The sequence below is a fragment of the Camponotus floridanus genome, unplaced genomic scaffold (genome assembly GCF_003227725.1).
Source record: "Camponotus floridanus strain SB8 unplaced genomic scaffold, Cflo_v7.5 scaffold216, whole genome shotgun sequence".
Lineage (NCBI taxonomy): Eukaryota > Metazoa > Arthropoda > Insecta > Hymenoptera > Formicidae > Camponotus > Camponotus floridanus.
The window spans coordinates 1620-73708 of record NW_020229344.1 but is presented as its reverse complement, the minus strand read 5'-3'; the positions used below and the strand labels follow the sequence as shown (position 1 = coordinate 73708).

The 72089-nt window shown below is 36.2% G+C and overlaps 1 protein-coding gene across 2 annotated transcripts; it reads right to left on the bottom strand.

Annotated features, from left to right (window-relative positions):
- Positions 1 to 28504: 28504 nt before the first annotated feature.
- On the bottom strand, positions 28505 to 55245 carry LOC109610034. 2 transcript variants are annotated; one of them, XM_025408559.1, is made up of 8 exons: positions 55124 to 55245; positions 54889 to 55006; positions 53892 to 54153; positions 53263 to 53379; positions 53103 to 53193; positions 29010 to 29155; positions 28709 to 28841; positions 28505 to 28611 (listed from the first exon to the last, which is right to left on the bottom strand). In XM_025408559.1, exons 2-8 carry the CDS (start codon positions 55004 to 55006, stop codon positions 28558 to 28560), a joined length of 921 nt encoding a protein of 306 aa, XP_025264344.1. In that variant the 5' UTR covers positions 55124 to 55245; the 3' UTR covers positions 28505 to 28557. The 2 variants fall into 2 exon arrangements, with proteins under 2 accessions (XP_025264344.1, XP_025264345.1); XM_025408560.1 differs by having other exon boundaries at positions 53892 to 53958.
- Positions 55246 to 72089: the final 16844 nt, after the last annotated feature.

Below are 72089 nucleotides of genomic sequence, written 5' to 3'. Positions count from 1 at the left end.
ACTTGATAAAGAGGGCTATCAACAGACGACACAATCAGTCTAAACGGACATTCGGGTTTATGCACTTTCGGTAAGCCGTAGGCTCGCGGAAGAGAACCTTCACTATATGATAGTGAGCGGTATGTAGCTTGTGTGATATAATTATTATTTTTCCATCTAGTAAGCAATGCTCGTAAATTGGAAATAAGTCGAAACGTCCGCACACACCTTTAATTCTTATATATATTATATCGGTTTTGTGTTTTTTGAGCTTGTATTATGAATTATTAATATATATTTTTTGATTATTTACCTACATTATTAATTTGATCTTTAGCTCTCTACGCCTATTTGACCACTTTAATTTTGAATTTACAGAGAGCTTTACCTCTTTTTGTTGATATTACAATGTTCCAAATTTAAGGAGGGAAGCAAAGCTCCCACTCACGCATCCACCCACGCGCAAGCGCATTTATAGATCAATTTACACGAAATTGGTATTAGAATGTTCAAAATTAATGGGGGAGAAAGGAAGTGGGTGGGTATATTTTAAGAATTGTGCCAACCGAAGGACCCACCCACGCATCCACCCAGGCGCATGCCTATTTAGGAACCGATTAGCACGAAATGGGTATCAAAATTAAATAAATGTGTTCGAGGGAGGTTGCGATGAGGTTTTTTTTTAGATTTAGGACACGCACGCACCCACCCATATCTCCACCCACGCGCATGCGCATTTAAGGACTGAATTTCATCAAATTGATATTAGAATGTTCAAAAATTTTTGCGGAGCGGCAGGGAAGTGGTCTAATTAGGGTTCGCCGACTCACGCACCTACTCACACATCCACACACGCGCATTCACATTTATGGAACATTATGGAACGAAAATGGTGCAAAAATTTCACAAATTTGTCGGGAAGGACTGCTTCGGGGCGGGGGGGGGAGTGATTTTCGAAAGAGGTATTACAATGTTCCAAATTTATGGGGAGGGGCGCCTAAGCTCGCACCCACGTATCTACCCACGCGCATGTGCATTTATAGACCGATTTACACAAAATTGGTATTAGAATGTACCAAATTAGGGGGGGGGGGTGCAGGGAAAGTCTTTTTGGGGAATTGCTTACCGGTGCACCCACCCACGCATCCATCCACGCGCATGTCCATTTGAGGAATCGATTTGTACGAAATAAGTATCAAAATTTCGCAGATTTATCGGGGGAGGCTTGCTTTGGGAAGGGGGAGTCGTTAGATACGAAATTGGTATTACAATCTTCCAATTTTGGGAGGAGAGTTGCCAACGCTCCCCCCACGTATCTACTCACACGCATGCGCATTTATAGAACGATTTTTAGGAAAATGGGAACAGAAAGTACCAAATTATTGAGGGGGAGCTGGATTGGTTTTTTTTTAAGAAATGCCCACTGACGTACCCACTCACGCATCTATCCATACGCATGCCCATTTATGGATCCATTTTTACGAATTTGGTACCAAAATGATGGAAATTTAGGGGGGGTGAATGCAAAGAAGTCGTACAAAGATTAACCGACTCATTCACCCACCAACGTAACGATATCCACGCCGATGCGCATTTAGGAATCGATTTGTATGAAATTAGTACCAAAATATCGCAAATTTTTCGGGGGTGAGACAAAGAGGTTCGTTTTTAATTTTTAGCATAATCAAGCATACAATAACGGGTACGGGGAAATATATGCAGCGAATTTCACGGGATCGGTATTAATATATATTAATAACGATCTAAATTTAAAAATAAAATATTATAGGATATTTACGTAATGTACGTAATGAATTTAAAATATTTCAGTTATAAATAAGGAATGTTAATATTATTAATATTTTTTGGATTTAATGAAAGAATTTGGATCTAAAAATAATATCAACTAATAAATTATGTGCATATGTGAATGAGCGAGCGCACAGGCGTGAATATATTACATATATGATATTAGAGACACTCATATTTCCTCCCCAAAAAGGGTTATACATGTTCGCGCGCATTGGGATATGCGTGGGTGGATCACGTGCGTGTAAACCCCTTTTAAAATTAATAGTAAGTCTTTCCAATATATGTGTGCATGTGTGGGTATGTGTGTGTGTCAGTGTGTATATATATTAAAAGGTTGGAGATAACTTTTAGACAAACCCAAAAAAAACTTGAATAAAGTTGAATATGCTTTGAGGCCCGCGCTTCGCGCGAGCCGAAAAGTTAGTATATATATATATGTACATACATACAAACATATAATATATATTTTATTCTATTTCTGTTTCAAGAGAAAGTTTTCATTGTTTTAAGGAATTCAAAAATATCATTTTCCGTGAAATTATCCGTCGCCTTACATCCGTATCTTACATATCTCATATTGCGTTCTAGTAGACATTTCTTCCCCCTTACCCTTTGAGCTTCAGCCCTGCAGCAATATACTCTGTCCAATCCTTATGTCCATGGGTTCTAATTCCTAAAATTGAGAAGCTTGATTCTTCGAAACCCAGGTTTCCACAAGGGCCAATATGTTTGCTCGTTGAAATTGAAAAAAAGAGGATAATAGCGGAGCGTATACGTTGTTGGCAGGAGAAGCATTCTAGTTCTGAACTCGCTAGTAACCAATTTGTTCCGTAAACAGAGGTTCATTTGCGACGTACTGGCGTACAACTGGTAAAAGATATTACTACCGAAGCGACAGAGAGCGAAGATTATGCTATTATTGTTGTATTCGAAACGCAATAGCATTCTTTGGCCAATAATTCGTAGGACCTTGCGATACAAAGGCTATTCAGAGTATATTAGAAAATTAATGGACTCATATTTATCTATAGAGATAGGGTAATTAATTATGTTATTGAAAAAAACAGTGTGAAAGACCCATAGAAGCCGGAGTTCCAAGGTTCGGTGGTACTTGGTCCATGTTGTAGAATATTGCGTTCGACAGTGGCCAAGAATGAAGAACACTGCAATATTGTTTGTTACGCGGGTGATACACTTGTAATTGTAACTAGTTTAAATTTACTACGTACGCGTTTAAGAGCTAGTGTCTTTATAGGTAGAGTTATCAACATTTGTAGATTAGGCCTGACAGTGGCAATAGATAAAACGGAGGCCATCATTTTTTATTCAAAAAAATCGAATGAATTACTTAGTGGTTTTGCGATCAATGACGTATTAATAGATTTCGTACTTGTCGTGAAGTACTTGGTTATGATGGTTGATGCGGATTGATCCTTTAGAAATTATTTCAAATATGTTGTTGACAAGGTGTGATTTGAATCTTAAATCGGCTAATGCCGAATCTGAGAGGACCTAACGAGAAACGTAGACGATTATATGCTAACGTCGTTTTCTCGATTATCTTGTATGAAGCCCCAGTCTGGAGGAATGTGCTTGTTCCAAGTCGATTGCGGTCGGTCTTTGTATGTTTTAGAACATTCTGTTGCACAAAAAGTGATTTTGGCATAGAACAGTTTCCAACTCGGCCCTAATATTGATGAGAACGCCTCCTGTTTGCTTTATGGTACCGATGAAGAAACGCATTTATTGGTGTCTCAAGAAATGCAGAGAAACAGGAGACTATTCGACGAAGATGAGGAATGTTATCAAGGATGTAGAATTTGGAAGAATGCGAGCTATAACGACAATCTTGAAAGACCGAACATCGGAGGAATACATTAAAATGATGATTGTTCTTAGATTGGATGCATGGATAGTAGTCCACGATTCTGAGGGAATATCGTTCCACTTAATGCAGTTAATGATGGGTTATGGATGTTTTGGCAATTTTCAATGGAGTATCTGTAAAAAAGACAATGCAAGCTGTGACTTCTGCGGCGAAGAGAGTGATGTCATACACAATGATGTCCAAATGCTTACGCTAGCAACCGGCAACGTAGTGGAGGGGGTAAGTACAAGTGAAAATCGCGTGTATAGATACACGATATTTGTGTATAGATACACGACACCCTGCCGGTTGCCAGGGTAAGCATTCTGGCATCACTGGTTGTACATATCCTCAGAAGTTACGCCGTGTGGGAACCGCAAAGTCCAACTCAGAATGAGATTAGAAGAGCTTAGAAGAGATTTTACGATTGGTGATATTGTTGATTCTATAATCAAGGACAAAAATCAGTGATTGGCCTTCTCCGCATTTACGAACTGAAGGAAGAAGAGGAAAGACGTCAGGAGAGGACCGAGAGTCTTCCCTCACTCTTCTGTTTCCTACGAGGAATGGCGGGCGTACTTCACTGACGCGCGTTACATGTAATCCCATGAATTGGGCGTTTGTCTTTGTTTGTCAATTTTATAGTCAGTGTTTATTCATTCATATTCATTCATTCTTTCACGCATAAAGTCCATTCATTACTCATATACCCATTTCGTATCCATTCATTCATTTTCTCTCCTTCTTTCTTCTCCTTTCTATCATTGTTTTGTTCAACATTTCGTTGTCCAACGTTTCATTTATCTCACTCATTCATTCATTTCATCTCATTTCAGTCTTTAACTCATGCTATTCATTCATACATTATCACTTTCTTCCTTTTCGTTTTTGTTGGTCCTATTACGTGGATATACGAGCAAGTAAGAGCGATTAGAGGCGGTCACTCTTACAAATATGTGGGGCCGAGACCGCGTTGGGTTGCTCATTGAGGTTGCGGATTGGCTGACTTGGCGCCGAGACTTTTCCTTTGATTCTAAGACTCCGGCTTGCTGTTAGCAGCGAGGTCTGATGTGATAGGTTAGGATCACACATAGGTAGAAGGGGTTCACAATTTACACTTTACACTTTTACATTTCACACTCTGCACACTTTACACTTAACACACTTGGGGAATTAAAGTTTGTCTGGTGACTGGTTTATACATCATAAATCTTGCATTCTAGATAGTGTCTATAATATAGTATATATAATAATAATAATATATAATATAGTATACATATATATATATATATAATATATATATATATATATATATATATATATATATATATGTTACGTCCAGAGGAGCTCACGATTCTTTTCTTTCCCTCATCTGGTGCATATGTGCACGACTTCCGAAAATCGTTAATGATAGTTAAATTAAAGTAGGATTCTCAGTAAATACTCCAGAATAACAATCAGATATTCACAGACTGATAAAAGTACCATCTGGCTAAATAAGGCGGCAGTCAGTCAGACGAATTTGATATTTTCTGATCACTAAAAAAAACTCACAAATTCAAACAAGCTACAGAAAATAAAGAAAACTATTTATAAAACGCGAGTGACCGGATGTCGCGACATGCACCCGTTTTATCTCAAGGGGGTAGTAAAAGTCATCCCCTTATCTCCAACAGACGCATCTTACAAAGCATAAATTACCACCACCTCCGATACTGAGAATCCTAAGTCCCCCGTTTTGGAAGATGCTCTCCTATTCGCGGACAAATGTAATAAAATTCTGATTTGTTGCATTTGTTTTAAGATGTTCATAAGTAGGGACAGGAAGGAGACCACGGAAATCTAACGAGGGTTTCTATTTGTCAACTTCCCTTATTCCTCACGCTGGGAAAGGGTAATCCAAAACGATATATAAGCGCGAACTTTGGACAAATCGACACAGACATACATTCATTTTTTCTTCGCTTACTAGTTCACCTATTTACGTATTAGTTACATACTTACATAGTTGTTCGGTTACATACTTACTTATCGAGTCAGTGCAAAAATCTTAACCAAGGGGGCCCGGCAGCAACCACCCTCTTCAACAACTATATCCAGAATTAATTCAGCGCTAATATCTCGCTATCCTCAACGCCAAGGGCCTAGCAATAATTTGTATCGATTTGTCCACGCTTTTCAAATAGTAAGTCTTATCTTGTATTTATTAAGTTCCTCTCCCCCCATCTTCCTTTATTGATAATAATCGCTTCCCTAGTGGAACCTTCGAGGAGATCCGCTAGGGCTCACGCAAAGCGCCTCCGATACCGACGCAATCGTCGTACCCGCCGACTACTGGCTTGGGCTGTCGCCGACCCCTCTTTCACTCTAAATCTAAACGATATAAACAGGAATCTTCCCATCACCCGAATTTTTTGAACAATTTCCAAGGAAGTACGCAAGACTCCTCGTATCCGTCCCCTCAATCTTCTCCCCCTAATTACTCCTCGTACCTGTCTGCGGGAACTCTTCCTCCCAGCTATTCCCTAGTGTACGACACGTAACCTGATTTTCCGCAGTTATCATCCTCTCCTTCTCTACCCCACTCGCCAGTCCCAGATCCTCATCTCTTGTCTCCTCCTCCTCTTCCTCCCCCTATTTACTCCGACATCGATCTTAATGATCGGATCGTCTCCGAAATTCTCAGCTCGACTTATCCTCCGTACTCTCGCCTCCCGGGTCAATTCACCTTGGACCCTGGTCCTATTCATATTCCAATTTTAAAGGCCTTTCCGCACCGCCCCTTCTGACATTCCCATCCCTTGCTTTACTCCCTTCACCAGATATCCCATCGCTATTCCCGTAGAATTCTTCCGGAAAAGATATCCTCCAGATTCCGACCAACCTCACCCCGTCTCGCATACACACACACATACACACACAATCACGCTTAATGCACCCACACACATACAAACAATCACACTTAATATTGTACTAGAGCCTTGTACGTAGAGCCGTAACCAAAATGTTTATGTAAGTTTTTTTTATAATGTACAATAAATTTAATTAATTTTATTTTTTTCGAATTTAACTTAATCAATTCCCCCTCATCTCCCACGCTCCTGAATCGCACTTGGTCCCGTCCGGGGAAAAAGGATTAAATTCCTTTACCAAAAAGGGGACCGTCGAGCGGGCATTCGGACCAAAAATAGAGTAAAATCGACCCTTGTGGTTGACTTATCTTTGGCTCTCCCGTAAGCTCGCTCGACCCGAGACACTTGCCCTTAAGGCACCTGTTCCCGGGATACAAGTGTTACGCCCTTCCTTCAGCCCATCCTTTCTCGGGCCTGGACGTAACATATATCAGGTTACTCCGCGCTCGTGTGCAATTGCCAACTTTCCTCACTTGTATCATAATATACTATGATATTTTATATAATATATACATATACGAAGTATACCAAAAGCCCGGAAACGGTCGAATATTTCATAAATTATGCATTTTAGAAAAAAATGTTTCATACAAAAGTTGTATGGTTTGAAGGGAGCCATAAGATGATGGTCATTAATTTGGCCTTGAATAGTTATTTGAAGTTCACGTATAGGTCACCTTCAATTTTTTAAATGGAACTGCCTACTTTTTATTGCATATGCTTGCAGCTCATCTCCAGAGCTTTCCAAAACACTATAATTTGCAATTAACAATTACATATTTTTTCTTCGAAACAACTATGTGTTTTCTTTACACCAAGTGTTTCATCTCATTATTTTATACATAAAAGTATTAATGTAAGATAATCCAAAAATAAATATTTTACAAGATATTTTACTATATAAATGTAAGTCTTAATGTCGTTTACAATGTGCCTAAAAAACTCAACGCATTAATTAAACGTAAAGATAAGCTGCCTACTAATAACATGACAGAAGTTGTTTACAAATTAGACTGCAAAAATTGTAACAAGTCATATATTGGCCAAACAAAAAGACATGTAAGCACTCGTGTAAAAGAACATCGCAACAACATAAATGTACGAAAGTAATTTTTCTGTTATCAGTAAACATAAAGTTGAATTTAATCATGACTTCGATTGGTCATTACCGGTTATTTTACATAATGAGAAACACGAGAGAAAGAGAGAAATCGCCGAAATGTTTTTATGAAAAAGTTTGATAACACGATCAACTTAAAAAAGGACACTGAAAATTTAAACAATATTTATGATAGACTAATAAAGGTTGTCTAGTCTTTCTCTGTGTGCTGATGGAGACGTTGACCTGATAATCTTGACGAAGTGATTTCCTTATTTCTCATGATAGAATAGTTAACTAAATTATTGTATGTATTTAATTTGCCGCTCATTTTTTATTTCAAAATCAATGTAATTTATATTTTTTTGTGTAATACTGGTAATAATTTATTGTAGTTCACTCGAAAAGGATCAAAACTATGATCGAAATGTTGTGATTCACTTTAATAAAATTTGGCAGTGTGGTCGTTTTTAATTACTTTTTTTATTTTATTTACTGGCGACCTTCAAGAGTTTAATGTTATTTTATTATATAGTTTATGTAAGATTAAGAAATGATTTCAAGCTTCATAACTCAGAAAGTACTTAATGAAAACTAACTTAATTATAATGTTTTGGAAAGCTCTTGAGCTGCAAGAATATATAATAAAAAATAGGCGGTTCCATTTAAGAAATTGAAAGTGACCTTCACGTGATCTTCAAGTAACTATTCAAAATTAAATTAATGACATCATCTTATGATGATGGCTCCCTTCAAGCCATACAACTTTTGTCTGAAACATTTTTTTCTAAAATGTATAATTTATGAAATATTCGACCGCTTCCAAACTTTTGGTACACCTCGTATATTATTTTTTATTATATTATTTTGTATATTGTGTATAATATTAAATAAACACATACTCTATGTTAATATATATATATTTTTTTCTACGCGACGATGCCCTCTTTGCTACCATCACTAGACCGACATAAACGGTACTGTTTTTCGCGACGCTCGGCCGCTAGCATGCACTTGAAGTGGAGAAAACGGCATTAAGATCCTCTGTTTATTACAATTTATCATTTTCAAATATTTACAAATATGTACAAATATAATAAATTATAGTAAATATTTTTACACTTGATATTTACATTTTCGGTGTAACCAGAAAAATTTAATAAAATGAACAAAGGTTACTATTACTTATATTTTCATCAAAACTATTCTAATCAAAACTAAACTTCCATCAAAACTATATTTCACAAACTATTTAAAAAAAATCTTTATATTTGAAAAATAATGACATAAAGAAAGGCTATGAGAGATAGCGCAGTTATGCACACAAGAAATTATAATGATAATAAATTAATGAGTAACAACAAATTTATTATATAAATTTGTGTGTGTTAAAGAATATTGAAATTTAAATATTGAAGAATATTACAAAATTGAAGAATATTTAAATATTGAAGAATATTTAGAAGAATTTTCTGTCAGATCGATTACACACCACATTATCCGAGAATACTGTTTTCGTATCTTTTTTAAACGAATCCCAGATTTTACATTCGCCATCACTGATTTTCAACGCACGTTTTATTGCATACCGACTTTGTAAGTTCCATTTATTTATTATGTTCTCAATGTTCGGGTTGTTTCACTCTCTAATTGACTCTCGTATTGATTTTTTAGTTTTAATTTATATTGAACATGGACCTCTACTTATAGTTCTATGGTCTATCAATTATGGAGGGATTCGACCTACGATGTGATGACCATATGACGATACATGTAATTTTGGAAGTTTTTTATTAATAGTTTCATTTTATTATTTAATAACCTGTTTATATGCGTTGTGATTTATTATTTGTATTATATTATCTATCTCTTATGCTAAAGATGGTCAAAAAAGCCGAAATTTCCGTATTGATTTCAATATTCTTCAATAATTTTATTTAATAAATTTGTTATTATTTATTAATTTAATATTATTGTAATTTTGTGTGTGTACGTGCGCGCGCGCGTACGCGTATATGTGTGTGTGTACTTGTATATACGTACCTGAAATATAATAAAAGTTATTAAGATACTTAAAATGCAGATGTATTGAAGTCGAGCCAATTTCGATTTTTGAAAAGACCATAGACCAACTACCAGCAAAAGGGCTCGATTGATACTAAAATACTTTTCGATATTGATCATTTCTCTGTTAATATCAATACGCTTTCGAAACAATTTTTGCCTATAAAGCGTCGCTTATTCCACATCTAACTTATAATCATTTAAATATTTTCTCCAAGTTTTCTTTTTTATCACAAAAATAAATTTATGAAGAAAGTATTCTATAACTAAATTCACATGATTATGCACACTGTGCGAAGTAAAATACTGTGAGATGTGGGAATTTATATATTCGCACAATTTAACATCGTTTCGTTAAAATGTAGTCGTTTATTGAATAATCAATCTAATGCGACAAAATTAGCCAGATGTTTCATTTCTCATAAAATAAAATGTACGAGAGAAGTCCTGGGGTGCGAAAGCTGCGCAGGCGTGGTTGTCATTTATTATGATAGCATATATCTGCTTCAGTCCAATATGACATTCAAAAGTTACCTTATATAAAATAATGAATATTTTACAATCACATTACTATAAAATAAATTGTGTGCAAAGTGTAATTTTTTCGAGACTTATTTTGGTTTATAAAGGTATATTTTATAATGTTTTTATTTTTTATATATAATACTTTTTTATACTGCAATACTTATTTCTTTGTAATCTTAAAAAACAAAATTGAAATTGATTGTCTCTCTCTCTCTCTCTCTCTCTCTCTCTCTATATATATATATATATATATATATATATATATACTATATATATATATATATACATATATCATATATATATATATATATATATATATATAAGATATATATATACATAAGATATATATATATATATATAAGATATATATATACATAATATATATATATATATATATATATATATATATATATATGATCGTTTTCGAAAGAACAGTCCATCATTCTTTTACTTGTTAAAAATGGAGGAGATTTATTTATGTTAAAACTGTACTCTCTTTCTCTCTCTCTCTCTCTCTCTCTATATATATATATATATATATATATATATATATATATATAGAGAAAGAGAGAGAGAGAGAGAGAGAGAGAGAAAGAGAGTACAGTTTTAACATAAATAAATCTCCTCCATTTTTAACAAGTAAAAGAATGATGGACTGTTCTTTCGAAAACGATCATATATATATATATATATATATATATATATATATTATGTATATATATATCTTATATATATATATATATATATCTTATGTATATATATATCTTATATATATATATATATATATATGATATATGTATATATATATATAGTATATATATATATATATATATATATATATATATATAGAGAGAGAGAGAGAGAGAGAGAGAGAGAGAGAGAGAGAGAGAGTACAGTTTTAACACATAAATAAATCTCCTCCATTTTTAACAAGTAAAAGAATGATGGACTGTTCTTTTGAAAACGATCATCCTCCGATTTGAGTCAAATTTTTTGGAAATAGGTTTCTTTTAGATACAAAAGAAGTATACGAAAAGGATTTTTGGTGACTTAAAAATTAAGGCACTTTTTAAGTCCTTTTTCCTAAAAGTGAATATTACCTTTAGACAGATTGTTCAAAATGACTTTGCTATATATTATCATGGTCATATTCTTGATTATTTTGGTTACTACATATATATTACATATATACATCATCCATGAGTCAGCGTGAAGTGAGGTCTATTAAGTAAGGTTCTACATAGGTTTACTTTCCACGCGAAGCGAGGTCTACATCACATCACTTACGGCCCCCCCTTCCGCAACCACCTCGCTGGTAGGCATGGTGAACCTCGCTTTATAACTTACAGGATATATCCATTGTGGTTCCCTTTTTGTAATGCGACCCCTACCGGCGTGATGGTTGCGGGAGGGGGGGCCGAAGGCCTGTCTTGTACTCCTTGCATGTATGTGTGTATGTGTGTGTGTGTGTGTGTGTGTGTGTGTGTGTGTGTGTGTGTGTGTGTGTGTGTGTGTGTGTGTGTGTGTGTGTGTACACATACATTTGTGAAATTAATAAAACTTCACCAATTTAATATTGAAAATTACTCAGGGTCATGATTTTGATTACATATGTCAAGGACAAGGTCATTGTTGAGGTTGCCGTTTTTCTAGATATTTATCGTTTCGAACAAGCTAAAGGTAATATTCACTTTTACGAAAAAGGGTTTAAGAAATGCCTTAATTTTTGAGTTGCCAAAAATCCTTTTCGTATACTTTTTTTATACATAAAAGGAACCTATTTACTTATAAAGGAACTTAATTATTTTAAAATTTGACTCAAATCAAAGCATAGTCGTTTTCGGATGAATAGTCGAATGATGTATATTAAAGTCAATTTTAAATTGTGAAATTGATGAAAAAGTAGTTTAAAAAAGTGTCGGAAAAATGCAAAAATGCTTGTTTTTAAGCAAAAATGATTATTTTTCTTCCTAATTAAACGATTTTAAAAATTCAAAAGGCATTTCAAAAAGATAAATTAAACCATCAAAAAAATATAATTATTATTGCATTTTTTTAAAAAAGTATAATTATTTTGGACATATAAATGTGGAATATTTATAAAAATTAAAAAATCGGAAAAGTGAAAAAAAATATTGTATAAAAATCTTTTAGCATAAATATGATTATAAATTAGTTTGTAATAAAACGACTAAAATATGATAATAAATTTAATTCGTAATAGAAAACAAATTTACCTTTTACATTTGTGACAAATGGAGCATAAAATACGTTCTTTGCATACTGCTCTTCGACGAATGTCGCAAAATATTTTGACCTTGCGATTGTCAGATCTGAGGCAGAAGTTGCATTTTGCACGAATTTTATTAGCTAGTCTCTGCTTTGTTACTTTAATATTCGTATCCACCTCGACAATTAGTTGAAACGATAGATGTAAGCCCTGACGATAAAATATTTAGCATAAAAATATTTTTTATGAGTAATATTTCATAAGGAGTAATATTTAGTATTTTTATTATATTGAGTATTTTTTATGAGTAATATTTCATAATTATTTTATAACTGTAATTTATTAATTAAAAAAAAACTGAAATCCACTTATCACCACAAAAATTCAACACTAAAGTATAGAGTCCGTTTGGTTGCCATGTCGTTTTTAATTGAATTCTCTGTTACAATTATTCACTAGGAAGTGTTAATACCGACTGAGATAATTCTATTCTCATTGTCAGATAATTAGGATAACTGGGAAAATTGAATTATAAAAAAGGTTCAAGTCCGAATATGTCATATACTGACTTAAGAGCATACTTTACAATGGACTTGGGACCATGTGACTTTCACAAGCCATAAGCCCTAGGAATATATATAATAGAAATATACATAATATACAGGGTATTAGGAAATTTGTGACAGTCATGAAGTAAGGAAATAGATTAGCTCAAATTAAGAAGGAAGGACCTGTATTTTTTTTGTGATAATTAACGAAAAATTAAATAAAGAAGATCGGCTAATCTGCAGGCGTCCAGCTCACACGCTTACACTGCGTGAGTAATAGCGCGCGGCGACGAAAGTCGTAACCTGATACTATGAGCGCGGTGGGCGGGTCGCTCTTCGAGACATGATGGTGGTTTGCGATATATTGCAATACCGCGCCGAAAAATGACCGTCCTTTTAGTGGCGAGAAAATGATGCGCTATTATTTCCACACCACCTTGCAGTAGATAGCATGGTGCGCTTTTTTTATAGTGGTGTGCCTCATAGGCCTATTCCACTCTCAATTTGAAAATTATTCAAAATGCCGTTACTATACGCTGAATGTATCGTAAATGTAAAAAGTTGTTGGTACCTTTACAAAAATTGATCCGTGCTTGAAAATCCCTCGATAAAATGTATTGCACACGATGATAAAATGCTTCAAGAATCCTTTCTTCATCTCGTACACGAAGGCGCACTGCTGGACAGGTTATCCCGATATTATGCACGACACCCAGTTTCACATAATTATTGCACAACACGTAAAATTATACGGCCAATTAGTTTTCGTGCACGCCCGGGAAATGATTCCATGTAAATTGTGGCCGCACGATAAGTATTTTCTCCCGTTAGTCCGTATGCCACAATCATATCCGTATATTCCTGTAGAGTATACTTTATTTTCACTGATTTTTTTAGAATATACTTTATTTTCACTGTTAATTTACTACGCAAACACAAGATTTTTATTAAAACGTCTTAGCTCTTGCACGCTGCTGTCAGATTGCATACGCCAGCAGCACGCAACTACAGCTGAGTGAACATGTGAATGTAAGTGTACGAGTGAGTTCGGCGCCTGCGCACCATGATTACACTCACATGTCTGCTCAGCTGTAATTGCGTGCTGCTGGCGTATGCACTCTGCCAACAGCGTGCGAGAGCTAAGACGTTTTAGTAAAAATCTTGTGTTCGCGTAGTAAATTAATAGTGAAAATGAAGTATATTCACAGGAATATACGGATATGATTGTGCATACGGACTAGCGGGAGAAAATAAATATTGTGCGGCCGCAATTTACATGGAATCATTTCCCGGGCGTGCACGAAAACCAAGTACAATTTTACGTGTTGTGCAATAATTATGTTAAACTGAGTGTCGTGCATAATATCGGGATAATCGGTCCAGCAGTGCGTCTTCGTGTACGAGATGAAAAAAAGATTCTTGAAGCATTTTATTGACGTATCATTATCAACTTGTGCAATACATTTTATCGAGAGATTTTCAACCATGGATCAATTTTTGAGAAGGTATTCTTACCATCAATTTTTTACATTTACGATGCATTCAGCGTATAGTAATGGCATTTTGAATAATTTTCAAATTGATTAGAATTCCTGAATTGATGAGGAAAACCTCTTTAAAAAGAGCGCATTATGCTCTCTACCGCAAGGTAGAAATGATAGCGCCATCCATTTTTTCGCCACTAAAAGAACGGGTCATTTTTCGGCGCGTTATTGCGATATATCGTAAACCATCATCATGTTTCGGAAAGCGATGGGCCTATCACTTAGCCGTGCTCCTAGTATCAGATTACAGTGGAACGACTCTCGTTGCAGCGCACTTCTACTCACGCAGATTGGCCGATCTTCTTTATTTAATTTTTCGTTAATTATTGCGTAAATCACAAAACAATACAAGTCCTTCCTTCTTAATGTATGCCAATCTATCTCCTTACTTCGTGACTGTCAAAAATTTCCTGATACCCTGTATATATATAAACAAATTGTGAGAATACATGTTGAGCATGATTGTCGAAAATGGTTTTTTTTTTATGATAAATTTTATGCTAAAACTTATTATAATAATTATTATAATAATTATTATAGTAATAATATTTATTTTTAATAAAATAAATATTTATTTTTAATAATTTATTTTTAATAAAAAAATAGTTTATTTATAATTAAATTTATTTCTAATTTATTTATTTTCTAATTTGTTATTATCAAATAAAATGTAAAATAATATTATTTATTGAACTGAAAAACGAAAAAATTAAAAATAATAAATTTTTAAATCAATTATTTATCACTTTACATAATTTTATTTTATTGTATACAATACAAATTTTAACATTTGTGATAAAAGTAAAACCCGACAAATTTTAACATTTGTGATAAAAGTAAAACCCGACAAACGTGTTCAATATTGTGTTCACAATTTGTTAATTATATATGCGGGATATTCGAAAAGTGTGGGATCCCGCTGTTATTTAAAAAAAAAACGTTCTTTCACGGAAAATGATTTGAACAAAAGTTGTAGGAGTCGTAAAATACTATCTTGTGGTGACCTTGAACTTGACCTTGGTGATTATTTATAGGTCAAATTGAATTTTTTAAATGGAAACCCCTATTTTTTATTTAGAATTTAAATAGAGCGGGAAATTTTTACGTTCAGGTATGTGGTTATGTTAGGAGTCAAAATGACCTCTAGAGGTCATTTGTAGGTCAAAGGTTTGACAGCCACAAAATACGCCGTTGGAGGTGATATCGTGTAAAATGACTCGAACAAAAGTCGTAAAGATCGCAAAGTGCTATCTTCTAGTGACCTTGAACGTGACCTTGGGATCGATTTTCAGAACACTTCCAGCCACTAAAGGCAAGATCGGTTACAGATCCGGCCAGCTAAGGCAAGATAGGTTAGCCTTAGCTGGCCGGATCAGAATCCTATCTTGCCATAGCTGGCTGGATCAGAATCCTATCTCGCCTTAGCTGGCCGGATATGAGACCGATCTTGCCCTTAGTGGCTGGATGTATTTTCTGAAAATCGATCCCAAGGTCACGTTCAAGATCACCAGAAGATAGCACTTTGCGACTTTTGTTCGGGTCATTTTACACGTTACCACGTCCAACGGCGTATTTTGTTGCTGTCAAATATTTGATCTTCAAATGACCTCTGGAGGTCCCTTTGACCCCTAATATAATAACATATCTGAACGTAAAATTTCCCGTTCTTTTCAAATTCGGAATCAAAAATAGGGGTTTCCATTTAAAAAATTCAATTTGAGCTATAAATAACCCTCAAGGTCAAGGTCAAGTTCAAGGTCACCACAAGATAGTACTTTACGACCTCTACAACTACTTTTGTTCAAGTTATTTTCCGTGAAAGTGAGTTTTTTTTTTAGATAATAGGGAGGTCCCACACTTTTCGAATACTCTGTATATTGCAACGTCCTTTCAATTTAATTTTACGATTTCTCTTTGAGGTGTTAGAGAGGAGAAGGTAAGGGGGGAGTGTAAACGTCATCAAAAACATAGGGACGAATAGAGAATACTCGTGCTTCGGAGGAACATGGATGGAGGGTGTTCGCGCGCGAGCCGCAGCGAAGCAAAGGCCGTCTCGATATCTCGAAGTTGAGCGTCAGATACGGTCTTTCACGCATCAATTTTCACTAAACGCCAAAAAAACACGAAAAACGCTGACCTGTTTCGCCACGAGCCGACTAGCTCGCCTAACGGTAGAGATGCAGAGACTTGGAAAAGTCAATTGATTATGCGAGATTCAGCTAGCTCAAAATTCGACAAATACAACGGGATTCAACAATCACGCGAGATTAACACTCAAATAAATTACGCGGACCTAATAAAGAAAAAATATAAGATTTATTACAAAGAAAATAATACAAAAATAAAATAAATAACCAATCAAAGCAAAAGAGAATGTTTACAATAAGTTCGGAAATTTGAAATAATGAAATAGATAACAGATCAAATCGACAGCGGTAATGGTAATAAATTGAGACGAATGTTTGCTCGAAATTGACAATCCAAGAAAGCACTGAGTCGTTTCTGATATTTATTCGAGCCCGTATGTATGGCTGGAATCTGCTAGGCCAAACAGTGTTTCCAAAAGTGTAACGGAATTTCAAATCATCGGCTTATCGTATCGGTCTTTTCGACGTAATCTTTGGCTCACTATTCTAATCGACAGCAATATATTCGACAGCTTGCTTAATAATTGAGCGAGAATAATCACAGAATTTGCGAAGACGATAGACCTCGCTTGCGACGAGCACTGTTACTACGATCGATTATCAATAGCCATCGATTATCAATAGCATCGGACGCCGATTACGCAGCTCGTGCTTTACTTCTCGGCTCTTTACTCACGTGACTCGATCGAATTTCGACAATCTCACAATTTTAATTAGAATCTGTTACACACCGCGACATACATATATGACAATTATCACGAGATAAGTACGGCTCATACAACGTAATAAGCGTGATAAAGACAGAACGATACTCGCAAAGTCACGCACGCAACACTCACACACACGCAAATTAATACACGAAAGTCACCCGAAAATCGAATACGGGAATGTCTTACGCGGCTTCGACAACTCTTTACGACAGCACGGATAGCGAACGCATTCCTCGCGATTTACCACGCACGTGGTCGATATACGAGAGACGGTCGCTACGCGTTTTACGATACCCCGAATCTCGGAAAGAGACGAATGGTTCCTTATCACCTATCGTTACGATCGTTCTTGATGCCTCGGTCACTTATCTCCAGTCGCCCGAAATACGCGAAAATCGAAAGCTTGGTGACAAAGCCCGCGCGACAACGAGACACAAAATGACGACGGCAACAGAACGGCCGGTCTTCGGACAGAATCGCGTACGTGAAAACAGCGATGAGCAACCTCACCGATACGCACTCTCGCGTACAGGGGAATGATCCTCGGTTCCGTCTTCTTCTTGATCTCGACAGCGACACACCGACAAACGATAGCGATACTGAGACGAAAGCGACTGACTAACAATAAGACGAGCGCCCGCACCAGAGTGTCTCCCAATCCAGAGTCGATAGCGGCGTCAATTCTTTCGCGCAGGGGTGTGCGGATTTGCAGCCAATCACGCCGCGACACGCGAGGTATCCTTACACCTCGTGACAATGTCGTATCGGCGGCCGTAACAGCTCCGATAATTTAAAATTCTTTATGCCGCCGACCAGGTTTTCAGCGGTCTGCTGAAGGCTGATGGTAAATCCTTCATCCTCAGAGGATAGTTATGATGGGGCTCCGTTCCTCCGGTCCATGGATGTTTCTTTCCGGCTTTTCTTCCTCTTGGGTGAAGCCCATTTCGCCCTGGACCTTGCGCTGTACTGTTCTCGTTTATTAAGATAAGCGCGCCGAGTCGGCTGCCGCAGGAATTCCTTTTCCTCCTCTTCCACGGAATGCTCTCCGGCGGGTTGCCCGACGTACATTATAATACTATAGAATACAAAAAAAATAATTAGAAACGACATAAAATATAATACTGGCTCGCCTCTCCGAGGATTTGGACACGGCTCTCGCAATCCTTTCTGGCGCGGTCGCTTGGCTCGCGCCCCGAAAAGATTTCCGGGACAGATGGACGAGCGTCGGGACGGCAACGTCACATCATATATATATATATATATATATATATATATATATATATATATACATGCGATGTATACATACGTATATACAGGGTGGCCCATGTAACTCTTAACAGCTCAGTATCTCGAAAACTGTGCCATCGATTTTAAAGTTCTTGGTCTTAAATTGCATGGATCTGAAGCGCCTTTCTAACTACATAAACGTGAAGTGGCCCCCCTTCCCCTTTAAGGGGGGTAACTTTATAATTTTAAATGGAACCCCCTATAAAACGTTACATATTTAGATTTTACAGGAAAAAACAAGTAAATTTTGTCTGAAACATTTTTTTGTCAGATATTTCCATGATGAGATATAACAGTTTGAAGTTTCGACTTGTAGGTACTTACTTGAAGCTTACTTTCCTCTCATTATTTTGTACATAAAAATATTAAGGTAGGATAATCGAAAAATGAATATTTTACTAGATATTTTATGGTTTATGTAAAATTAAGAAATGATTTCAAGCTCATAACTCTAAAAGTACTCAATGAAGAAATACTTTATTATAGTGTTTTGAAAAGCTCTCGAAATAAGCTATAAGAATAAATAATAAAAAATAGGGAGTTCCATTAAAAAAATTGAAGGTGGCCTTCATGTGACCTTCAAACAACTTTTCAAGATAAAACCAATGATACCATCTTATGTCCCTCTTCAAGCCATACAACTTTTGTCTGAACAATTTTTTTGTATTCGGCTTACCAACGGAGATATTCAGATGCGTCGATTAAAATGGGCCACGGTGTATATACAGAATGTTCCATTTTAAGTGTCCGCCTCAAATATCCCTCATTTTTTATTTTAAAGAAAAATGGTTCAAACATGTTTAGTATGGTTTCAAAGGGGCCATAAGATGGTACCATTTATTTGACCTTGAAGATTCATTTGAAGGTCACGTGAAGGTTAATCAAATCAATTTTTTTAAATGGCACTCCTTGCTTTTTATTACATATTCTTGTAGCTGACCTCGAGAGCTTTCCAAAACACTATAATCAAATGTTTTTTCGTGAAGTACTTTTCGAGTTAGAAAGCTCCAAATTTACAAAATTTTGATAAAAATACCAAATATTTCGTAAAACATTCACTTTCCGATAGTCTTATCTTACATGATCCAGCCAGTCAAGGCAAGATCTGAGCATGATTCAGCCAGTCAAGGAGAGATCCTGTATTGCTTGATAATCAATGAACTGTAACAATTGTGAAAGTGCAATTGTCAATTCTTTTAATGAAATATCAAGAGGCTTGTTTCAAATTTCTTACTTGGGCAACTTTCGGTATTTTGACGAAATCTCAGACAGACGCATATTATTATACATTGACATTTTTTTTGATAAGACAGGAATTTTTGGTATTTTGGCGCTTTTTTTCTTTATAATTATGGCTATTTATCCACCAAATGAAATTGTGGACATGATTCGCATTTTGAGTGATGCCAGGAATAATTATTCGGGAGCAGAAAGGCTTTATGCTGAAAAATTTCCAGACAGACGCCATCCTGATAGGAAAGTAATAAAAAGACTCTGCGACAGAGCTGAACTTTTCTTAGAAGAAACATACAAGAGGCAGGCAAGAGCGACGCGATTCACCGTCAGACGCGAGCGCTTACGCGGGGCGCCTGCAGCGATCAGCTGGTCACTATACACATACAGACACACATGCGAACACATACATTCTCTCTCTGTCTGCTGTCTGTCTGTCTGTCTCTCTCTCTCTCTCTCTCTCTCTCTCTCTCTCTCTCTCTCTCTCTCTCTCTCTCTCTCTCTCTCTCTCTCCTTCATTCGCTCATTCACCTGTAATTTTTTTTTTATAAGAGAGGGGAAAATGCATTTTATGCATACCCACCGGTCGTTCCAGTGAGTTATGTGGGACTCGTGTACCAAGTCGAATTACCAACTCGGTACTCCCTACCCACTAAAAACTGCTCTCTTTTCAATTTTCTTTGACACATTGTCCTTCCCGAGATCCGTTTTCACATAACGTCAAAAAATAGTTATTATTACCTTGTTCGATGACTTCTGATGTATTGCTGTAATTGCTTAAAGGAGAAATGAATTTTCCGATAGATCGTACGTTTTCAAATGTAACTGTATTGTCGTAGATGTAGATATCGCGTTGCACAGAAACCCATACTAAATTATTAACTGAAAGTTTTTTTTCTTTTATGAACTGCATTCTTTTATAAACTTTAACATAATCACATTTATTTACTCACTCGACGAGACGAGAAATTTACTAATGACTTATCATTAATCACTATTAATCACTGTCGAATAATAACTGTTGGCGATTAAAAATCACTCGATAAAAGAAACACGCACGGACACGTTACTACACGACGCGATGACGCGATAATGCAACGATAATTACTTGGCGACTGCAAGCAGTTTTTTGTCATAGTAGATTGCGGTAGGTTAAGGTACTGCTGGCGCTATCGAACGCGATCATGTGTTCGATTGAAGAATGCGATAAATATAATAAACATTTAACATATTAATATTATTACTACCGCAATCTACTATGACAAAAAACTGCTTGCAGTTACCGAGTAATTATTGTCGCGTCGTCGCGTCGTGTAGTAACGTATCAGTGCGTATTTCTTTTATCGAGTGATTTTTAATCGCCAACAGTTATTATTCGACAGTGATTAATAGTGATTAGTAATAAACATTTAACATATTAATATTATTACTACCTAGAGAGAGAGAGAGGGAGGGAGAGGGAGAGGATGGGGAGGGGTGGGAGAGGGAGCGGGGAGGGGTAGGAGGGGATGGAGGGAGGAGGGAAGAGAGAGGGGGAGAGAGAGAGAGAGGAGAGTACAGTTTTAACATAAATAAATCTCCTCCATTTTTAACGAGTAAAAGAATGATGGACTGTTCTTTTGGAAACGATCATGCTCCGATTTGAGTCAAATTTTATAAATAGGTTTCTTTTAGGTACAAAAGAAGTATACGAGAAGGATTTTTGGCGACTTAAAAATTAATGCACTTTTTAAGTCCTTTTTCCTAAAAGTGAATATTACCTTTAGACAGTTTGTTCAAAATGACTTTGCTATATATTGTCATGGTCATATTCTTGATTATTTTGGCTATTACATATATTACATATATATTACATATATACATCATCCATGAGTCAGCGCGAAGCGAGGTTTATTATTAAATAAGGATCCATATAGGTTTATAACTTTCCACGAGAAGCGAGGTCTACATCACATCACTTTCGGCCCGCCCTTCCGCAACCACTCCGCTGATAGGCAAGGTGGATTTCGCTTTATAACTTACAGCATATATCCATTGTGATTGAACTGTTTGCAATGCGGCCCCTACCGACGAGGTGATTGCAGGAAGGGAGGCCGAAGGCCCTCCCCATGCACTTCCCGCGTGTATGTGTGTGTACACGTACATTTGTGAAATTAATAAAACTTCACCAATTAAAATTTATTGAAGATTATCAGGGTCATGATCTTGATTTCATATGTCAAGGCCAAGGTCATTAGTGAGTTGCCGTTTTTCTAGATATTTGCCGTTTCGAACAAGCTGTCTAACGGTAATATTCATTTTTACGAAAAAGGGTTTAAAAAGTGCCTTAATTTTCGAGTCGCCAAAAATTCTTTTCGTATATACTTCTTTTGTACCTAAAAGGAATTTATTTACAAAATTTTACGAAAATTGAAGCATGATCGTTTTCGGAAGAATAGTCGAATGATATATATTAAAGTCAATTATAAATTGTGAAATTGATGAAAAAATAGTTTTAAAAAAAAGTATCGGAAAAATGCAAAAATGCTTGTTTTTAAGCAAAAATGATTATTTTTCTTTCTAATTAAACGATTTTAAAAATTCAAAAAGCGTTTAAAAAAAAATACATTAAACTATAAAAAATATAATTATTATTGCATTCCTTTAAAAATATATAATTATTTTGAACATATAATTTGTGGAAAATTTATAAAAATTAAAAATGGGAAAAGTGAAAGAAAATATTGCATATAAAATTTTTTCGCATAAATTAATTTATTTATTTGCATAAATATGATTATAAATTTAGTTTGTAATAAAACGACTAAAATATGATAATAAATTTTATTCGTAATAAAAAACATATTTACCTTTTACATTTGTGACAAGTGGAGCACAAAATACGTTCTTCTTTCGCATACTGCTCTTCGACAAATGTTGCAAAATATTCTGACTTTGCGATTGTCAAATTTGAGGCAGAAGTTGCATCTTGCATGAGTTTTATTAGCTATTCTCTGTTTTCTTACTTTAATATTTATATCCACCTCGACAATTAATTAAAACGATAGACGTAAGCCCTGACGATAAAATATTTGGCATAAAAATATTTTTTATGAATAATATTTCATAATTATCTTATAATTGTAATTTATTAATTTAAAAAAAATCTGAAATCCACTTACCACCACACAAAAATTCAACACTAAAGTATAGAATCTGTTTGGTTGCCATGTCGTCTTTAATTGAATTCTGTGTCACAATTACTGACTACTAGGAAGTGTTAATACTGACTGAGATAATTCTATTCTCATTGTCAGATAATTAAATTCAATTATAGAAAAGGTTCAAGTCCAAATATGTCATCTACTAACTTAAGGGGTAACACTACCTTGTAAATTTTGAGAAGCTCGCTCAACATCATTATCGTCAAGGAAGGATGAGGAGCACGAAAATCTTAATTTAGAAGGATAATTGTATGGCCCAGGCATCGCCGATTAGTGGTAAATAAAAAATTACATTGAAATATACGTACTTGAAACTTTAAACGCGTTTTACTCGAAACCATGTTTTTCGAGCTGGCCGTAAAGCTAGCGCCTACAATTTTCAACCAATCGACTGGAAATTTTAACTGTAGCTAAAAAATTAAATTTTCTAGTGAACGCCCGTAGAACTTTTTGATTTATGAAAATTTACTGACTTTATAGCCGATTTTCGGCCGATTTTTTCCGTAAAAACGTGTTTCTTCTTTTAAACTGACGCCATTTTTTAAAAAATTAATATTTTGAAAAGTTCTACGGGCGTACACTAGAAAATTTAATTTTTTAGCTACAGTTAAAATTTCCAGTCGATTGGTTGAAAATTGTAGGCGCTAGCTTTACGGCCAGCTCGAAAAACATGGTTTCGAGTAAAACACGTTTAAAGTTTCAAGTACGTATATTTCAATGTAATTTTTTATTTACCACTAATCGGCGATGCCAGGGCCATACAATTGTCCTTCTAAATTAAGATTTTCGTGCTCCTCATCCTTCCTTGACGATAATGATGTTGAGCGAGCTTCTCAAAATTTACAAGGTAGTGTTACCCCTTAAGAGCATAATTTACAATGGTATTGGACTTGGTATCCATATGGCCTTCATAAGCCATAAGCTCTAAGAATGTGTATAATAAGAATATACATAGTATACAGGATGTCCCAGACCACCCGTCTCACCCGATTTTTTCGTAAACGCGACATTGTAAAGAAAAATGTTTCAGACAAAAGTTTTGTGACTTCGAGGGGGACATAAGATGGTGTCATTGGTTTGACCTTGGAAAGTCATTTGAAGGTCACATAAAAGTCACCTTCAATTTCTTAAATTGAACCCACTATTTTTCATTACATATTCTTGTAGCTTATCTCGAGAGCTTTCCAAAACACTACAGACAAATGTTTTTTCATTAAGTACTTTTTGAGTTATAAGGCTTCAAAGTTTGCAGTACTTCGATATAAAATGCAAAATATCTCGTAAAATATTTAATTTTCGGTAGTCTTACCCTAATACTTTTATGCACAGGATAATGAGACAAAACTATTGGTGCAAAGAAAACGTATGATTATTTATAACAAAAAGTTGCATTGCAAATTACACATTTTTTATTATAAACAATCATATGTTTTCTTTGCACCAATAGTTTCGTCTCATTATCCTGTGCATAAAAGTATTAGGGTAAGACAACCGAAAATTAAATATTTTACGAGATATTTTGCATTTTATATCGAAGTACTGCAAACTTTGAAGCCTTATAACTCAAAAAGTACTTAATAAAAAAACATTTGTCTGTGTGTTTTGGAAAGCTCTCGAGATAAGCTACAAGAATATGTAATGAAAAATAATGGGTTCAATTTAAGAAATTGAAGGTGACTTATGTGACCTTCAAATGACTTTCCAAGGTCAAACTAATGACACCATCTTATGTCCCCCTCGAAGTCACAAAACTTTTGTCTGAAACATTTTTCTTTACAATGTCGCGTTTACGAAAAAATCGGGTGAGACGGGTGGTCTGGGACACCCTGTATATTAGAAATATAAAAATTTGTATAATTATTTAAATAAACAATTAAAATATGTTTAATACATATAAAAAAGCTTAAAATAACAGTTTTTTTAGAAATCTTTTCTGTTATTTATCAGTCTTATTTTTATAAAATTAAATATATGTAACATTCTTCACGAGAACTATATATATGTATTAATATATACAGGGTATGCCATTTTAACTTTCAGGTCAAAATATCTTAATTTCATGAGATTTTAGAAAAAAATGTAGACAAACTTGTATTTCAAGAGGAATATAAGATGGTGGCTAGTCATTTGAAAGGTCACATGAAAGTCACATTCAATTTTTTAAACAGAAACCTCTATTTTTTTATTTTACGTATTCTTATGGCTTATCTATGGATGGCCATATAACCTCCATAATTCCATACGACTTCTATGTCCATGGTGGATATTGAATAGATTTCTAATGAAAGTTCATATTACCTCTCACAAGGGGAGGTCGCGGTTGACTCATCACCGATTTTGATCTCCTTTGGTGTGGTGAATCTACGTCGAAATAAAGTTGATCCGTGTTCGAGCTTTTCGTCCAATGCGCCTTGTAAAAAAAATTTTTTTTTTCTCGAAGTTTCTAGAGAAATTGCCAGGTTCGTTATCAGGCCTAAGGAAAGACACTTTTTCGATCGGTGCCGCTAGTCCAGCGGCAGAGTGCAAGACTAGTAATCCCGCGATCCGAAGTTCGAGACTTTGGGCTGTCATAATTTTTTTTTTATTTTATTTATATATGTGTATATAATACACATGTATTATTTATTATGTTAAATAAAGATTCGGCATACTAATAATGTTAGAATACACAATTTTCATGTTTCACATCTTTACAAAATCAGTTTTTCTACCAGCTGTGAACCGCTGGATGCTACCGCCGTTAAAATATTGTTACAGAAAACATTACGTGGGAGAGGCGAGAAGGGTTGTGTGATCCTGTCAAAGATTCTAGAAGGTCGATTAGAAAATATCTTACTTATATATTTATATAATATATTTATTACATATTACATATTTATGCAGAAAATAATGAGTAATAAATTAAATAGATAAAGAAATAATTACATAATAGATACATAAAGAATTAAATAGATACATAAAAAAATAATTAGTTAAAAAAATAAAAAATAAATAAATACATTTTTATATACAATACAAGCATCCCGCGGTTCACAGCAGATAGAAAAACCGATTTTGTAAAGATGTGAAACATGAAAATTGTGTATTCTAACATTATTAGTATGCCGAATATTTATTTAACATAATAAATAATACATGTGTTTTATATACACATATATAAATAAAATAATAAAAAAAAATTATGACAGCCCAAAGTCTCAAACCTGGGATCCCGGGATTACTAGTCTGCCGCTGGACTAGCAGCACCGATCGAAAAATGTCTTTCTTTAGGCCTGATAACGAACCTGGCAATTTCTCTACACTTCGAGAAAAAAAAATTTTTTTTACAAGGCGCATTGGACGAAAAGCTCGAACACGGATCAACTTTTTTTCGATGTAGATTCACCACACCAAAGGAGATCAAAATCGGTGATGAGTCAACCGCGACCTCCCTTTGTCAGATATCTTCTACAAATCCATCATGGATGTCTACTGGATGTCTGTTATGGATATATAATAGATTTTTACATACATATATCTCTAATAGAAATCCATATTACCTCCACGGTAGATGTCATCTACAAATCCATCATGGATGTCTATTGCACATTTGTTATGGATATATGACAGGTTTCTATATACAACTATATCTTTAATAGAAATCCATATTACCTCCCTATTATATGTCATCTACAAATCCATCATGGATGGATATGTATGGACATATATACTATTGGACATCTGTTATGAATATATGATAGGTTTCTACATACAACTATATCTCTAATAGAACTCCATATTAGATAAAATACCTCCATGATAGATAAAATATTCATATAGTTCCACGAGCTTCTCGCCGCTAGGTGGCGAAAAGAAAAAAGGCCTAACTCGCAAGTGAAATTCATCTAAGACAGTAATATAAAGCCGCGGCACACGGCCACAAATGATGACTTATCAGTCAAAGAGAGCGGACTATTATAGTCGCATCTCTTCTAGCTTTTGCAAGGATCTCCAAGGCTCCATATAATTAACCTCAGATGGTTAACTTTTTTTTTAATTCTATGATGTATGTATCTATATACAAAACATTCAATCTATCAAGTTTTTGAGAAATGATATAAAAATAAAAATTTAGTAGTTAATGGACATGATATTAAATTGACTGAAAATTCACTTATAATCGGCGCGTAACGTATATTTGACATTCATAACAGTTTCACAAAATATCTATAATTACTCCATATAACGTACATGTATCATCTATGAATACCAATGGATGTCGAATGGAGGTATGAAATGCGAAACTGTGGATGTCTAGTAGACGTTTACGAGACGTTTCATGGACATCTAATGGAGATTTCGAATCTCCATGGTAGATGTCGAGTGGATATAATTTGACCACGAACACAATCGAACTTTATTCAATATTTCCCGTGGCCATTCCGAACGTGGCCATTACAAACGTGTGTCCGTTTCGAACGTGGCCGTTCCGAACGTAGCCATTACGAACGAGTGGCCATTACGAACGAGTGGCTATTACGAACGAGTGACCATTACGAACGAGTGGCCATTATGAACGAATGGCCGTTTCGAACGTGGTCATTACGAACAGGTGGCCATTACGAACGTGGCCGTTACGAACGTGGTCAAATCGAACTTTATTCAATATTTCCTGTGGCCATTCCGAACGTGGCCGTTCCGAATGTGGCCGTTGCGAACGTGGCCATTATAAACGAGTGGCCATTACGAACGTGGCCGTTCCGAACGTGGCCGTTTCAAACGTGGCCATTACGAACGAGTGGCCATTACGAACGTGGCCGTTTCAAACGTGGTCATTTCGAACGCTCCCTAGACGTCTAGTGGACATCCATTAAAGATTTTATTTCTGTGTGGGTTTCTCAATTTTACATAAACCACAAAATATATATCTAAGTAAAATATTTATTTTTCGATTATCTTACCTTAATACTTTTATGTACAAAATAATGAGAGGAATCAATTTTGCCATTAATAATTATATATTTTTTCTTAATAACAACTATGTGTTTCCTTCTCTATAAGAATATGCAATGAAAAATAAGGGTTTCTATTTAAGAATTTAAAGGTGATCTTCACGTGACTTTCAAATGACTATCCAAGGTCAAATAATTGCCACTATCTTATGCTTCCCTTGAATCTCTAACTTTTGTCTGAAACATTTTTTTCTAAAATCTTGTGAAATTAAGATTTTGACCTGAAAGTTACAATGAAACTCCATATATTGCATGCATTATCTTATTTACTAAAATTTACAATGCAAAAGAATAAATACATATTTGTTATTGACAATAAAATAATTATTTATTTTTTTGTTTATTGCTTTCAAGTAATATGTGACTCAGTAACATAATTACATAATTGCATAATTTGATGATTGTATCATTGTCGTATAGAATACATGACTGTAAAATAGGATAAAGATGTGTTTGTTAACTGTAATGAAAAATTATTGAACTATTGTTTTTATTCAATTTTTTTTTAAATTTATAACATTCAATTTGATATATAACATTAATATATAAAATTTTACCGAAGCAAAACATTGAATGGATGCTATAAATAATCCACCAATATTCAGACCAAAAGTTTTGTTGCTTCTTTGTATGAGAATCAATATCAGCTTTTGTATCTCTATCGGAGTTATATACCATTGAATTTTATATCTATAGATAACATTGATACATAATGAATTAATAACTTAGCAAAAATAAGAATTTTTCATTTTAAGTAATTTTCAGCATATGAATATATTTGTTGTACGTATTAATTTTCATCTTTATTATTAAATTCGTGAAACAATATAACATATTATAAATTACAATATTTCTTACACAGCAACATATATATAATTATAGTGATCTGTAATTTCTTGTCCGACTAGGTTTGCTACGAACATGTATAAAAGACTAGTACATGCACCTATAAAGGGTATTACAAGTTCGTCAATATTACATGTTGATGATGCGATCTGAAAAAACTAACAGACAATTTGAGATAAATTTTTTTCCCTTCGCTACAAATCCAATTTAGAAAATTTACGATATACAATAAAGTTTGTTACTTTTAGGAAAGCTACAGGTTGGACTGAATAATAATCTTAGTTATTATTACACGGACTATTTACTAGATTCGGCATTGCTCGTATCAATTTAGAAAAGTAATAGAAGAAAGATTTGAATGATAAGCTAGCGTGCACTCGCGTGATTAGCCGGAAAGAAAAGGTAGAGTATATAAACTAACTAGATTAGTAATAAGGAAAAGGAACTAGCATTCCATTTAGCGTCATATAATCATAACATATAATTTAGGCATGAACACGGCACACATAGATCTACTACTCAATTACAAAATTAAATTTATTTAATTACAAATTAGTTTCAAACTACAAGTATATTCATGAATAAAAGTGCTTGTACTAAAATAGCAAAAGATATAATTATATATTATAACATATAACATCTTATTTGTATGTTATTTTATTACATATATGTATATAATGACAAATTCGTAAATAAATGTCAATAGTCAATCTTTACATAAATATGTATCCCATAATTTTATTTCAAATCGATTTTAAATTAAAGTTGTATAGAACACAACACAAGACAATATTCGCAAAAATATTGTCTTGTCTTGAATGAAAATTTTCGAAAGTTTAATTTGTGCGCCACACACACACACACACACACACACACACACACACACACACACACACACACACACACACATTTCCTTTTCATTGTTTTTTTAAAATAGCAGTTGCATGCCGTGAAGCCAGTATACAGAATTACATATACAGGGTCTACCAAAAGTGTGGAAACCCTAAATATCTCGGAAAATATACGTTTTACAGAAAAGTGTTTCCAACAAAAGTTGTAGGGTTTAAGAAGATCTATATACTGATTCTATCAGTTTGACCTTGGATGGCGTCGTCAAGGTCAGGTCAAGGTCACATTGACTTTTTTAAATGACACCCCCTACATTTGATTGCATATTCTTATAGCTTAATTCAAGAGCTTTCCAAAACACTATAATAATGTTCATTTTTATTAAGTACTTTGCGAGTTATGAGGGTTGAATGATAGAGTAGCGCCGGTATTAACATTATCCAAGGTGTACTACATGGAGGTTACTCGCTCGGATTTGCATCTGTTATGTGTGTGATCCAGCTAACTAAGGCAAGATCGGTCGTGGATCCAGTCAGCAAAAGCAAAGACCCAACCAAATTACAATCGAGCATTTAAAGACCTGGAAAGCAATCGACATAGTAAACAGTAAATAAATTTGTGGATGCTCATTTATCATAATAATTGTTCGAAATGTGTGCGTGTGCGTGCGTGCGGTGCGTGTATACAGAGATCAGATTAGGTTGCACCAAACGATTGCAAATGTGTTTCAATGTGTTAAAGTAAATGCTGAAAGTGGCTGCCATTTACTTCCTGACAATATGCTAATCTTTGGTAGAATGTAGAAATGACTTTACGATTCGTTTCAAAAGGTATCAAAGCCATTTCATCCCTTATTCGCTGTATCAATTCGTGAATGGTTTTAGGTTTTGTTCTGTAAACCTTACTCTTCAGATATCCCCATAGATAATAATCAAGAGGAGTTAGATCTGGTGACCGAGGTGGCCAATCCTCTCCTCCCTCATTTCCGTTCCTTCTTCCTATCCACCGTAGCGGAAAAGTCTCATTTAAAATACGACGTGGTCCTGCACCAAAATGAGCAGGAGCTCCATCATGCTGAAACCATATTTCTTGGAAATTATTTGGAAAAGTATTCTGTATGGCTGGAATTATTTGATCAACAAGTAATCTCTCATACCTTTGAGCGTTCAAATATTCTTCAAAAAAAAACGGCCCTATTAAATAGCCATCTATTATTCCGCACCATACATTTATTTTTTGTGGATGTTGTGTGTGAGTTTCCCGCACCCAATTCGGATTCTCATCTGACCAGAAACGAAAATTTTGATTATTAACTTCTCCCGTTAAGGTAAAAGTTGCCTCGTCTGTGAAAACAATTTGATAAGGGAAGATGGGCCGGACATCTATTAGTGCCATCATTCTTTCACAGAAATGTATACGACGCTCCTCATCTCCGTTTTGCAATTCTTGAACGTATTGCAATTTATATGGATGGAACTTGTTCTTCTTTAAAATTCTCCAAACCGACATGGGAGCAATATCGTGAGTTTGAGCGACTCTCTGAACACTAGAATTGGGATCTTCAATAAATGTCTGCAGAACATCAAGTTGTTTTTCTTCGTTGGTTGCAGACAATGGTCTTCCTGACTTAGAGCGATTTCTTACGCTACCAGTTTGTCTAAAACGTTCTATTGTTTTTAACACAGTGGACTTATTAATTCGACGGTTCGGATACGTGTCATTAAATAATCGAACGACATCAGAGAACGATCTTTCGTTATCACCCCATCCACGCATCATGAGGATAGTGATTCTTTCACGTTCCGACAAGTCGCCAGCCATTTTTAAAACGTTTAATTTTAATTAATCGTACGTTGTATTTGGACGATAACAATTAATTTCTGCTTGCTCAAAGCTGAAGTTAGAAGGTGCTCGTTCTTTGATAGCTTTATACATTCTTAGTTGAATTTTAAATGCGAGTTAGACTGCATGTAGTGCGTCACATAGCGGTAAATGAAGGAACTAACGAGACGTTTCATACACGTTTTATGGAGCAATTTTTTGGCAATTTGACTTCAGCGAAATATGAGGATATGTTGAGGAATCGATCTTGCCTTAGTTAGCTGGATCACACACACAACAGATGCAAATCCGAGCGAGTAACCTCCATGTAGTACACCTTGGATAATGTTAATACCGGCGCTACTCTATCATTCAACCCTCATAACTCGCAAAGTACTTAATAAAAATGAACATTATTATAGTGTTTTGGAAAGCTCTTGAATTAAGCTATAAGAATATGCAATCAAATGTAGGGGGTGTCATTTAAAAAAGTCAATGTGACCTTGACCTGACCTTGACGACGCCATCCAAGGTCAAACTGATAGAATCAGTATATAGATCTTCTTAAACCCTACAACTTTTGTTGGAAACACTTTTCTGTAAAACGTATATTTTCCGAGATATTTACGGGTTTCCACACTTTTGGTAGACCCTGTATATAGGTGTCCCAGTTATCTTCCGTTATCTTTCAAAGACAGATTCCTGGGATCATCTGAAGACGATTTTTCCTCAACGAAAATGTCGAGGCATTAATAATTTTCGAATTATAAGTGATTGGAAATAAGGGGTTTTTCGTAAATTAAGCTTTGTAGAAATAAAATATTAACAAAATCACATTTTTCGATTAAATTTAAATAGAGCTTACTTTAGTTGAGTTTTAATTAAGACTTAATTGCAAAGATATATGATGACAAAAATCGGAAACATGCAAAAAATGGCTTTCATTGACATTTTCGCTGAGGAAAAATCGTCTTCAAATGATCCCAGGAATCTGTCTTTAAAAGATAACGGAAGATAACTGGGACACCTTGTATATATATAATCAAAGAATCATGTACACATGAAGTCAATTGTATATTACTTTATATTACTTTATTATATTCTTTTTTATTATATTGTTTCTAAATTTTTTAATATAAATGTTTTTATTTATTAAATAAAGATTTTAAATTTGTATAATATAGTGTGATTTCTTTCTCATCTAATATAGAAATACGCAATATCACTCGACGCGATGTTATCAAGTAGCTTATCCGGAATTTCACGTTAAGTAAACTTTCGGTTATGATATTTATATTTAAGATATTTAAGATATTTTAATAAACTAAAGCCATAATCAAAAATCTAACGACACTTATATTTGTAATGTGAATATAAGCTTTCGATTGGGACCAATTTAAATAAAATCGATGCAGTCAATCCTGAGAAATGATGATCGAATATCAGAATTGTATTATAACATTTTTCGTTCTTCTTTTCCTTTATACACACACGCACGCACGCACACACGTGTGTGCGCGCGCGCGCACGTATATGTGAAAGATTAATTTATCATATTTTCGAAAACCATCTCTTCGGGGTGAAATTTAATATCTTAGAAACGGAGCCGTCAAAATACAGAACTTCTACAGTTAAATAAAATTTAAAAAAAAGTAATTTGTCATATAGTAACAATTTCCAAAAGCTATCCCTTATAAAAGCAAATTTCAAAAACCACTCCTTGAGGATGAAAAATAATATTTTGAAAATGATACATCACAGAAATATGGGACTTACGCCGTTAGGGCTCTGGCACACAAAAAAACGTAAGCAGTTAAACGTAGTCAGAAAGCAAATTGACCAATCATGATTGAGCAGTAAGGCAGCCATATTAAAACGTAAGAAAACGTAAGAATTCCGATTAGTCAATTTCCTTACCGACTACGTTTCACTTCTTACGTATATTTTTGTGTGCCAGGGTTTTGTGTCCTCAAGGTTTTTCCAAAAACTAATTTACCATAGAATAACAATTTCTAAAAACCATCCTTTGCGAGTGAAATCTAATATTTCGGAAACGCAGTATTTAAACGCAGTGTTATAAAACGCAGTGTTATAAAAATATAACTAGAGTTGGGAACGTTATTTCAAAATGTTTATTTAAAAAATAACGCATTACCGTTACCGTTACTTTTTGTGAAAAGTAACTCATTACCGTTACTCATTACTAATTTTAAAAAGTAACTCGTTACCGCTATCATTACTAAGAAAATAACGATTCGTTACTTTTTCGTTACTTTTTATAATACAAAAATTAAATTAATTTATTTTAAAATATAATTATTACTTTATAGTAATTATTACAATTGATTTTAAAATATAATTATTACTTTTATATATTTGACAATTATAAATTATTCTATCATTGATGTTCTTCGTATTCAATTTTTCATTTATTGTAATTTAGAAATTTTAGATTTATGAATACAGAGAAAAATATCATGCATGTATATAATTTTTCAAAATATTTGTAAACTGTTTTGTAATAGGAATAGATTTTTTAATTATTAAGGGGATACTATCGAGGATTACAGAATTAAAGTAATGATAAAAGTAACGGTTAAATTCGTTATCGTTATCGTTACGGACAGAAAAAAGTAACGATCGTTATCGAAAAAAAATACTCGTAACGGTAACGACGTTACAAGTAACGCGTTACTTCCCAATTCTGAATATAACATCTACATACCGTTAGATAAGACTTGTAAAAAGACTAATTCACAGTATTATAACAATTTTTAAAAATCATCGCTTGTGGGTGAAATCTAATATTTTAGGAACAATGTGCCACAAAAATATAAAATTTGTGCCGTTAGATAAGACTACTAAAAAAACTATTTTATCGTATAGTAATAACCAAGTACAAAAAATATTCCACCTTATATGCGATGAAATGCGTTTAATATATATATATATATATATATATATATATATATATATATATATATATATATGTATGTATATACAGGGTGAGGCATCTAAAACAGGCCACCTGAATAACTCCGTTGGTAAGCCGAATACAAAAAAATTGTTCAGACAAAAGTTGTATGGTTTCAAGGGAGACATATGATGGTGTCATTAGTTTAATCTTGAAGAGCCACCCGAAGATCACGTGAAGGTCAGCTCCAACTTTTTAAATGGGACACCTTATATGCTTTTGCATATTCTTGTAGCTCATCTCAAGGGCTTTCCAAAACACTACAATTATGTTAGTTTTCATTAAATACTTTCCAAGTTATGAGGCTTGAAATCATTTTTTAATTTTACATATACCGTAAAATATCTTGTAAAATATTCATTTTTCGATTATTTTACCTTAATACTTTTATGTACAAAATAATGAGAAGAATCAATTGGTGTAAAGAAAAACACATAGTTGTTTCTAAGAAAAAATATGGAATTGTTAATTGCAAATTACATATTTTTTCTTAGAAACAACTATGTGTTTTTCTTTACACCAATTGATTCTTCTCATTATTTTGTACATAAAAATATTAAGGTAAAATAATCGAAAAATGAATATTTTACAAGATATTTTACGGTTTATGTAAAATTAAAAAATGATTTCAAGCCTCATAACTTGGAAAGTATTTAATGAAAACTAACATAATTGTAGTGTTTTGGAAAGCTCTTAAGATGAGCTACAAGAATATGCAAAAGTATATAAGGTGTCCCATTTAAAAAGTTGGAGCTGACCTTCACGTGACCTTCGGGTGGCTCTTCAAGATTAAACTAATGACACCATCATATGTCCCTCTTGAAACCATACAATTTTTGTCTGAACAATTTTTTTGTATTCGGCTTACCAACGGAGTTATTCAGGTGGCCTCTTTTAGATGCCTCACCCTGTATATACAATATATATTTATATTAAATATATATATTTTTTGCAGAAAAAAAAATTTTTTACAAAAAGATGTGATATCCCTCTAAAAAAACCTTACAAAAGTAAAAAAAAAATACGCCAAGTACATAAAAGTATTCTACCTTGTGTGCAAAATTTATTTTTTATTTAATAAAAAAGGCCTTAAAAATCATTTATAGTCATTTTCCCTTAAAAAAATCATTTTTTTTGGAAGAAATAAAACATCAAAAAATAATTTTTCTAAAAAACACTAAAAAATAAAATACCTAAATTAATATAAAATCAATAATTATTATTAGCCAAGTACTTAAGAACAATTTGTAAATTTAATATAATATTTGCCGTGAAAAATCAAACACGCAAATTTTAAATCGCACAGTCTTTAAATCGAAGTGAGTAATAAAAACTTGGCGTGCTCGGATCGTTTACATTATAAACAAACATATTCTCAATAAAATGTAAAATTTTAAACATTATGTAACTAAATATGTTTTGATTAAACATTTTTCGATCTGCAAGCACGCCAAGTGTTCATTATTTATTTCGATTTAAAGATTGTGCGATTTAAAATTTACGTAAAACATTTTTTTAAATTATTATATACATTATGTAAAAAATGTTTTAGGAATTAAAAGAATCTTAATTCTCATTATTTAGTTGTTGATTTTATAAACCAAGTTTCTTTGAATAAAAATAAAATGCGTTTTAACTTCTTAGGAAGAATTTATGTATAATATTTTTACAATGTAAGATTGATTTCACGGCAAATATTATATCAAATTTACAAATTGCTCTTACTTGCCTAATAATAATTATTAATTTCATATTTAGTTTTGATATTTTCTTTTTGTGTTTTTTTTAGAAAAATTATTTTTTGAGCTTTCATTTTTTTAGAAAAATGATTTTTTTAAGGAAATGACCTGTAAATTATTTTTAAGGACTTTTTTATTAACATTTTGTTGTATAAGGTAAAGTACTTTTATGTACATGGCGTATTTTTTTTACCTTTGTAAGGTTTTTCTTAGAGTGATTTTAGTCTTTATAAAAATCAGTAATCTTGACAACTTTCGATTTGGCACTGTTTTGATAATTAAATTAAAAATCTTGTTTTGATTTTAATTCGAATATCGACATAAGACAAAACAAGATTAACCTTGATATCGAAAACTTATTTTAAAGGATCAATAATTCTGAAAATATTACAGACACAATTCTATTTATATTAGGAGTACAAATAAGTCTCCGCCCTTTTTTATCAAAAATTGAACATTTATTGTGAAAGAACGGTACCTTATGTTTTATTCAAAGTATTGTCCATCGCTAGCCACTACTTTTTTCCATCTTTCTGGCAGCATACGGATACCGCGTCGGAAGAACTCTTCATCTTTTGAGGCTATCCACGAATTGACCCAATTTTTGATATCTTCATATGATGTGAAATGCTGCTCAGACAGGCCATGTGCCATCGATCGGAACAAGTGATAATCCGAAGGGGCAATGTCTGGTGAATACGGCGGATGGGGTAGGACTTCCCAATTGAGTGTTTCCAAGTAGGTTTTGACCGGCGCCGCAACATGTGGATGAGCATTATCATGCAGGAGAATAATTTTGTCGTGTCTGGAGTAATAGTGGGCGCGTTTTTCCTTGAGTGCTCGGCTCAATCTCATCATCAATTGTGTTCGGTAGAGAGCCCCAGTAACGATTTCGTTCGGTTTGAGCAACTCATAATACACAATACCAAGCTGATCCCACCAAATACACAACATGAGTTTTTTTTCATGAATATTCGGCTTGGCTGTCGATGTTGAAGCATGGCCACGTGGTCCCCATGATTTCCTCTTCTTTGGGTTATCGTAGTGGATCCATTTTTCATCACCAGTGACTATACGATGCAGAAAATCCTTTCGTTTATGCCTGGCAAGCAGCATTTCACATGTGCAAAATCGGCGTTCAACGTTTCTCGGCTTCAGTTCATATGGAACCCAATTTCCTTGCTTTTGAATCATTCCCAACGATTTTAAACGATGTGAAATTGCTTGTTGAGTCACTCCTAATGTAAGTGCAAGTTCTTCTTGCGTTTGGCGAATCTTCCTCCAATAATGCTTCCAATTCTGCGTCTTCGTACACTTTCGGCCTTCCGCTACGTTCTTTGTCTTCGACGTCAAACTCATCGTTCTTAAACTTATGAAATCACTCACGACAACTTCTCTCACTTAAAGCAGCCTCACCATATGCTTCTACAAGCAATTGATGCGCCTCAGCTGCAGATTTCTTCAAATTAAAGAAGTAAATCAAAAGTTCCTGTAAATGACGCTTATTCGGCTCAAAACTCGACATTTTCGCACGAAAAAAATTATGTGATGCTAATACAAAATCGTTAATATTTCAAGGTTATGGTGTTGCCAGATGTCCAACCTTACGATATGACGTTTTACATCTGACAATTTCATAACTTAGTAGTAGGCCATCTTTTGTCAAACGGCGGAGACTTATTTGTACTCCTAATAATTTCTCTCCTTTTATTATTTTATTTATAATTTTATCATATAATTCACACAAACATTTAGAAAAAGAAATAAAACACATACATACATAAAATATTAGGTGTATAACTAAGTTCCTGCCGTTCTTTTACTTGAAAAATGTATTTATTTCAATAAGAAAATGAATTAACATATTAATCAAAATATAATTCATTGTTTTCTATGACTTTTTTCTATCTTTTTTAAGTTGGATTCCACGACGATAAAACGACTTGTTTTTTGAAACAATCCATTGATCGATGCATGTTTGAACTTCTTAATTAGAGAAGTGTGTATCGGCGAGCGCATGTTGCATTGATCGGAAAAGGTAATAATCCGATGGGGCCAAGTCTGGAGAATAGAGGCTGGTGCGGGAAAACTTCCCATTCGAGCTCCAATAATTCTTTTACAATTCTTGCAAAATGAGGTCGCGCGTTGTCATGCAAAAGAATCACTTTACGTCGATTACTGACATTTTTCGCATCAATTCATTATTCAATCGGTATAATTATTGTTGGTAGTGGTCAGCTGTGATTATTTCAGAAATCAATCGATGAGCTTCAGCTGTAGTTTTATATAAATCAAAGTGAAGAAGTACATGTTGAAAAAATAACTTATCTCATTTAATTTTAAATCGTTTCAAAAAATATATTCAAAATATATCCAAAATATATTTAACATATCTCTTGCACAAAAAATGAATCTTTGCGCACTCAATTTTATTGATAAATACCTAACTTCACTACATTTGCAGCTGAAGCCATTTAATTATGAGCGGCGGAAACTTAATTATACTCTTAATATATATACATATATATACAGGGACCATTTTAATCTATAATGGAAAATATCTCGGAATGTTGGTGAGATACAACAAAATGTTTTAGACAAAAGTTGTATGATTTCTAGGGGGACATAAGATGGTACCATTGGTTTGACCTTGAAGAGTTATTTGAAGGTCACATGAAGGTCACCTTCAATTTCTTAAATGGAACCTACATTTTCTCATTACATATTCTTGTAGCTTATCTCGAGAGAAAACACATAGTTGTTTCAAAGAAAACACATAGTTGTTTCAAAGAAAAAATATGTAATTTGCAATTAACAATTACATATTTTTTCTTTGAAACAACTATGTGTTTTCTTTACACCAATTGATTCCTCTCATTATTTTGTACATAAAAGTATTAAAGCAAGATAATCGAAAAATGAATATTTTACTAGATATATTACGGTTTATGTTAAATTAAGAAATGATTTCAAGGCTCATAACTCCAAAAGTACTCAATAAAAAAATATTTTATTATAGTGTTTTGGAAAACTCTCGAGATAAGCTACAAGAATATGTAATGAGAAAATGTAGGTTCCATTTAAGAAATTGAAGGTGACCTTCATGTGACCTTCAAATAACTCTTCAAGGTCAAACCAATGGTACCATTTTATGTCCCCCTAGAAACCATACAACTTTTGTCTAAAACATTTTGTTGTATCTCACCAACATTCCGAGATATTTTCCATTATAGATTAAAATAGTCCACCCTGTATATATATATATATATATATATATATATATATATATACCCTGTATATATATATATATATATATATATACCCTGTATATATATATATATATATATATATATATATATATATACAGGATGGACTATTTTAATCTATAATGGAAAATATCTCGGAATGTTGGTAAGATACAACAAAATGTTTTAGACAAAAGTTGTATGGTTTCTAGGGGGACATAAGATGGTACCATTGGTTTGACCTTGAAGAGTTATTTGAAGGTCACATGAAGGACACCTTCAATTTCTAAAATGGAATCTACATTTTCTCATTACATATTAATGAGAAAATGTAGTATGAAAATCGTCCTAGAATTGACTCAACAATATGTCATTTCACGGATACCCTTGTATATCCTGTATCCTTGTATATCCTTCACCCTGTATATATATATATATATATATATATATATATATATACAGGGTGATTCAAAATAACTCCTGTGTCCGTGAAATGACATATTGTTCAGTCAATTCTAGGACGATTTTCATACATAGTTTTGAAAATGTAATAACGTTTAACATATCTTAAAATAATAATTATTTATTATGATTAGAAATAGTTATTATTTATAATAAATAATTAATTTTTTTAGGTATGTCATTATACGTTTCCTGTTTTCTATCGCATTCGCAATATGAAGGTTTTAGCCGATCATTTGTCTTATCTTGCGTCAATCACGCGCCACGCGCAAGTCGTTTATTGTTAGATGTCGCGTGTCGCGTTTCTGGTAACATAATCCTTGTGGTTGCGCAGTCTCCGCGGTCCGTCGCTTCGCGTCGAGTCATGTGTTCTTTGCATTCGCGTTTCTTTTAAAATAATTTTTGGTATCGATAAAATGATGTGAATCGAGTGAGTGAATAAACAGTAAACTCGTTATCGTGTAATCTGTGTCAATCGAGTGTAAGAGTGTTTCGAAGCGAGAAAGTTTCGAGTTTGTGTCGTGCATGTCTACAATCATAACCGTGCAGCAGTTAACAACAATACGTAGCATGAAGATTCGCTACGCTGCTACAAGGTGAGTGAGCAAGTGAGTAAGCAGATGAGTGAGTGAGTGAGTGAGAGAATGAGTGACTGAATGACAGAGTGTATGAGTGTTGTAAAAGAGAGAAAAAAAGAGAGAGAAAAAAGTGTATGCGTACGTGCGTGCGTCTGTGTGAACGTCTGTCCCTCTTATCCTCCCTCTTTCTCTCTCTCTCTCCCCCCTCTCTCTCTTTCCATATCTCTCTCTCTCTCTCTCTCTCCCTCTCTCTCTCTCTCTTACGCACACACTTCGCCATACACATATCGCGTGTAGTAATCAGCTGATTACAGCGTTCGACGGGCGGTGATCCGGAATAATTTTTAATAATTAACGTTATTTTAAGGAACATGTATTCCTAATTATAAGACATTTTCTTCTTTACCAAAATTTTATTTAAAGCACAATTTTATAAAATAAAATAGTTAGTGACTCATGCAGTAGTAATCACCCGTCGGGCGATCAGCTGCGTCCGCACTCGCGGCGCACCGGGCCGCTCCTGCCTGCCTTCTGTACCCGACGCGTGATTTACTAACTAATTTTGCTTATGACTCAAAAACTACGCTTGAAATCAAATTTTGGTAAAGAAAAAATTGTCTTAGAATGGTGTCAGGAATACATCATTTTACAGATGGAAGGTTTTTCGGGATCACCCTGTATATGTATATACAGGGTGGGGAAAAAGTATGGAAGCAAACAATTATTTCCGAAACTATGCATTTTTCGACAAAATGTCTTAGACATAATTTTTATGGTATGAAAAGATGTATTATGTGGCATAGACGGCATGACCTTGAAATGACCCTTAGCTGCATACAAATAACGTAAAAAATTTCAAATGGAACTCGTCAGTTTTTGTTACAGATTCTTGTAGCTGATGTCGAAACGTTTACAAAACACTGCATATGAGCCCCATTCCTTTAAAAACACTCCCAGTTACGAAACAATTGTGATACAAACAATTTGTATGCACATTGACATTGCTTACTGATTTCGTATCATGACGTTCAGTTGCGTCCACTAATACAGTTGTTTTTAAGAAAAAATATGGAATTGTTAATTGCAAATTACATATTTTTTCTTAGAAACAACTATGTGTTTTCTTTACACCAATTGATTCCTCTCATTATTTTGTACATAAAAGTATGAAGGTAAGATAATCGAAAAATGAATGGTTTACTAGATATTTTATGGTTTATGTAAAATTAAGAAATTATTTCAAGCCTTATAACTCAAAAAGTACTTAATAAAAAGGTACTTAATTATAGTGTTTTGGAAAGCTCTCGAGATAAGCTACAAGAATATGCAATGAAAAATAGGGGGTTCCATTTAAGAAATTGAAGGTAATCTTTATGTGACCTTCAAATGACTATCCAAGATCAAATCTAAGGTCACCGTCGGATTGCCCGGGAAAAATCCTACAACTTTTGTCTAGGTCATTTTCCTCTGTGATGCGTATTTTTCAAATTATCCAGCCGTCCCGGAACTTTTGACACACGCTGTATATAAAATTACAATTAGTTATAAAGGGCTTATAGAGCAAGAAAATAAGTATATTACAAAAGTTTAATTATGTCAGGTTGTACATCAAAATAAGTCTATGTCGACGGTGACATTACAATAATACCGAAACGAGCAAAACATAGGTACGTTATTAAAGGCGAACGTTTCGATCGATTTTTCGATCCTCTTCAGCGCAATGATATAATAATAAATAAACAACGATTGAAATAAGCGGAAAAATAAGTTAAAATTATGATCTAATGAAACGCATTAAATATGGTTGTCTGATAACGGCGCAATAAAATAATCGTCAATAAATAAAAATGAAAGCTAACCAAATTACAAGTTAAAAATTATGGTCTAATATACGCATTAATAAAAACAAAACGAAAACGGAAAAACTTTGTTATAATTAATTGCAGAGACACACTGAAACCATGTGGGCCCCCTGCTAGTTTATTTGTCAGTGGGTGTGCTTCCATGATAGTAAGTGATCTCGTGCTAAATAAATGTAAAGATAGTAAAATCAAGAACCCGTTCTAAACAATCTCAAACTTAAAACAGAAAGTAACTCACTCAATTACAGCAATTTCTCCAGTCGGAAATAAAAGTGAATATCTTGGATAATATGATACACATATAAAATACAAATGCGGCAGTAAGAGCTAAAATATGACGTTTATATATAAGAGTAACAATGTCGTCAGAGCTTATGTAGATTGTTTATCAAACTGTTGTACGAGTCAGGTAAACATTCGGTGTCAGTTTGAAAGTTTAAACCGTTAGTTTGTCTTTTAATAAAAATTACTTCAGACAAAATTCTTTTATAAAGATTAGGCTCATTATCCAGCACTGTTATGTCGTCCCATTTAAAATCATGATTATATGACAATCTGTGGTCTGTGATAACGGACCTTGAACTAGTATTGCGTCCGATATGTAGGCGATGTTCGGATATTCTAGTGCTGAGCTTTCTGCTAGTTTGGCCAACATAAGAAGCATCGCAGTCTGCACAATCAATCTTATAAACCACGTTAGTCTTATGCAATCTGGGAACCATATCTTTATGTACTTTAATCTCGAGACAGAAGCAGAAAGAAAACAGAAATATTCATCCGATACACTATCATTACTACGAATCGCCACCATCATTTAATACTGTTATTGACTCCCAAAAGAATCATAATTTCAATTACTCCACAAAAGACAGCTACCATTCAGTTTCTTCCAAAATTCTCGTTTTCCCTACGGACTTCACAGACAAACAGGAGGCTGCTCCGTGTCCGACGGTTTCGCGGTGGCTCCGGTCCCATGTGGCCCACTATTTTCTTGTATGGCCCCTGTGTACCAGCCATCCTGTGCGACAATGTGGACAAGATTTTACTGTCACTCCCGGATTGCCACAGCGGAAGTAGTACAGCCTCCTTTCTTCCCGGGGACACTTCCGGGCCAAGTGGCTGTGGGAACCACAGTTCCAACAGCCCTCCGGCGGGCTCGTCGACAGCGGCTGTGGTGGTCCGGCGGGTGGCTTCGGCCACTCTAGGGAGGCGGGGAGGCCTCTCGTGGGCTGTCCCAGGGGGATTCTCGCTTCAAGGCTCCCAGGCTCCCCGGAGACGTAGAGTCCGGCTCCGGATCCGAAGGCGTCACTTGCACGGCGACCTCGTACTTTTCCTATGGATCTACGAGCGCTATCATGCAGTTCGTACACTACCGGCGACAAAATTTTTGCGACGACAAAGGGACCGTGAAACTTAGTTGCTAATTTCGCAGAAATATTCTGAGCGGCCGACGACAGCACATGCTGCCGTTTCAGAACTCGCTCGCCAATCGCAAAACGGTGATCTCGTCTTTACAAATTGTAATAATGCGCCTATTTACTATGCGCAGCCTCTAAATTTTCTACTATCCAATTCCGTAAAGCCTGAATTCTCTCCATGCGCTCTTTCCAATTCGCGGGATTCGTTTCCGCGACCTCGACAGCTGGCTGATGCCTCCCACGCACGGTGTTAATCGGCGGCGGTTCTCTGCCAAAATTCAAAAACGCTGGAGTAGCTTGCAAAGAAGTATGGTACGCCGTATTGTAAGCGAATCTGAACTTAGCCAAGTGTACATCCCATTCGCGGTGATCGTTCTCGAGAAAAGCCGTAATCATAGTTTTGAGTATCCGATTAACTCGCTCTACCGGATTAGCCTGCGGATGGTACAGAGGTACCGTAGAGTGAACTATGCCGTGTTCTTCCATAAACGCCTGCAATTCGTGATTAATAAATTCCGTGCCGTTGTCCGTCAATAGTACTCGCGGCGCGCCTCAATGATTCACGATTAATTTGTTCAATTGTTCGCGGATCTTTTTGCCCGTTGCTTTCCGAAGCGGGCTGCATTCTATCCATTTGGTAAATAAATCTTGTATTACCAGAATGTACGCGTTACCGCTTTTACTCGGCGGAAACGGACCCATAATATCCGCTGCTACTACCGTCCACGGAGTTTCGACAGCTCGGCGTCCCATCAAACCCATCGGCACATTTTGCTCTACCTTTGTTCTTTGACAAACGTCACAATGTCGAACATAATTGGCGATCTCCTTAAACATACGCGACTAGAAATAACGCGTCGCTACACGCTGATGTTTTTTCGACTCCTAAATGACCCGATTGCGGAACACCGTGAGTCTCCCTAATAACGTCCGCGCGCGCTTCTTTAGGAAATACTAGCTTCCACTGCTCGAGATCATCGACAACCTGCGATACGACAGCATTCGGTTTTCGAAAATAGAGTTGATCATTTTTAATTTTCCAACCCGAATTTTTACGTGGCTCATTCTCCACGTCTCGAACGCGTGCATCATACCAAGTGTCTCCGGTAATTGCGACAGCACATAATTCGTCGGTAGTCTCGTACATACGCGACAACGCGTCAGGAACATGATGTAATGCTCCTTTCCGATGCTCGATCGTATAATCGTACTCTAATAATTCTAGAGCCCATCGCGCTAAACGACCGGTAGGATTTTTAAAATTATGTAACCATCGTAGGCTGCTATGATCGGTGATGACTTTAAAATTGTATCCTTCAAGGTACGATCTAAACTTTTTAATTGACCGGACGACAGCTAGACATTCTTGTTCGGTCGTAAAGTATTTCTATTCGGCTTCCGACAACGCCCTACTCGCGAACGCGATCACATGTTCCACGCCCTCCGATTCTTGTATCAAAACTGCTCCTAAACCAACCAAACTAGCGTCCGTTTGCAGCGTGAACGGCAGCTCAAAATTCGGACACGACAGCGTAGGCGGCGACGTAATGCACGATTTAATTGATTCGAATGCAGATTTTTGTTCATCCCCCCACTCCCAAGAGAAATTCTTTCGGAGGAGACGAGTTAGTGGTTCTAAACGCGTTGCACATTGCGGTATAAATCGGCGATACCATGACGCCATGCCAATAAAACGTCGTAATTGCTTGATGTTCTTCAGTGGCAGATATTCGACAATTGGCGCGGTCTTGTCAGGGTCAACTTTAAGCCCTTCCTTTTGTATTAGAAATCCGAGATATTTCACCTGAGATCGACAGAATTTACTCTTTTCCGGATTTATCGTTAGACCTGCCTCCCTAATTCGACCTAACACGCGTTTTAATCAAGTCAAATGCTCTTCAAAAGTACGTGTCACGACAACAATATCGTCTAGGTAGGCGAAAGCGTGAGGTTCCATTTCCGGGCCTATAAGCCTATCAAGCAAACGTTGAAATGTCGCGGGGGCACCGGTGAGGCCATACGGCATTCGGGTGAAATGAAATAACCCTTTACCCTGTAAATGCCGTTAATTCGCGACTGTTTCTCTCAAGCGGAATTTGGAAATAGGCTTGGCTTAAATCGATAGTCGAAATATAACTGGCTGATCTCAGTTTATCAAGGATTGCGTTCATGTATGGTAATGGTACGCATCCTTCTTCGAAACGCTGTTCAATTTCCTAAAATCGAGACAAAATCGATAGCTGCCGTTGGGTTTCTTTATTATTACTTTATCATTACCGGGCTAGACTATTCGCTTTTAGAGGGCTCGATAATTCCCGCCGCTAACATTTTATCCACTTCCGCATAGATCGCTTCCTGCATTTTTGGCGAAACGGGATAATATCGTTGTTTAACCGGATTATGCCCGCCGACATCAATTTTATGTTCGGTTAAATTGGTCGCTCCCGGATCGCCTACGATATGATTCTTCAAAAATTTAGCTAATTTTTGACTTTCGTGCGACGACAGCTCATTTAATCCGCAGCAAATAAACGGATCAGATTTCGACAGCCGAACTCGTTCGGTTTTGCGAGCACGGGTTGTTTTCGACGGTTGCGATCGACAGACTATCTTCTCGTGGGCTCTTATTCGGCTTCGATTCGGCTACATTTGCGCTTCCGCACGCGGAAGAATCACCTAAGTCGCGACTAACGGAATTCTCGACTAAGTTTACATGACAAACAGAATTTATTGGCTGATTCTCGAAACGATACACCTTGGCTGGTTCATCCTCAAAATACCATTCTTGGCGTGAAAAATTTACTATTATTTTAAATAAACTCAAAAAATCAAGTCCCAGAATGCATGGGATTGCTGAAGACGGCAAAGCATACGCTTTTAACGAGTTAGTCCTACCACATAACGAAAAAGGAAGATCCACCTCCCCCCTCACACGTGTCGTTTGGCCGGTTGCCGTAACTACTCGTCGGCCATCCGACTTTCGAAATTTTAAATTTAACCTGTTTACCAATTCGACAATATTAGATCCCAAAAAAGTACGAGTCGAACCACAATGCACTAGAGCACTAATTTCATTTCCTAATAAATTAACACGAATAAATAACATCGACGGAATATCACGACAACCAAAAGCACTGAACGCAAATTTACAAGAACAATTAACAACACGAAAAGGGGGTTGGGGTTTAACAGGAGTCGGGTCCCTCCATTATTCGACTCCTCTACTCTTTTCCCGAACAGTCAAGACACGTCCATAACGTCACTTCCGCTCGACCGCAACGATAGCAGTGTACTCGCGGAGCGGCTTTACAATTTCGTGAAATGTGACCTACGCCCTCACAATTCCAGCACTTTCGCGTGGAATTTCGCGAAGCTGTCGAATCTGCGGCTGTCGCACCTGAGGACGACGAAGCTTTCTGTGCGGCCTCCGTCCCGGTCGCGGCTCGAGTCGTGCGATTTTTATTCCTCCTCTCCTTTCGTGAGTTCGATTTTGACTCTGATTCCACCTCAGATGTACTCAACGCGGCCAGAGTTTTGCGGCCTCGCGAGGGCTGTTTCGTATTACGCGGTGCATGGTACGCAAGATCCGGAAACAATGACTTCTCCGGAGTCGGGGGTGCCCGATAACGTTGCGACAGCGAGTAACTAGCTTTTACGCGAGTCGCCAAGCCTTCTAAAGCGTCTACGTTTCCCACCTCATTGCGACGGATGGACTGTTGGAAGCGCGGTAATAAATTTCGAAACGCGCTGTTCACTTGCTCAGATTCAGTCCATGGTGGCGACAACCGATCGAACATAATTCGAATACATGCAAAAAAATCAGCGACAGACTCATGTTCTCCCTGAGTTCTTCGCATTATTTCTTCGCGGAGAGCAAATTGAAAATCTGGGTCCCCGAATCGCGTTCTCCACGCATCTTTAAAAGCGTTCCAATCCGACAGCCGATTGCGTTTACTACAGAACCAATAAAGTGCTATACCGGTTAGAAAGAACGATAAGCAACGTAAGATGTCTTCGTCAGATACGGGAACTAACTCGCGACCTTCCTCAATTCGGAGTAAGAAGGTTTCCGCATCCTCCCCTCGCGTACCCGAGAATTTAAGATTCCATTTACGCATGACATTATACGCCGTCATCGCGAAATTTCCCGTGTATTCACACGGAAAATCTCGTTCTCTCGAGCGCGGAGTATCGCGAGAGCCAGAGGGTACGCTGAATCTCGCCCGATCCATCGGGCTATCAGGTCGAGCTCTCGCATCCGTAGGGACTTCTAAAAGTTCCTCGTCCGACATTTTGTCTATATTAAATTTTCTATCTTTGCGTACGCGACGCAGCAAACGCGCGGTCTGAATTGAATAACTTCCTTCCGTGGAAAGTTTACGCCGCTGTAATTCTTCTAATAATTGTTCGCGACTCAACACGAAAATCCAGTCGTCCTCTGGATCGACTTGACTCATACGATACAGAGAGAAAAACTTGTAACAAAATAAATATGCTAGAACTCAGCAAGACGTGGCCTGATCACCGCGATAATACACGTCGACAGCTCAGTAATACAAGATAAGGCCGTTAATGTTTGAATAATCGAAGGTCGACAACAAATACGTAAAGATCGGCAAAAGAAACGTTCGAACGAAAGCATTAACTACAAAAGAAACGAACACACGACAAAAGAAGAGTGACTTTGAATTGACTCGACAAATAATTTAGCTCGCATAACCTCCCCGAACTTTCTCTTTCTCAACGCGTGCCCCTTTTTCAGGCGCAAGAATTCTTTTTTGGTTGCGACGTGGCCCCACGTTGGGCGCCAAATTTTTGCGACGCTTTTCTTCAATTCTATTGTTAAATAAATTATTATTTAATTAATTTCGCGACACTCCCCGGCTGGAGGAGAGGAGAGCGCGAGGGGGAGCGAAAACGTCGTCAAAAAGGTAGCGAAAATGATACTCGCGCTCTGAGGAACAGGGATGAAGGGCGTTCTCGCGCGAGCCGCGGCGGAGCGGAGGCCGTCTCGATACCTCGATAGGTTGGGCGCCAGATGCGGTCTTTCACGCACCAGTTTTCGCGAAAAGCCGAAAGACGCTAAAAACGATAGCCTGCTTCGCCACGGGCCGACTAGCTCGCCTAACGGTAGAGGGGAGGGATTTTGAGAGAAAGTCAATTGATTATGCGAGATTTCACTAAGACGACACACTACAGACAAAGACGGTAATCGACTTCCACGAGAGACTGATACTTAAATAAATTACGCGAGTTTAACAAAGAAAGATAACAAGTTTATTACTAGAAAAATAAAATAACAATACGAGTGAATAATAATAAATCAATAATAAGAAATGGATCAACATTAAACAATAAATCAGCAATCAATAAGAAGCGATAATTCAACAGAGATTGATAATTCCTTACAGAGACATTGGTTCACTACGATTCCCACTAGAAACGAGAACGAATCATACAAATAAATCGATAGCGGAAGAATGAGAACAATTCGATTAAGTCGAACGCGGGTTCCAAAATAGATAACGGAAACGAGAGCGCTAAGTTCTTTCGACTCTTTGCCCACGGCCGTTTTTGTGGCCGGGGTTCGCTGGAATCGACAATACTTCTCAAATTACAATCGTAAGTTCGACAGCAAGAGTTCGGCAAATGATCGGTTCTAAAATAGCTCAAAATTTCGGCCGCCACACCAGTATTATATCGCAACAGTCTGTCCTACGCAATTCCTCCATTAGTCAGTTTATTCGACAGCATACGGGTTCGACAGCGGAACTAACTCGAGATCGAAAATACTTTACAATTTTGCGAAGACGGGCCTAATTTACAATGGCGAGCGATAAGTTTGAAATTCGATAGCCGGCGGCTGCCGGAAAATTTTCTCTGGCCGGCGTTTCGCCTTTTTATGCAGCTTAAACGACTCCAGTTTCCGATCGCAATACTCGGAAAATTACTTCACACCGCGCTATATTCGACGAGAATCACGAATGGCGTATTACCCGCGGACACCATATATTCAACAACGACGCAAATACTCTCCCACATAGATCGTTAAACACACGCACGCAGTCTTAATAACTAATTACGCAGACAATTGCACACGACGAGACACACAAGAGTCGCTCAGAAACGTTTTACGGGACTGCTTTACGCGACTACGACAACAATTCGACAGCTCGTGCGGCGTAAATGCTTCTCGCGATTTATTGCGCACGCGGTTGATATTCGATAGCCGAGAGTTACGCGTCCTTCGCAGCCTGAAACACGGAGAGAGACGAACGCCGCCTTATCAACCTAATGCCGACGTTACGATGGTTCTTCCTCAGTCGCTTGCCTCCGGTCGCCCGAAAATACGCAAAATATCGACGGCTCAGCAAAAGGCTCAAGCGGTCGTGGAACACGAAAAATGGCGACGTCGACAGAACGGCCGGCACGCGGACTAAATCGCGTACGTGGCTCACAAAGGGAAGATGGGCAACCTCACCGATTTATCGTTCCTCCTCGAAAAGGGGTGATCCCCGGCTCCGTCCTCTTCTCGTCCCTCTACAGCGACAATCATTACTTATTCGACAACGACAACCATATACGAAACGCCAGCACAATTTTCTGACTCAGTCGAGCGCCCGTCCAAGAATGATCCCTGGATCTCGCGGCCCGAGGTCGATAGCGGCGTCAATGACCGCTTGGTGGGGTGCGCAGCCCCGTGGCCAATCGACTCGCGGTACGCGAAAGATCCTGGCGCCTCGCGCTACGCGCGGTATCCTGGCGCCTCACGCCAAAATAGTTTAATTTAAATTTTCCGCTGTTGCGGGCCCATTGATAAGGGCCCGGTGAAGGATTGGCTGTCGCGGGCCCATTGATAAGGGTCCAGTGGAGGCTCGGTTGTCGTTGCCCCTCCCTTTAACGGAGGGTAGGACGAGTCGGATTTCCGTCCCTCTTTATGCCGTGGGGCGAAGATTCCACCACCACGTTGATGCGGCGCGACGTTCCTCTTTGCTCGCTGTCGTGGAGCGTGGTGTTGCCGGCTGTCGTACAAAATCCCTCGCTGTTTCCTTCCGATTTCTCCTTCGGCGGGTTGCCCGATGTCGTATATTACAAGAAAAATACAGATCAAATTAATAGAAAGGCGTCTATGATTACAATAAGACTCGTCTCTCCGGGGAGCTCGATATCGTTCTCTCGCTCTGGCCTCTGGCGCGGCCGCTCGACTTTCGTTCCGCCAAAATGGTCGGGGCGGATGTACGCGCACGGGACGGCCACGTCACAATATATATCAAGATATAAACATGTATTAAAATACATATGTGATACATAAAATTATAAAAATATTCTATCCTGAATCTTACATTACATTGTAATTATAAATAATTTACAACTATGTTTTAGAGGTATAATTAAATAAATTTTTAAATATTTTAATAATTAAATTATTTTAATTAATTATTTTGAAAGTAATGGAGGAGAAATAAATAAGAAAGATGTTACTTATGTTGTAATTGTAACGATGCGCCCCGAAACGCATCCTTCCCGGCCAAACATCCGCCGGAAGCTGCCGCCCGACGACCACCAGTCGGGCAGAGGGCTGTGTGCCCATCTTTTTTTGAGATCTTAGAAAACGGTCGGCTAGGAGAAAGAGCGACACTGCCGTCGGGAGTCGCCGGCTGAGAACCCGCGCACGGCACCCCGTACCGCTCCGATATTTTTACCGCCGCTCGGTGGGGATAATTACCGAATACGCCGGCGCGGGATAATTAGCCGATATAAAACGGGTTCTCGGCGGCATGTCAGCCGAGAGATTCTTTCTGATCCTCCGAACAAGCGAAGCAAGTCTGAAGGCAAGCCTAGCAAGCAAAGAAATCCTAAGCGAATCAATTAAGCCAGAAGATAGTGTGAACGCTGTCTCAGCCGATCCATTATCAGGCATCGCGCCTTTTTCTCGAGGTGGAACAAAAGCCGCCTCCGACGTTAGATAGCGTCGCGCCTTCCACAATCTCGTTTCCATCCGGGGGGAAATAAAATTAAATACACGCGTCAGCTGATTATCGCGATAAACGGTAGGAAATCCCGCACAGCTGAGCGCGTAAGAAACGCGACAAAAAGCCGGCTGCCGGGCCACAAAAACTTGCCGTGCAAACGCGTTTAACACGGAAAACCGTATTTGTATTTCGTTGCATCGGAGGCGTACGATTATATTATAATTATTCGTGCGACTCTGAAGTTACTGAATAATCGTATAATTAGCCACGATCCACGGTTACGACGTCCGCAATCATATTTCTCGATTGATTTCGCACAAGCGTATATTTCAGCGTCGATTTATCGAATTGATGCCGCGCGCGCGCGACAAACAGAGCACGCACACGCACATGTACACACACGCACATATCACATTGTACACACACACACACACACATTGTACACAACTCAATAAATACACGTGCTGTTTTCTTATAACTCGGATTTTCTTTTTCTTTCCTATATATATATATATATTATATATATATATATATATATACCCGGCGATTCCTGGAAACCGACAGCTATCCGTTCGAAAATTAAATAGCTCAACTCGCGGAAAAACATTACATAATTATTTAAATTTTCTTGAAGGTCGCTAGTAAATAAATAAAAGAAGTAATTAAAATCGATCACCACTGGCAATATTTATTGAGGTAAAAAATCACAACGTTTCGGCCATAGGTTTTGGTCCTTTTCGAGTGAAAATAATTAAATTAACTGTTTTATCGTGAGAAATAAGAAATCACTTCGTCAAGATTATCATGTCACTGTCTCCATCAACACACAGAGAAAGACTGTCTTTCTTATTTCTAGAAGTGATTTCTTATTTCTCACGATAGAACAGTTAATTTAATTACTTTCACTCGAAAAGGACCAAAACCTATGATCGAAACGTTGTGATTTTTTACCTCAATAAATATTACCAGTGGTGATCGATTTTAATTACTTTTTTTATTACATAATTATTTTAAATTTCATACTTTTTTATTATATGAACCACTAAATATTGTTTGCGCGCGCGGGTGTGTGTATAAGTTGAAAAGTGCGATTACAAGTATATTAATATCTAAAAACTAGGAAAGAATGTTATATAACTCAGTGAGTATATTTAATAATCGAAAAGAGAAAAAATTAAACTTACTCGAAAAATATTCAGGCTTAAAGTCATCACTCCACATATTATTAAAAAGAAGAATGATATCTCAAATTTAGATATCAAATATGTACAGAACCTTTAAATGCAACAAAATGTTACTGTGCATATTTTACACATTATATATTTATTTTATATAAATACTAACTCCATAGCTTTTCGATGAATATCTACAGCACTTTTTATGCTCATATAAATCAAATTCCTGTTCTGCAAGATAATATCTTGCGATATATGAATCATTATTGCGTTCTCGATACGGTAACTGTAAATAATTTAATTATATAATTGTGAGATTATTTATCTATGTATATCTATGTATATAATGACATCTTAAATAATAATCGCAAAGTGGTAGAATTATAATTTTGACGGAATAGTATTACAATAGTGCATATCTTAATAAAAAGAACATAATATTTTCGTAATTATACAAAGCTAAAACCGAAAAAATTTGAATAATATAAAAATCATTTTTTTTCTTCTTATATTTTAATCTCATTATTACTTACATTACTTAACTATATATTACTTAAAGCTACTGTTTTAGAACAAAACTAAACTTATTGTTAGACATTAAATTTAGATGTAATTATATTACCTTCTATGTATAATTTATACAATAATTTCATTTTTTAATAGATAGATTATTTAAATTTTGCATATAAGTTATAATATATATCTTGCAGAATAAATCTTTAGATTTGTACGAAATAAGAATACAGAATTTTTTAATTTCAAATTTGTAATATTTTATTTTTATGTTTATTATTTTACCTGGCAATTGCAAACATTGCGCACATATATTGGAAATATGCGATCAGCGTTGTCCCTGTTGCTGCTCCTGCAATAAATCCTATAGAAATAGCTGCATTTATATGTAGTAGTAGATAATAGAAGTATTTTTCTTCATCAATGAAATATTCAGTCAAAATATACAATTGACGTGATCGAGATTTGTTTACGGATGAAATAATTTGCAAAATATCCGGCCATATTTGAGCGCTCGTGATAACGAACACACTGCAAATAATGAATACTAAATATTGTTATTTGCAAGCCATCATAAAATTTCTAATTCTCTAATTAAAATATTAAGATACTTTATTATAAATGAATTGTAAAGGAAAATAATTGATACAAAATCTTTTTAAATTTAAATATATCCATGTATGTATGTGTATGTGTGTATTTGTGTGATAATCCTATTTAATTTCTTTTTAATACACATAAAACACGCGTGCGCGCACACACACACACACACACACACATACATGCTTGCGTGCGTGTCTGTGTGTGTACAAAAATTATTGTATATTGTAAAATACATGCATTATAATTTATTTCTACTATTACATTATATTTAATTTTTACGACTGGTTAAATATAAGTGATTAAATTCAATTGACATTGAATTGTAAAAAATTAGAAGTGCATTATACATTCAGTTATTATAAATATTTCGATATGATAATTATATTTAACGATTATTAATTCATCTTTCAGTTTTGTAATTATATGTTTAAAGTATATTAAAAAAATTTTTCTTCCTCAATGGAGAGGAAACAATTAAAGAAGATAATCATAAAATAAAAGAATAAAAGTATTCTAATTTCGTAAATATTATTTGCCTAGTGAATATTTCTGTACTGTATTATATCTATATCTCTAAATTTATATATTTTGGAGAATTTATAGAAATTTCATAAAGAAATTTCCAACAGCAAACTCATCAAAAATAAAAAGTGGAAAAATTAAAAAAGTTATTACTTACTGGTCAATATAGCCGTGTAATATTTTGCGTTTTTTCCGTATCTTTCTATGATGGCAATTTCATTACTATCTTTCAAATCGTTAAAGATACGTTGAAGCTGTTCCATTAAATCTTTCATCTGTTTCAATAAATTTTTATAATTTATATCAGTAAGTACGAAAATATTATTGGATATAAGATGCTATATATTAGGAGCATTTATATTCAAACAAATGAAAATAGATAATCAACTTACAGTCTCACTATTAATGCAAAATGAATAATATTTTATTGTTATGCCAATGAAACCAAATGCACAAGATAATACTTCAAGGACGAAATTTGCTGTACATTTTGAAGTTACAAATGTTGTAAACTGTAATAAAATAAATTTTTATATAAAAATTGGGAATATTTCTACGGAGAGCATTTCTTTATTAATATAAAGAAGTTTTACATTTTTATAACTACATTACATCTACACACACACACACACACACGCACACGCACACGCACACGCACACGCACACGCACACGCACACACACACACACACACACACACACACACACACACACACACACACACACATACATAGAGTGTCTGAAAACTTTTTGCATTCCCGAAATGTTAAAGTAGATTGATTCAAATTAGGAAAGACCTCTGGAGTGGGCCTCACTCACCACTGCTTCTTCATTCACCTCTTTGCTGCGCGCATAATGTAAGGTTACACAGTGGACGACTCTCGTCGCTGCGTGCTTCTACTCACATAAATTGATCGATCTTCTTTAATTAATTTTTCGATAATTATTGCGAATGTCCCAAATTAGTATAGGATCTTTCTTCTTAATTTGAACCAATCTATCTTCTCACTTCGGGAGAGCGGAAAGTTTTCAGACACCCTGTATATACATATACACTTATTAATTATTATATTGTGAATTGAATAAGTATATATATATATGTATATATATATATATATATATATATATATATATATACATATATATATATATATATATATATATATTGCGACGCCGTTGTCCACCTCGAGAACGCCGATCTCGAGGAGGCAGCGTGCAAGGTCTTGGCTGGTATAAAAATTAGATTATAAAAATTCAGTAGGGTATCTGAGAAACGGTATCGTGCGGTAACTGAAAATGCGGTAACTTATAATACGGTAACTTATGTAATTGGGCGCCAGGCGCGGTATTTCCGCGCCACGATAACGATACGGTAACGGCAAGATCCGGTAACCCCGGGCTCAGTATTTGGCAGAGGGGCAGAGTTCTTTGTGGATTAGATGTCGAGAGAGAGTGCTAGACAGTATTTAGGAGAGAGAAATAATCGACAGTCAGTTATTTTACTTATAATTATCTAAATATATTAAACAATAATGGTACAGATAGTAAACGGTATAACAGAGATAAGATCAATGTATAATTCGGTATCAAAAAAACCAAACTAAGAACGAACAGATAAATCTCGGAATATAAACAATCGAAGATCCGAATTTGAAAGACAAAGGACTTGACTTGTAACGACTGACACGAAGGTCAGGGATCGTGATAACAGAAACGATCTATTCGAAATGCGTGACTATAATACAACGATGAAAGCGGTAATAAAGTGATGTATAATATCTCACAAATCGCGATACGGAAGCTCAAATAATAATTTACAGCGGGATAATCTTTAATTCGCGAGATACAATACTCAGTCAAATTTCCAAACACGGCCGGAGTCGTGAGACCCGCCGCAAGATTTCGATATAAATTGAACGGTATTTCTTACAATCATTCACGGTAATTAGCGGTAATCGACTACAGGATAAGACTCGCGGTCGGCGTCCAACCAACACATACGACTTCGGAACACAGGTCGAGGCACGAGCCTCGCGCGAATCTCGATATTAATCGAACGGAACTAAATACACTATTTGGCGGTAATTTGCGATACAACTATTCAACAGTAACGGATGATGAATAGAATATAGTAATCGAGTATCCGGTTCGTATCGTTTCCACGGCACACGTCTCTCCAAAAATTTCGATATATCTCGAATCGATTTTTCGGTACGGTAATCGGCGATAATATTTCACGGTATATTTTTGACAGAAAAACCAAGGCTTCGGAAAACGGTAGCGGTAATGATGTTTATGCGGAACGGTTTGCGTTATTTAACGGTCTTATCGCGACCTTGGGTACTCGGCAACAAAGGCTTTAAGTCGAACAATAGAATTTTCGAATAATCGATAACAGGAAGATGATTCAGCGGAGATTTCGCGGTAACAAATATTCTTGCCGAGCAAATTGTTCATTTACGGTAACACACGCTCGTGAAGAAATTTTTCGCGCAAATCCCGCCTTTCGATATGCGATACGAAACGACCAAAATTGCCACGTCACGCTAGGACTTAGATTTCGGCACGTAACATAACGGTAACATACCCGCTTAACATGACACGAAACAACATTTAGCGGTAATTAACGATATAAAATTCTACGGTACGGCACGGGACTGTCGGCGTGAACCCCCTGAGAGGAACAAATCCGCGACACCCGGGGACAGCTGGCGTCCGGCAATTACGGTACAAGTACAATTACTTTACGCGGTAGCTTTACGAAATATTCGTCGCCCTGCGACGGTATCTCTAAACGACGCCAACTGATCCCGGATGAACAATAATTAGGCTACCTGTGCGGCGGCTTACACTGATCGTCGGCTATGGCTTCCTTCGGGGTCGCTTCCTCGAGGTTCGTCACACGTGTATTCGTGGCACGAGCTCACCGAACAGTGACGAATTTCAAGTGCTTCCGTGAGGTCCTCGGATCCCGCGCCGATCTTCCGCGCATTTCGTCAATTTCGGGAAAAATGGGGGTTGATTCTCCGCCCCCCTCCAAAGTTGCTGCTGTTGTACGGCGTTGCCCTTACGCAGGGGTTCAGAATCCACGGGCGACGGTAACTTGTGATGATGCCGATTCTCGGGGACGTGAACGGCTGGCCAGGCCGTTCCCGCGTCTGCTTCCGAGATTTCTGTTTTCCAGTCAGCTGCCTGGAAAGTTGCCTTCATCACCGTCGTCTGGATTTGCTACCGTTTCTTTATCAATCTGAAAAAATGCAGATTTAATCTCCCATTACATTATAAAGAGCGGCGGCGCGGGACCTTATTACTTGACCTTTTGTTTTCTTGCGGTATCTTCGGTATCTTCTGCGGTATATCCGGTATCTTCCTATACGGCTCCCTCTCCTTCCGGTATCTGGCTGTATCTTCATGTACACAGGAGATAACGCACGCTCGCACAGCAGCCGCACTTTATTCGGATCTTACATTAAGACTAAAATAGGTCTAAACAATCAAAGTATAGTTATTTCAAGTTCCCTCTCAGGCGCGAGGAACGACCCCGCGCACGCTGTTTCCCCTCGACAGGGCAATGGTGACGGAGCTCAAAAGCGTCACGTCACAATATATATATATATACAGGGTTGGGAAAGTTACTTTTTAAAAGTAACTCGTTACCGTTTCCGTTCTTTTTTCTAAAAAGTAACTCGTTACCGTTATTCGTTATCAATTTTCAAAAGTAACTCGTTACTGTTACCATTACTTAAAAATAACGCGTCGTTACAATTTTCGTTACTTTTTTAAATATTAGTTTATTAAATATTACAGGGTTTATTTTAAAATAAATGAAAACATTACTAAATTTTATCGAAATTCTTTATTAATTTTTAAAAGAATTTGCTGTTCAACTGTATTATCATTTAACTGCCCTCTTTGTGGCGTTAATACAGATCCATCGACACTAAATATCTTCACTGAACTGCTTTTTTCACATGTGTCCAATGACGCGTTTACGTAAATGTGATTCTGTATTCCACACTCTTGTTTGAATGAAAATTACACCGAATAAATTTGCAAAAAGTGGCAATAAAAGTAACTGTTAAATTCGTTATTCGTTACCGAAAAATGTAACGAAGTTACTTTTTTCATTACAAACGAAATTTGTAACGTCGTTACCGTTACAGTTATCGAAAAAAGTAACTGTAACTGTAACGACGTTACAAGTAACGCGTTACTTCCCAACCCTGTACATATATATACCGGGTGTTTCAGACCACCCGTACACCCCATTTTAAAGCAAAGGAAGTGGTTATTTTGAAAAATGTTTCAGACAAAAGTTGTTGAAGATGAAGTAATGCATTACATGGGTAAATTTGATTGACCTTGGGTGGCGTCGTGAAGGTCATGTCAAGGTCGACTTGAATTTTTTAAATGGGAACCCATATTTTTCATTGCATATTCTTGTAACTGACATCAAGACGTTTTCAAAACACTGGTTACAAAGTCTTTTTAGTTGAAATCTTCCTGAATTATAAGACTTCAAAATTTCAATACCGCCGGCGTCAGCATTACCTACGATGTACCGCGTGGAGGTCGCACGGATATCGAATTTACATCTCTTCGGGGTGCTTGATTAAACTGAGTCCCCTTGCCTCTCACGTGTGTATGTACTATGTGCAGCGCGCAGTCAAAGAGAAGGACCCCGGGGTTCGTCAGTCCCCCAATATCTTACAACTCTAAACCCTCTCTGCTGTGTATTTTCAAGTGAGATAGTGTTCAAACTGAGCACCGTTATTTGCGATGCAAGCATCTACTCTGGTTTGGAAGGAATTGATTGCTCGAAGAATTTCATCAGCATTTAAGAATTGAATTGCTTCTCTTATCCTACGAATCATGTCGTCCCTTGTAGTTGGGCGTTCACGATACACCAAGTCTTTTACCCTTCCCCACAAATAATAATCCAGGATAGTGAGGTCTGGCGAGCGGGGTGGATAATTGATCGGACCATATTTGCCTATCCACCTATTGGGAAACATAGTATTTAGTACTGCACGGGCAATTCTTGATGTATGTGACGGGCATCCATCTTGTTGGAACCACATATCCAGGCGCAATCGCAGAGGTAGATTTTCTAATAAGACAGGAAGTTCTGTCTCTATCAAGGCTGAATATCTAACAGCGTTTAAATTTTCTTCAAAGAAAATAGGACCTATGATCTGGCTTCCAATAATGCCGCACCAAACATTCACCTTCCAAATATGCTGATGATCTATTTCTCTCAACCAGTGAGGATTAACTTGCGACCAATAACGACAGTTCCACGTATTGACACTTCCATCACATTTGAATGTAGATTCATCAGAAAATAAAATTTTGTGATGAAAATTAGGTGGTTGTTGTCTTATCCAGTTGCAAAATGCAAGTCTATTTTGACAATCATCATAATTTACAGCTTGGTGAAGAGACATTCGATAAGGGTGAAACTTGTTTTGACTCAAAATGCGCCAGATACTGGTAAGACTAACTCCAGAATCTATTTCTCGGCGTCTCAAGGAATCATGAGGATTCAATTCTGTTGATGCAAGAATTTCCGCTGCTCTTTCATTCCTAATTGGACGGCGGATCTGTCGATTTTTGTTATGTTGAGGCTGAACGACACCTTCGGTCCTGACTCGGTTAGCTAAACGTGAAAAAACGTTACGCGAGTGAGGAGTCCGATCAGGAAATCGCTCTTGCCACAATCTTTCTGCTGCAGCGAATGTACCTCGACACTCACCCAAAATTAGCAACATATCATATGCTTCTTCATTCGAATAGGACATGGCTATGACGATATGAATTAACCCGAATTAAATTATTCCGAGAGCAGGAATAGCGCGAGATTCGACCCTGGGTCGGGAAGACGACGACGGAATCGTCAGAGCGAAAGCGACTAACAAAAGCTATAAAACAAATGATGATAATTCCGAATCGTAAAACTTTTCTTTCACAAACCTGGGGCATCTGCTACGACGTAATTGCTACTTCGAAGTTTACCGATCCTTCTTTTGTTTTATAAGTACTTAGGTTTTGTTAGTTCTGCCGATCCTTCGTCCCGCAAACACGTCGTCGTCTTCCCGACCCAGGGTCGAATCTCGCGCTATTCCTGCTCTCGGAATAATTTAATTCGGGTTAATTCATATCGTCATAGCCATGTCCTATTCGAATGAAGAAGCATATGATATGTTGCTAATTTTGGGTGAGTGTCGAGGTACATTCGCTGCAGCAGAAAGATTGTGGCAAGAGCGATTTCCTGATCGGACTCCTCACTCGCGTAACGTTTTTTCACGTTTAGCTAACCGAGTCAGGATCGAAGGTGTCGTTCAGCCTCAACATAACAAAAATCGACAGATCCGCCGTCCAATTAGGAATGAAAGAGCAGCGGAAATTCTTGCATCAACAGAATTGAATCCTCATGATCCTCATGACGCCGAGAAATAGATTCTGGAGTTAGTCTTACCAGTATCTGGCGCATTTTGAGTCAAAACAAGTTTCACCCTTATCGAATGTCTCTTCACCAAGCTGTAAATTATGATGATTGTCAAAATAGACTTGCATTTTGCAACTGGATAAGACAACAACCACCTAATTTTCATCACAAAATTTTATTTTCTGATGAATCTACATTCAAATGTGATGGAAGTGTCAATACGTGGAACTGTCGTTATTGGTCGCAAGTTAATCCTCACTGGTTGAGAGAAATAGATCATCAGCATATTTGGAAGGTGAATGTTTGGTGCGGCATTATTGGAAGCCAGATCATAGGTCCTATTTTCTTTGAAGAAAATTTAAACGCTGTTAGATATTCAGCCTTGATAGAGACAGAACTTCCTGTCTTATTAGAAAATCTACCTCTGCGATTGCGCCTGGATATGTGGTTCCAACAAGATGGATGCCCGTCACATACATCAAGAATTGCCCGTGCAGTACTAAATACTATGTTTCCCAATAGGTGGATAGGCAAATATGGTCCGATCAATTATCCACCCCGCTCGCCAGACCTCACTATCCTGGATTATTATTTGTGGGGAAGGGTAAAAGACTTGGTGTATCGTGAACGCCCAACTACAAGGGACGACATGATTCGTAGGATAAGAGAAGCAATTCAATTCTTAAATGCTGATGAAATTCTTCGAGCAATCAATTCCTTCCAAACCAGAGTAGATGCTTGCATCGCAAATAACGGTGCTCAGTTTGAACACTATCTCACTTGAAAATACACAGCAGAGAGGGTTTAGAGTTGTAAGATATTGGGGGACTGACGAACCCTGGGGTCCTTCTCTTTGACTGCGCGCTGCACATAGTACATACACACGTGAGAGGCAAGGGGACTCAGTTTAATCAAGCACCCCGAAGAGATGTAAATTCGATATCCGTGCGACCTCCACGCGGTACATCGTAGGTAATGCTGACGCCGGCGGTATTGAAATTTTGAAGTCTTATAATTCAGGAAGATTTCAACTAAAAAGACTTTGTAACCAGTGTTTTGAAAACGTCTTGATGTCAGTTACAAGAATATGCAATGAAAAATATGGGTTCCCATTTAAAAAATTCAAGTCGACCTTGACATGACCTTCACGACGCCACCCAAGGTCAATCAAATTTACCCATGTAATGCATTACTTCATCTTCAACAACTTTTGTCTGAAACATTTTTCAAAATAACCACTTCCTTTGCTTTAAAATGGGGTGTACGGGTGGTCTGAAACACCCGGTATATATATATATATATATATATGTATATATATATATATATATATATATATACAGGGTGGGGAAAAAGTATGGAAGCAAACAATTATTTCCGAAACTATTCATTTTTCGAAATGTCTTACAAGGAGAGGTCGCGACCTTGGGGTCACCGAATTAAATAAAATTTTAACTGCGTGTAGTACTCGACCAAAGAAGTTTTTGAGAAAAGTGAGAGGATGCAACGCTAAAAAAAAACCAAGTGAAAAATAGGCCGTATCTTGTATACCGGTAAGTTTAAACTGATCGTCAAGTAAGCGGCGTAGCTCGGGCAGTAAAGTCCGATACTATTATGCTGCTGGTCACAGGTTCGATCCCGAACTGTGGTAGTCTCTTTTTTTTTTTACGCGAAACGTACAATATTTTTTTAATGAAAAAAATTAAATAAATAATTTAATTTTTTTGTTTTTATTTTATTTTTATTTTAGGAAAGGCAATTATTTACGATATGTTAATTTATATTAAATTTTATAATTAATTAATAAGTGGCATAATAATTTTATATATTTTTTTTGTTAGTATCGAGTAGAATATATAGAATTGTGACGTTTTATAAAATTTAATATAAATTAACATATCGTAAATAATTGCCTTTCCTAAAATAAAAATAAAATAAAAACAAAAAAATTAAATTATTTATTTAATTTTTTTCATATTATTATTTATTTTATCCTTAAAAAAGTAGTGTCAATTGGCATACAAGTTTCGGATATTGTGTTTTGAAAATTTGCTATTTTTGTCGTTTTCTATCGATGTATGCCTTAACTGATTCTACGAACTTCGCGTGTCTTTCGTATCGGCAGAAATGATCGAAGCGGGTTATTCTCCATTTGTTGCAGTAATCGCTACTGTTGTACTGATCTCTCATAATGACGTTCAGTCGCGTTATACACATTCATGTAATCACACGTACGCTGTCTATTTTCAATTTCGTCGATACGAATTATCACAATTGTTTCGTAACTGGGAGTGTTTTTAAGGGAATGGGGCTCATATGCAGTGTTTTGTAAACGTTTCGACATCAGCTACAAGAATCTGTAACAAAAACTGACGAGTTCCATTTGAAATTTTTTACGTTATTTGTATGCAGCTCGTAAGGGTCATTTCAAGGTCATGCCGTCTATGCCACATAATACATCTTTTCATATCATAAAAATTATGTCTAAGACATTTTGTCGAAAAATGAATAGTTTCGGAAATAATTGTTTGCTTCCATACTTTTTCCCCACTCTGTATATATATATATATATATATATATATATATATATATATATATATACAGGGTATTCAAAAAGTGTGGGACCCCCCTATTATCTCAAAAGGAACGCACTTTCACGGAAAATGACTTGAACAAAAAGGAGTCGTAAAGTATTATCTTGTGGTGACCTTGAACTTGATCTTAAACTTGACCTTGGGGGTTATTTTTAGGTCACCTTGAATTTTTTAAATGGAACACTGTATATTTTTGCACATTCTTGTAACTTATCTCGGGGCGGGGGGGGGGCGATTTTCGAAATAGGTATTACAATGTTCCAAATTTATGAGGATGGGCGCCTAAGCTCGCACCCACGTATCCACCCACGCGCATGTGCATTTATAGACCGATTTACACAAAATTGGTATTAGAATGTACCAAATTAGGGAGGGGGGTGTCTTTTTAGGGAATTGCTTACCGGTGCACCCATCCACGCATCCACCCACGCACATGCCTATTTATGGAACCGATTTGTACGAAATAGGTACCAAAATTTCGCAGATTTATCGGAGGAGGGGTGCTTCGGGAGGGGGGGGGTCGTTAGATGCGAAATTGGTATTACAATCTTCCAATTTTGAGGCAAGAATTGCCAAGGCTCCCCCCCACGTATCTACCTACACGCATGCGCATTTATAGAACGATTTTTAGGAAAATGGGAATAGAAAATACCAAATTATTGAGGGGGCGTTGATTTTTTTAAAGAAATGCCCATTGACGCACCCACTCACGCATCTATCCACACGCATGCCCATTTATGGATCCATTTTTACGAATTTGGTACCAAAATTATGGAAATTTAGGGGGATGCGAAGAAGTCGTACAAAGGTTAACCGACTCATTCACCCACCACGCAACGATATCCACGCCGATGTGCATTTAGGAATCGATTTGTACGAAATTGGTACCAAAATATCCCAAATTTTTCGGGGATTACAAGGAGGTTCGTTTTTAATTTTTAGCACAATCACGCATACAATAACGTACGGGGAAACATATGCAGCGAATTTCACGGGATCGATATTAATATATATTAATAACGATCTAAATTTAAAAATAGAATATTATAGGATATTTACGTAATGTACGTAATGAATTTAAAATATTTCAGTTATAAATAAGGAATGTTAATATTATTAATATTTTTTGGATTTAATGAAAGAATTTGGATCTCAAAATAATATCAACTAATAAATTATGTGCGTATGTGAATGAGCGAGCGCACAGGCGTGAATATATTACATATATGATATTAGAGACACTCATATCTCCTCCCCAAAAAGGGTTACACATATTCGCGGGCATTGGGATATGCGCGGGTGAATCACGTGCGTGTAAACCCCTTTTAAAATTAATAGTAAGTCTCTCTAATATATGTGTGCATGTGTGTGTGTGTGTCAGTGTGTGTATATATTAAAAGGTTGGAGATAACTTTTAGACAAACCCAAAAAAAAACTTGAATAAAGTTGCTTTGAGGCCCGCGCTTCGCGCGAGCGGAAAAGCTAGTATATATATGTACATACATACAAACATATAATATATATTTTATTCTGTTTCTTTTTCAAGAGAAAGTTTTCTTCGTTTTAAGGAATTTAAAAATATCATTCTCCGTGAAATTATCCGTCGCCTTACATCCGTATCTTACATATCTCATATTCCGTTCTAATAGACATTTCTTCCCCCTCACCCTTTGAGCTTCAGCCCTGCAGCAATATACTCTGTCCAGTCCTTATGTCCATGGGTTTTAATTCCTAAAATTGAGAAGCCTGATTCTTCGAAACTCAGGCTTCCACAAGGGCCAATATGTTTGCTCGATGAAATTGAAAAAAAGAGGATAATAACGGAGCGTATACGTTTACGTCTTACGGGCAGGAGAAGCATTCTAGTTCTGAACTCGCTAGTAACCAATTTGTTCCGTAAACAGAGGTTCATTTGCGACGTACAGGCGTACAACTGGTAAAAGATATTACCACCGAAGCGACAGAGAGCGGGGATTATGCTATTATTGTTGTATTGGATATTCGAAACGCGTTCAATAGCATTCTTTGGCCAATAATTCGTAGGACCCTGCGACACAAAGGATATTCAGAGTATATTAGAAAATTAATCGACTCATATTACGGATAGGGTAATTAATTATGTTATTGAAAAAAACAGTGTGAAAGATCCATGGAAGCCGGAGCTCCAAGGTTCGGTGCTTGGTCCATGTTGTAGAATATTACGTTCGACAGGCTGTTCTCGGACTGGCCAAGAATGAAGAACACTGCAATATTGTTTGTTACGCGGGTGATACACTTGTAATTGTAACTGGTTTAAATTTACTACATACGCGTTTAAGAGCTAGTGTCTTTATAGGTAGAGTTATCAACATTCGTAGGTTAGGCTTGATAGTTGTAATAGATAAAACAGAGGCCATCATTTTTTATTCAAAAAAATCGAATGAATTACTTAGTGGTTTTGCGATCTATGACGTATTAATAGATTTCGTACTTGTCGTGAAGTACTTGGATGTGATGATTGATGCGGATTGGTCCTTTAGAAATCATTTCAAATATGATATTATGTGTTCAAGTGTGATATTAATCTTAAATCGGCTAATGCCGAATCTGAGAGGACCTAACGAGAAACGTAGATGATTATATGCTAACGTCGTTTTCTCGATTATCTTGTATGGAGCCCCAGTCTGGAGGAATGTGTTTGTTCCAAGTCGATTGCGATCGGTCTTTGCATGTTTTAGAACATTCTGTTGCACAAAAAGTGATTTCGGCATATAGAACAGTTTCCAACTCGGCCCTAATATTGATGAGAATGCCTCCTGTTCACTTTATGGTCCCGATGAAGAAACACATTTATTGGTGTTTCAAGAAATGCAGAGAAACAGGAGAATACTCGACGGAGATGAAGAATGTTATTAAAGATGTAGAACTTGGAAGGATGCGAGCTATGATGATAATCTTGAAAGACCAAACACACCGGAATACATTAAAATGATGATTGTTCTTAGATTGGATGCATGAACAGTAGTTCATGATTCTGAGGGAATATCGTTCCACTTAACGCAGTTAATGATGGGTTATGGATGTTTTGGCAATTTTCAATGGAGTATCTGTAAAAAAGACAGTGCAAACTGTGACTTCTGCGGCGAAGAGAGTGATGTCATACACAATGATGTCCAAATGCTTACACTAGCAACCGGCAACGTAGTGGAGGGGGTAAGTACAAGTGAAAATCGCGTGTATAGAGACACGATATTTGTGTATAGATACACGACATCCTGCCGGTTGCCAGGGTAAGCATTCTGGCATCACTGGTCGTACATATCCTCAGAAGTTACGCCGTGTGGGAACCGCAAAGTCCAGCTCAGAATGAGATTAGAAGAGCTTAGAAGAGATTTTACGATTGGTGATATTGTTGATTCTATAATCAAGGACAAAAATCAGTGATTGGCCTTCTCCGCATTTGCGAACTGAAGGAAGAAGAGGAAAGACGTCAGGAGAGGACCGAGAGTCTTCCTTCACTCTTCTGTTTCCTACGAGGAATGGCGGGCGTACTTCACTGACGCGCGTTACATGTAATCCCATGAATTGAGCGTTTGTCTTTGTTTGTCAATTTTATAGTCAGTGTTTATTCATTCATATTCATTCATTCTTTCACGCATAAAGTCCATTCATTACTTATACACCCATTTCGTATCCATTCATTCATTTTCTCTCCTTCTTTCTTCTCCTTTCTATCATTGTTTTGTTCAACATTTCGTTGTCCAACGTTTCATTTATCTCACTCATTCACTCATTTCATCTCATTTCAGTCTTTAACATGTTATTCATTCATACATTATCACTTTCTTCCTTTTCGTTTTTGTTGGTCCTATTACGTGCATATACGAGCAAGTAAGAGCGATTAGAGGCGGTCACTCTTACAAATATGTGGGGCCGAGACCGCGTTGGGTTGCTCATTGAGGTTGCGGATTGGCTGACTTGGCGCCGAGACTTTTCCTTTGATTCTAAGACTCCGGCTTACTGTTAGCAGCGAGGTCTGATGTGATAGGTTAGGATCACACATAGGTAGAAGGGGTTCACAATTTACACTTTACACTTTTACATTTCACACTCTGCACACTTTACACTTAACACACTTATACTTGGGGAATTAAAGTTTGTCTGGTGACTGGTTACATCATAAATCTTGCATTCTAGATAGTGTCTATAATATATAGTATATATAATAATAATAATAAGATATAATATAGTATACATACATACATATATATATATATACATATATATATATGTTACGTCCAGAGGAGCTCACGATTCTTTTCTTTCCCTTATCTGGTGCATATGTGCACGACTTCCGAAAATCGTTAATGATAGTTAAATTGAAGTAGGATTCTCAGTAAATACTCCAGAATAACAATCAGATATTCACAGACTGATAAAAGTACCATCTGGCTAAATAAGGCGGCAGTCAGTCAGACGAATTTGATATTTTCTGATCACTAAAAAAAACTCACAAATTCAAACAAGCTACAGAAAATAAAGAAAACTATTTATAAAACGCCAGTGACCGGATGTCGCGACATGCACCCGTTTTATCTCAAGGGGGTAGTAAAAGTCATCCCCTTATCTCCAACAGACGCATCTTACAAAGCATAAATTACCACCACCTCCGATACTGAGAATCCTAAGTCCTCCGTTTTGGAAGATGCTCTCCTATTCGCGGACAAATGTAATAAAATTCTGATTTGTTGCATTTGTTTTAAGATGTTCATAAGTAGGGACAGGAAGGAGATCACGGAAATCTAACGAGGGTTTCTATTCGTCAACTTCCCTTATTCCTCACGCTGGGAAAGGATAATCCAAAACGATATATAAGCGCGAACTTTGGACAAATCGACACAGACATACATTCATTTTTTCTTCGCTTACTAGTTCACCTATTTACGTATTAGTTACATACTTACATAGTTGTTCGGTTACATACTTACTTATCGAGTCAGTGCAAAAATCTTAACCAAGGGGGCCCGGCAGCAACCACCCTCTTCAACAATTATATCCAGAATTAATTCAGCGCTAATACCTCGCTATCTTCAACGCCAAGGGCCTAGCAATAATTTGTATCGATTTGTCCACGCTTTTCAAATAGTAAGTCTTATCTTTTATTTATTAAGTTCCTCTCCCCCCATCTTCCTTTATTGATAATAATCGCTTCCCTAGTGGAACCTTCGAGGAGATCCGCTAGGGCTCACGCAAAGCGCCTCCGATACCGACGCAATCGTCGTACCCGCCGACTACTGGCTGGGGCTGTCGCCGACCACTCTTTCAGTCTAAATCTAAACGATATAAACAGGAATCTTCCCATCACAGGAATTTTTTGAACAATTTCCAAGGAAGTACGCAAGACTCCTCGTATCCGTCAATCTTCTCCCCCTAATTACCCCCATACCTGTCTGCGGGAACTCTTCCTCCCAGCTATTCCCTAGTGTACGACACGTAACCTGATTTTCCGCAGTTATCATCCTCTCCTTCTCTACCCCACTCGCCAGTCCCAGATCCTCATCTCTTGTCTCCTCCTCCTCTTCCTCCCCCTGTTTACTCCGACATCGATCTTAATGATCGGATCGTCTCCGAAATTCTCAGCTCGACTTATCCTCCGTACTCTCGCCCCATCCTCCCGGGTCAATTCACCTTGGGCCCTGGTCCTATTTATATTCCAATTCTAAAGGCCTTTCTGCACCGCACATTCTGACATTCCCATCCCTTGCTTTACTCCCTTCACCAGATATCCCATCGCTATTCCCGTAGAATTCTTCCGGAAAAGATATCCTCCAGATTCCGACCAACCTCACCCCGTCTCGCATACACACATACATACACACACAATCACGCTTAATGCACCCACACACATACAAACAATCACACTTAATTTTGTACTAGAGCCGTAACCAAAATGTTTATGTAAGTTTTTTTATAATGTACAATAAATTTAATTAATTTTATTTTTTTCGAATTTAACTTAATCAATTCCCCCTCATCTCCCACGCTCCTGAATCACACTTGGTCCCGTCCCGGGTAAAAAGGATTAAATTCCTTTATCAAAAAGGGGACCGTCGAGCGGGCATTCGGACCAAAAATAGAGTAAAATCGACTCTTGTGGTCGTTGACTTATCTTTGGCTCTCCCGTAAGCTCGCTCGACCCGATACACTTGCCCTTAAGACACCTGTTCCCGGGATACAAGTGTTACGCCCTTCTTTTAGCCCATCCTTTCTCGGGCCTGGACGTAACATATATCAGGTTACTCCGCGCTCGTGTGCAATTACCAACTTTCCTCACTTGTATCATAATATACTATAATATTTTATATAATATATACATATACGAAGTATACCAAAAGCCCGGAAACGGTCGAATATTTCATAAATTATGCATTTTAGAAAAAAATGTTTCATACAAAAGTTGTATGGTTTGAAGGGAGCCATAAGATGATGGTCATTAATATGGCCTTGAATAGTTATTTGAAGTTCACGTATAGCTCACCTTCAATTTTTTAAATGGAACTGCCTACTTTTTATTGCATATGCTTGCAGCTCATCTCCAGAGCTTTCCAAAACACTATAATTTGCAATTAACAATTACATATTTTTTCTTCGAAACAACTATGTGTTTTCTTTACACCAAGTGTTTCATCTCATTATTTTATACATAAAAGTATTAATGTAAGATAATCCAAAAATAAATATTTTACAAGATATTTTACTATATAAATGTAAGTCTTAATGTCGTTTACAATGTGCCTAAAAAACTCAACGCATTAATTAAACGTAAAGATAGGCTGCCTACTAATAACATGACGGAAGTTGTTTACAAATTAGACTGCAAAAATTGTAACAAGTCATATATTGGCCAAACAAAAAGACATGTAAGCACTCGTGTAAAAGAACATCGCAAACATAAAAGTACGAAAGTAATTTTTCTGTTATCAGTAAACATAAAGTTGAATTTAATCATGACTTCAATTGGTCATTACCGGTTATTTTACATAATGAGAAACACGTGAGAAAGAGAGAAATCGCCGAAATGTTTTTATGAAAAAGTTTGACAACACGATCAACTTACAAAAGGACACTGAAAATTTAAACAATATTTATGATAGACTAATAAAGGTTGTCTAGTCTTTCTCTGTGTGCTGATGGACGTTGACCTGATAATCTTGACGAAGTGATTTCCTTATTTCTCACGATAGAATAGTTAACTAAATTATTGTATGTATTTAATTTGCCGCTCATTTTTTATTTCAAAATCAATGTAATTTATATTTTTTTGTGTAATACTGGTAATAATTTATTGTAGTTCACTCGAAAAGGATCAAAACTATGGTCGAAACGTCGTGATTCACTTTAATAAAATTTGGCAGTGTGGTCGTTTTTAATTACTTTTTTTATTTTATTTACTGGCGACCTTCAAGAGTTTAATGTTATTTTACTATAATGTTATTTTACTATATAGTTTATGTAAGATTAAGAAATGATTTCAAGCTTCATAACTCAGAAAGTACTTAATGAAAACTAACTTAATTATAATGTTTTGGAAAGCTCTTGAGCTGCAAGAATATATAATAAAAAATAGGCGGTTCCATTTAAGAAATTGAAAGTGACCTTCACGTGATCTTCAAGTAACTATTCAAAATCAAATTAATGACATCATCTTATGATGGCTCCCTTCATACAACTTTTGTCTGAAACATTTTTTTCTAAAATGTATAATTTATGAAATATTCGACCGCTTCCAAACTTTTGGTACACCTTGTATATTATTTTTTATTATATTATTTTGTATGTTATGTATAATATTAAATAAACACATACTCTATGTTAATATATATATTTTTTTCTATGCGACCGTGCCCTCTTTGCTACCATCATTAGACTGACATAAACGGTACTGTTTTTCGCGACGCTCGGCCGCTAGCATGCATTTGAAGTGAAGAAAACGGCATTAAGATCCTCTGTTTATTACAATTTATCATTTTCAAATATTTATAAATATGTATAAATATAATAAATTATAGTAAATATTTTTACACTTGATATTTACATTTTCTGTGTAATCAGAAAAATTTAATAAAATGAAATGAACAAAGGTTACTATTATTATATTTACTATTACTTATATTTTCATCAAAACTATTCTAATCAAAACTAAACTTCAATCAAAACTATATTTCACAAACTATTAAAAAAAAATTTTTATATTTGAAAAATAATAACATAAAGAAAGGCTATGAGAGCTAGCGCAGTTATGCACACAATAAATTATAATGATAATAAATTAATGAGTAACA

Bases quoted from the DNA above. Each gene is read 5' to 3' on its own strand.
- LOC109610034 (XM_025408559.1), bottom strand. From the start codon at position 55,006: ATGAAAGATTTAATGGAACAGCTTCAACGTATCTTTAACGATTTGAAA. The intron at 54,154-54,888 runs GTAAGTAATAAC...AACAATATTTAG, and splicing joins TTACACGGCTATATTGACCA to TATTCATTATTTGCAGTGTG. The intron at 29,156-53,102 runs GTAAGTTTAATT...ATTGTCTGTTAG, and splicing joins TAAGCCTGAATATTTTTCGA to TTTTTTCAGATCGCATCATC.